This window comes from Artibeus jamaicensis, unplaced genomic scaffold (assembly GCF_021234435.1).
Source record: "Artibeus jamaicensis isolate MK-2021 breed Jamaican fruit bat unplaced genomic scaffold, CSHL_Jam_final contig_548, whole genome shotgun sequence".
Lineage (NCBI taxonomy): Eukaryota > Metazoa > Chordata > Mammalia > Chiroptera > Phyllostomidae > Artibeus > Artibeus jamaicensis.
In genome coordinates this window covers 5,537,481-5,603,902 of record NW_026521883.1, presented here as the reverse complement: position 1 = coordinate 5,603,902, position 66,422 = coordinate 5,537,481, and the positions used below count along the sequence as shown (strand labels likewise).

At 46.3% G+C, this 66,422-nt stretch overlaps 1 protein-coding gene and 1 pseudogene across 2 annotated transcripts; one reads left to right on the top strand and one right to left on the bottom strand.

The window, feature by feature from the left end:
- Window positions 1–16,925: 16,925 nt before the first annotated feature.
- Window positions 16,926–55,182, top strand: NOX5 (NADPH oxidase 5). Of its 2 annotated transcripts, none has more exons than XM_053670111.1 (18): window positions 16,926–17,068; window positions 17,185–17,246; window positions 21,035–21,158; window positions 22,574–22,724; window positions 26,856–27,066; window positions 28,086–28,320; window positions 32,375–32,528; window positions 32,750–32,928; window positions 34,007–34,189; window positions 35,687–35,819; window positions 40,757–40,899; window positions 43,154–43,348; window positions 45,031–45,075; window positions 45,435–45,559; window positions 45,829–45,913; window positions 46,604–46,703; window positions 53,579–53,745; window positions 54,450–55,182. In XM_053670111.1, exons 1-18 carry the CDS (start codon window positions 17,045–17,047, stop codon window positions 54,579–54,581), a joined length of 2,448 nt encoding a protein of 815 aa, XP_053526086.1. In that variant the 5' UTR covers window positions 16,926–17,044; the 3' UTR covers window positions 54,582–55,182. The 2 variants fall into 2 exon arrangements, with proteins under 2 accessions (XP_053526086.1, XP_053526085.1); XM_053670110.1 differs by having other exon boundaries at window positions 17,182–17,246.
- LOC119057062 (nucleophosmin-like) lies at window positions 23,613–24,327 on the bottom strand (annotated as a pseudogene).
- Window positions 55,183–66,422: the final 11,240 nt, after the last annotated feature.

The following is a 66,422-nucleotide window of genomic DNA, read 5'->3' as shown; positions in this document are numbered from 1 at the left end:
ATATTTATGGGTCATGTTTTCTTATGCATTCAGTACCCTATGTCTTTTGATTGGAATATTTAATTCATTTACATTTAGGATTATTATTGATAGGCATTTATTCATTGCCATTTTATTCTTTATACCTATGTTCCTCTCTTTCTATTTCTTCTTCTTCTTCAAGCAGTCCCTTTAATATCTCTCACAGTGCTGGTTTGGTGTTAATGAGTTCCTTTTGCCTTTTTTTTTTGGCCTGGGAGCTCTTTTTTTCACCTTAAATTTTAAATGATAGCCTAGCTGGATCGAGGAGTCTCAGTTGCAGATTCTTGCTTTGAATACTTCATATCAGTCCCTTCTGGCTGAAGTGTTTCTGTTGAGAAATCAGCAGTTTTATTGGATCTCTTTTGCAGGTAACTGACTGTTTTTCTTGTTGCCTTTAAGATGTTCTCTTTGTCTTTATACTTTTCAGTTATGATGTGTCTTGATGTGGGCCTCTTTGGGTTCATCTTGTTTGGGACTCTGTGTTTCCTAAACTTGTGTGACTTTTTACTTCACCGGGTTAGGGAAGTTTTCTGTCATTATTTCTTCAAACAGGTTTCCTATCCCTTACTGACTTTCTTCTCCTTGTGGTACCCCTATGATGTGGATATTGTTACATTTTATGTTGTCCCAAAATTTCCTTAAACCATCCTCATTCTTAAAAAATATTTCTTTTTGTTGCTCTGCTTGGGTGTTTTTTCTACCTTGTCTTCCAAATTGCTAGTTCAATCCTCTGCTTTTAATTCCTTCTAGTGTATTTTCCATTCCAGATATAGCATTCTTCATTTCTAACTGGTTCTTATTCATAATTTCTGTGTCCTTTTTTATGCTCATGTAGTACCTACTAAGTTCTGTGTAGTTCTAAGTTCCTTGAGCATCCTTATAACCATTACTTTGATGTGGCAGACTCTGGCCAGCAGAGTCCACCTGTTATAGCTGACAACAAGAATAAATGCACAGGTGACAACAATCCTGTGGAGAAAAAGGGAACGGCATGGCTACTCCCTCAAAGGGAAAGTGGGTATAGATGCCTCGGCCACTCTCTTGAGAGGGGAGCGCCCCCCGACCCTTGCCTAGACAGGCTTTTATTGTTTTCCTGGGGTCTTACATCAGAGAAAGATTTATTATCTATTACATAGAATATTATTGTCTATATTTTAGGTGCAATCAAGAAAACAAAAATAACATGCAGAGGGGAATGGCGATGAGCTGGTTAGCTCTGTCCTTGGGAAAACTCATCCAGGCTTTGGATAGTACCTTGAAGATAGACAGTACACACTTGTTGTTATAGACCAAGGTGATAGAGTTTTAGCAAGAGCAAGCCATAACAATCTGTATGCATTTTCTAGGCCTGATTCCTATGGGAAAACTCAATTGAGGGTCTGGCTCCTGCCCACCACTTCGCTTCTGTAGGTTTTCCATACAGAGCTGAGTCACATTTGCCAGACTAAAACAAACCAGTCCCCTACAATTCCCTCCCTTTTTTACTTTTTGTTAAGGCTATTGTGGTGACACATCCCACAAGACTTGCTACTTGCTGGTCTCTTTTGCAACCCTGGGCAAATGATTTGTAAATGCATCGTAATATACAAAACATTATTAAAATCAGTAAGCAACCAGCAGCTCCAGTGACCCACAATTTTAGGTTGAGTCTATTAAACCGTGTTTTGGATTTAATGAGCCAAGATTATTATTAAGGGTTTGAAGAATTTCCTGCTTAGTTAAGTGTTGAATGTCCTGCAACTGTTGGTATAACTCCAGTTGCAGTTTATTGATTTGTCCCTTTAAATTAGTAGAAAAAGCTCCTCTTAGGTGATGTTGAATATCACTCCAGGAGTATTGGCTGAAGTTTCATTGTAGTGGGGTGACTCACAGTTTGGAGAAACCAGGATCACAGGTCAGCTGCTGACAGGTCACTAGTGCATCCTGGCGTTCACTGTTCCAGTTGAGTGCTGATTCAACTGCAGGAAGTCAAGTCAGGATTTCTTTATCAGTCTGGGCCTGTTGAAGCATTTCTAAAGTGGAGTTGGTTAAGAGAACATCAACAGTATGAGCAGTTTGAACTGACCCAATGAGGGAGGGCAGCGGTTGCCGTGGCCACAGTAGCTGCAACAACTATAGCAGAAACAATAAATGCAATCAAAGTGCCAACAAACCGTTGGACTCTTAAAGAGGCCAGCTCATTGTTAAGCGCTATTATGCCATGGGAACCTTCCCATTCTCTGGTTACATTAACTGGCACCCATATCTGAGTTTGTCTTCTAACTACATAAACTGTAGTGAGGCTTAACTGAGTAATATTGAGATGAGTAAGACAGCTGGCATATATGGAGCCTGTAGGGACAGGCAAAGAATAAATTTTTGCTGATTCGTTATAAAAGACTTGAGCTGTCCTGGGAGTTGCCAAAAACAATTAAGGGTGAGAGGTACCCAATCTTGTTTTAGAGGGCCATCCTGATACAGGCTTAAAAAATTTTTTTATACGGGTGTTTTCTAGCAATAAAAGGCAAGCCCATTTTCCATTAGATGTAGTGCCAAGGGCTAGTGTGGTTGGGAGAAACAATTCTGATTATAGGTGCCCTGGTACCGGGCCCCTCCCACCACATATTAGTATATGGGATTTCAGGCAGAGCCAAAACTATTGTTGTGCCAAACTTAGCCAGTACTTTCTAATTAGCTCCCCAGTTCTCTACTACAAAAGGACTTTTGGGGAGAAGAGCAATAGTAGCATTCAGTCCTCTGCACAAAGACCAAGAGACTGAGTCCTTGTGACTTTTGTCTAAAGTACAAGGTGGAACTAGAGGGGGACTGAGTGTATGATAAACCACTTCTGGGGAGGTAGACCAATTGCAGTTATCATAGAGAGCTGATAGCAATCACTGTATGGCTCCTTATTTGCAGCATAGAATTTTTCTGTTATAGGTAAGCACAAAGTGTCAGTAAGAACAGAAAAACAAACTGGTGAGTGTTCAGCAACATAAGTAGTATCTCTTGGCACTGACATCCAGTGCTTGTTTTCTACTAATGGGGCATCCATACTCCTCCAGTCCACTGAGTGTCATTAGTAGAAAAGGGAGGTTCAAAACTCCACCAGGTATGCAACTTAAATACTGGTGGGTCAGTAATGTGAGCCTAATAAATATGAGAGGAATTACTTTCAGTAGTTAGGCCCTGCCCCCCCCCCCCGGCAGAGTATAATGGCAATTAAAAGCAAAGTTTTAGCTGAATTGGCTGACAACACCACTAAGTAAGCAATAAACCTATTTTCTGGGGTGTTTTCCACCTTAGTTTCAACAAGAATTTTCTCAGCTTGAGTATTAAGAGTCTTAATGTCCCCCCATGTGGTGGGGACACGTCTCAGAGGAACATTATGAGGTACTGAAAGATTATTACTCTCCACCGGAGGCATCTGAACCTTGGCCCCCATTATTGAGGTGGTCTGCATCCCCCTTTGTTGGTGAACCCAAACTCATGTGCGACTTCGTGGGTGTCTGTGTTCCTTCTGGTTGTCCACTGTTAGGTGGGCCATCTGGCCTGTCAGCTGATTGGCGTTCATCTCTAGGTGGTGGAGCTTGATGTCAGTTTTGTTCATAAGGCTTCACCCTTCAAGCGGTCCCTTTTATTCATACCCTCTTTCCCATGTTAAGAGGTCTACAGGACCCTGCCAAGTACCATCTCCCAGTGGATCTCTATATAGAACTTGAGGATAAGATGACTTTGGTTCTTTCTTCTGAAAATGTTTCTCAATTGGAGTACAGAGTGATTCATCACAGTTTAGAAAATTATAGGTAAACATAGCTAACATAGTCAAATTTTGGGGGGTAGACTCCTGACTCCCCCTTTTTTGTTTTTTTAAGAAGATTTTTAAAGGTATGATGCACCCATTCAACAATTGCCTGACCAGTGGGATTATAAGGTATTCCTGTCTTATGTTGGATATTCCAACGCTGAAGGAAGGCTTGAGTAGAATGGGCAAGATATGCTAGGCCATTATCAGTTTTAATTTGCTGATGCCAACACAAATGACTGAAGGCTGCAAGCCAATGGGCTTGTATATTTTTAGCAGATTCTCCTGTTAAAGCAGATGCATGTAGGGCACCAGAGTAAGTATCAATAGAAATGTGAATGTATTTGAATTTTCCAAAGGGAGCGTAATGAGTGACATCTGTTTGCCAAATCATTTGAGAACTTAGTCCTCGAGGGTTAACTCCTGTGGATGGAGGTGCCTTAGCAAGGGCTTGACAGTCAGGGCATTCCTTAATAATTTGCTTAGCTTGAGAACAGGGAATATATCAAACTGTCTCTGAAGTGCCTGGCTGTTTTGATGAAAAAAAAAATGGTGAGAAGCTACTGCTTGCTGAAAAGCAGTGAAAACACTAAGGCATCTGCCTTGTTGTTACCATCCACTAAGGGGCCAGGCAGGCCTGAGTGAGATGGAATGTGAGTAATGAAGAGGGGGTGTTCTCGCTTGTCAAGGAGAGACTGTAAAATCAGAAATAAGTTAAGCAGATTTGAGTCAATTGAAGTTTTAATTAATGCCTGATCTAAATGTTGAATAGTATAGACAGTATATCCAGAGTCACAAACTATATTTAAAGCTTCCGTAGGCCATTGCCACAGGGCTATAATTGCAGCAAAAAGCTCAGCCCTCTGAGTAGAGGAATGTCCTGAGGATACAAAGTCTTCCCGGCTATTGCCTTTTTTCCGAGCAACAGCAGCCCGTCCGGTTTTCCCGGACCCATCAAGAAATATGGTTTTCACTCCTGTTACTGGTACTGGGCTGATTTTTCTGCTAGTCTTATTTGAAGGAGTGGAATGTTTTGAACTAGTCTGTCTGAGGGTAAATTAATTTCTAGTCCTCCCACAAAGCAGCTATGGCACACTGAAATTCTAAAGACTGAGTTGTTAGTTGCTGTAAATAAACCTGGGTTAAGGGAATATGAATAAAGTCAGGATCATATCCCAATAATTGCTGTGTTCATTCATGTCTTTTTATTATGAGGTGACACACACAGTTATACAGGCAATAATGGTGCGTCGTGGCTGATGAGACAAAAAAAAGCCACTGTATCATAGTTAAATGAGGCATCAGTTGTCCTCTAAGTCCCACTGGAGTACCCAAGGTTGTAAAGCAGAAAAATTGGACAGGGAGTTGTAGATTAATTCTGGTTAATTGTCGTTGTTGAATATGTTGATTTATTATAGTTAACTCTTTTAAGGCCTCCAAAGACAATTCCCTAGGAGAATTGAGATCTGGGTCTCCTTTAATGGTATTAAATAAATGAGTTAACTGCTGAGTGGGTATTCCAAGGCTGGGTCGCACCCAATTAATTGTTCCTACAAGTTGTTGGAGGCGATTAAGAGTTAAATCCTTGGGTGGACTAATTTGAAGGACTTGAGGCCGAATTGTCCTGTTGAAAAGGATATAACCTAAATATTTCCAAGGCTCTGAATGCTGGGTTTTCTCTGGAGCAATGATCAGTCCAGCAGAGGCTACAGAGTTTTTAAGAAAGGAAGTAGTTTTTTGCTAGCATGTCTTGTGAGGGAGCTGCAATTAAAATATTATCCATATAATGATAGATAATTGAATCAGGGAATTGATCCCTCACTGGCTGAATTGCTGTATGAAGGAAATGCTGACAAATAGTTGGACTATTAAGCATTCCCTGAGGTAAAACTTTCCATTGAAATTGCTTAAAGGCTGAGAGTTATTAATGACAGGGAGAGAAAATGCAAACTGCTCTCGATCCTTTTCTGCTGAAGGAATTGTGAAAAAAGTCTTTTAAATCAATGATTAAAAGCGGCCAATCTCTAGGAATACAAGCTGGATTAGGGGCTCCTGGCTGTAGGGGGCCTGTAGGCAGGAGGGATTCATTAATTTTCCTTAGGTTGTGAATAAGCTTCCATTTGCCAGACTTTCTTGGTACAACAAAAATAGGTGTGTTCCATGGGCTGTTAGAGGGTTCAATATGACCTACTGCTAATTGTTGTTTGACTAAACGGTGGGTTTGTTTAAGTCGCTCTCCTTTAAGTAGCCACTGATGAACCCATACCAGTGTGTTGGAGAGCCGAGTAAGTGGTAGGGGAGTTATAAGAGCAGCAGCTACTAGGGAAAGTTTGGGAGAGAGATTTGCATCCCCCGCTGGCTGAGGAGATCACATCCCCAGATATTAAGGGGCATAGGCAAAACATACGGTTGAATTCTCTCTACCTGTTCCTCTAGCCCATAGCATCTAAGAGACCATAGAGTTGAGGTTAAGAAATTCCTCCAACATCTGTAACAGCTGTTCCACTGTCAGTTAAAGGCCATTCAGGAGGCCAAACTGACTTGAGATAACAGAGACATCGGCTTCTGTATCTATGAGACCATGAGAAGTTTTATTCTTTATTGTCACTTGTAAGATTGGCTTATTTAGCTTAATGGGTTCTGTCCAGAAAACTGACTGTCTGTACTGCTGAAGCCTCCCTCTCCCTTCACTGCATTCTGAGTCTTTGGGACTACAAAAGGGAGGAGGAGCAGCTGGGCAATGCGCGTCTGAGCAGGAATAATATGATAGCCAGATGCTTTGAGCATGATTTTAATTTCTCCTTTATAATCTGAGTCAACAACTCCTGCTTGAGCAAAGACGCCTTCAGCAGTAATGCTGAATCTTCCTAAAATTAGACCTACTGTTCCCAGGGGTAGTGGTCCCCAAACACCAGTGGGAGCTACAATTATATGATCCTGCTCCTTTAAAATAAGGTCATCGGTGGTGACCAAGTCCAGCCCTGGGCCTCCACAGGTGGCTGCATGAAGGTCGGAAACTGCATTTTCTCAAATTCTCTGATATTGGTTTTTCTGAAAGCTCCATTTGGGGTTGGAGGTGCTGGAGTGGGCGCCCCCCTGGAAGTTTCCCTGAATCAGTTGGTTATTTTTGTCAAATTTGGAGTGACATTCTCTTGCCCAATGACTGCCTCTGCCACAGCACGGACAATCCTTGGGGGGAAGTTTGTAATCACCTTTTCCCCTTTTCAGTGCAGACAAACAGCCCTTGCACAGGTGACCAGGCTTTTCACAATTATAACATTTGAGATCTCGATCTCCCTTAATTGCAGTAGCTAAGAGAGGCCTTATAGTGCTGTGTGCCAACATCCTGGCAAGCCTTGATAAACTCACTGGTGTCCTTGGTGGTAGCTCTCAGGGGTCCGATAGTGGCCCTGCAGTCCTTGTTAGCATTTTCCATAGACACTTCCCATGAACTCCCAACAAGACCCCAGTGGGGTGGACTTCTAGCCTCTGCTTATTAGACAGATGAAGAGAGGGGCATGGCCTGGACAGAATGCCAGCCAAGCTAGTTCTGCCCAGTATCCCTTCTCTCTCTGGCCCTTCTCTCCCTTCTCTCTGAGTCTCTCTGAGACCTACACTCTTTTGAACAGCTTGAGCATGCCTTCATCATTTTTAACACAAAGGACTTTGCACAGTCCACCTCCTTCTGGAGGCCCTTTCTGCTGTACCCAGCCCAGAGATGTACTATGTTCCTTCAGCCCTTACTGTCTGCACCACAAATTTGACCTGAACACAGACTGTCTTGCAACATCTCATACCTTTGCCTTGTATGCTAACTTGGTCCCCTAGGCATTACTTAACTTTTGTGTATATACCCTCTTCTCTTCCCAACTACCCTGCCAGGTCATTCCCCATTTCACTCATGCCTTCCTTCAAGAAATATTCTATACTGTTCGAGAGATAAATCAAGGATCGAAGGAGACATGGTTCCTGCCCTCGTAGAGTTTATATTCCTTATTTATTCTTTTTACCTCCAGAGAACTGGGTAAAACCCACCTGTGACCAACAGGCGAGAGTTAACCTGGGCAGCCTCTGGCCAGCAAGTTACAGCAGCATGTATCCCTTTGATCTGATCAAAGCTGAATATGGACTATTTTTAAGTGGGACAGCGGGAAGGACCACAGAGACAAGGGCCCGTGTGGGCAGCTTCTGGAAGGCAACCCTAGATAGAAATTCTTTGGGGCCTTGCCCTTTGGATAAATTGGGAGCCCCACTCATAAAAGGGTTGGAGCCCTTAGGCCCTATGGAGGTCTACAGTGTACCAGGGGAAGCTTTCATGGCACAGGTGGGGAAACTGAGGCACCCAAAGGGTTGTGGTTTCTCTGGTACTGGACTCCTAGCACAGGGCTCTTTTCTAGGACCCTACTGAGGTATGATTTCCTGCTAAAGACAAAGACTTGTGAGGAGAGGGGTAAGGTGGGAGTGGAGGAAGAGGATCTTTTTTGCATTGCTTCCCAGAACCAAACTGGAAGTAAAAATAATGAGGGCAACAGCCACCCAAAATAAACAACCAAAGACTACCTGAAGAGGAGATTCTTGGTTAGGATGGGCAGAAATCACCTCGAGACTGAGACCGGTGGGAAGGGTAGGGATGCAGAAAGGGCTGGCACTTCTTCCACAGGCAGCAGGCAGCAGTCCCACACTGCTGTGAGACTCACCCTAAGAGGAGAGAAGCCTGGACCCCAGACGGGGCTCCAAAGCACAGGGTGCTGGGATCAGCCATCCACGTGGCATCAGGCATTGAAAGGCCACAAGGCTTTTGTCTGCTGGGGAGAGATGGAGCCTGCTGGAGACAAAGCCAGTCTTTTATTTTTTGTTTTCTAAGGGGCCAAAGCACAGGTTTCTCATTCAAAGCCACCCATCTTGGGCTTGGGCAAAGGGTGAGCGGTGCACACTGGAGTTTTCTAAGGGGAGTCTGGAGTAGGAAGGTTTGGGGAAAAACATTGGGGAACAGCTGCTGGGTTCCCTGTGCCAAGACATACCACAGCACTCATTTTCCTCGGAAAGAGCAAGCCCTTCCCAGGGCAAAAACAAGTGCTCCACCCTGTGGGAAACTGCTCATCTGACCTCTGGACTGCTCTTCACCCCACCCTGCATCTTAAACACTGTGGAGGAGACAGCCCCATAGGCAGACTCAGGGGGTGTCAGAGGATGATTTTAGGGCGTGGGCATTCCATGTAATTTCCAAGGAACCAGACTTGCTCTTCCCCCTTTTGTGGGAGACATAGAAACACCCTTCTGGTTTCCAGCATACCCAAACACTAGGCTATGGTAGCCCCATTTACTTTCTACCACGGTTAAAGGAAATAATCTGGACAAACCCAGACATGTATCACAGGGATGGAGGAACACATCCACTATGTTCCCTGAAGTCTGAACAGAACCTCCCAAGAGAGATCCAAGGGCCCAGTCGTCCATATTCTGACAGAAGCCCTCACTGACAGGGTCAGTGGCTAGACTAAGACCGACAGCAGGCCAGCAGATAGAAGCAGGTGGATGCAGATCCTGTGGTGGCTTTGGCCATTCGCTGACCCACCCCTGGGCCCTGTGCTGATAAAAGCAAGCCTTACATTGCAGTGTTGGCTCATCCTGGACACAGCCAAGCTCGGAGGAGACAGCTGCAAACAGTGGGTTGCTTGTAACTTCAAATAGGCTGCCAAAGGCTGGACATGAACAGCATCTGACATTGGCTTATACCAGCTTCAGACAACATCAGAGCCATATCCAAAGCGAGAACCCAATAGGCAAGCACTAAACTCTGCTGAGCCGAATTCTACTTTGTTCTTTTTCACTGTTTTATTTTGTTTAGCATTTTTATTATTTTTTCTTTTTCTTCTATTTTTCTGTCATATTTCTTATTTTACCCATCCCTGTTCTTACTCCATTTTCCCTTAAAATTTTTTTCTTTTCATTTTTCTTCTTTGACAATTTCCTCTCTCTATTCCTTACTCTTATTGTCTCTCCTCCTTCTCTCCTCTCATAATCATTTTTATTTCCTTTGGTCTTCTCATACTATTTTTTTCTTTTACTATTTTATTACTCTTTCCACTTTTATTTATTATTCTTTGCTCTATTGTCATTGATTTTGCTGTTGATTTTTTTTTTTTGCTTGTTTTGGTTCTGGTTTTTGTGTTGTTATGTTTTGTTCTGTCAGCACTTGGACAACAGCTATACAATGTGGCAGAAGGGGCTGTAAGTTGAGCCTTGCAGCCAGCCAGCCAGAGAGAAGATCCCACGAATGAATGGGCCCAAAACAATCAAGACTCAAATATAAGAGCAGAGCCCACAGACCTCATATAAGTGACATTCCTAAAGCATCCAACGCATGAGATCAAGGAGGCTGCACCACTGGGTCCCACAGGACTCCCACCACATGAAGTCACACCACAAAGACAAAGAACAAAGGCAGAACTATCTAATATGTAGAAATAAACAAAAAGAGTCAGCTAAAATCAGGAGATAAAGAAACAATTCCCAAACTAAAGAAAAGGAAGAATCTTCCCCAAAAGAGTAAAGTGTAATTGAGACAAGCAATTTATCAGACATAGATTTCAAAGTGTGGTGGACCGGAAGATGCTTCCACAGACACTTCCCACGAACTCCCAACTGTCACCTCCACAGACACTTTGAGAGATGTTATGCAAATGCTGATGCTCACTGTAACTCCAGGGCTCCCTGAGAAACCTGTTGCTTGAGACAAGCACAGTGTTTGCTCTCTCCATGTTTTCCTCCAGCTGAGGAGCAGTAACCCAGGGTACAGGAAACTGATGAGGACCAACTCAGCCCACACGGATGGAGCAGCACCCACTGGTGGGCTGAGCCGTGCAGGAAGTACAGGAGGAAGAAGACGGGTCCCAGCCATCTAGGGCTTAAATAAAAGATACAAAAAACTGGTAAAACTTTATGTCCTCTGAAATTTTATATCTTAGTGACCTTAACTGCCCTGTTTTCATGAGAAGTTCATTTCAATCCAGAGGGGTGGGGAATGATAACATTTCATTTCATTTGAATAAATCCTACTTAACATCAGCATTCTGCTTGTTTTTGTGACTCCATGGATACCAAACTGATGGACAAGCCTCTGGGGGAAAATTATCCTTAGCAAATGGCCTATAAACAGCTCCTTGTGAGCCTTCCTCCTAGACATGAGTGGCATAGTGTAGAAGACAAATTTTTTGGCTTTAGAAATACCTATCCCTGTCTGCTCTGATATTATGTCCTGAGGCAGGGAGTACAGAAAAAAAAGATCTCCATTGAGCAGATGAGAGACTGGGTCCTGGAGAGAGGAGGTGACTTTCCCAGGCCCTGTAGTGAGTTAGGCTGTGTGTAGAGGTCACCTTTCCTGATTAATGCCTGGAGCTGGTTGGTCCTCTGCTCCTGCTGACATTGGGAATGGTTGACTGGAGTGTGGAGCTTCCTCTATGTAGCCAGCCCACTTCAGCCATTTACTAAACATTGGGTGACTATTGTAGTTCAGGCAATCTCCTAGGATCTTGAGATTCATCTGCTAATAAAATAGACCTCAGTCCCTACTTTTACAGAACGGACATTCTAGGTGGGGAGACAGATATAGAACAATAAATGTTATAAAGAAACATATGATATAGCATGTTAGAAGATGATTCGTGCCTGGAGAAAAGAAAGGAAAGCAGGGTAATGAGGATCAGTAGTTTGGGGTGAGGAGAGACTCAATTAAAATATAGTGCTCTGGGCAGACTTCATTGAGGAAGTGAGACAAGCTTGAAGGGGGTGAGGGAGTTAGCCAGGTAGTTCTCTTGGGGACAGTATTGCAGGCAGAGGGAACAGCCAGTGCAAAGACCCTGGGGCAGAAGTGTGCCTGCTATAGTAAAGGAATACTGAGGGAGCCGGTGTGGCTAGGCCTGACTGCTGGAGGGGAGAGCAGGAGATGAGGGCATCTAGATGGGCATGGGGCCATGTTGTGGAGGGACTGTAGGGGGCATTGGTGGTTATTCTAAGTGGGATGAGAAAGCATATGATGTTAAGCAGGGGAGTGATCTTAACTAACTTGTATTTGAACAGAATTGCCAGGGCAGCTGAATAAAGAACAGACTATAAAAGGTTAAATGTGGAACAGCGCAGTGAGTTAGGAGGCTGTCAGAAGAGCCCAGGTGAGTGGACTATTCTGGCTTTGGCTGGGGTGGCTGCTGCAGAAAGGCAGTCAGATTCTGAATCTATTTCTAATATAGAAGCAACAAAATTTGCTTGTGGATTGGATATCAGGCAGGTGGGGAGGAAAAGAATAGATGAGTACTTTATGATTCTAATGTTAGGTGAATGGGGAATGGGTCATTCACTGAGATGGGAACATAAGGGTTCAGAGTTAAGGACACCATGGGTCCAGTTTGGGGCATGTTGAGTTTGAAATGCATATTGATATTCAAGTGGAGATGTTAAATAAGCAGTTGGATCTAATAGGCCATAGTTCAGGGCCAAGGCTGGGGTAGGAGACATGTTCTTGTTGATGCACTTGAAAACCATGGAGATAAATGAACTTAATGAGGAAGTTAATCTAGATAGGGGTGGGGAGGGGGAAGAGGTCTAAAGACCAATCCCAACTTTCAAAGGTTGGATAAAGGAATGGGATGTATCAGTAAATCAGGACACTGAAAAGGAGTAGGTGAGTTAGAAAGGAAACCAGGAACCTGAAAATCAAGTAAAGACAGGATCTAGAAGGAAAGAGTGCTCACCTTTGTTACTGCTGCTAAGGACTGGGAGTGATCACTGGATTTGGCCATGAGGAGGTTACTGATAATCTTATTAATAAAGGTTGCTTTGGGGGATAGAAGTCTGATTGGGGTAAGTTTCCCCCCAACCAAAAAAAGGGAAATGAAGAAGTAGACATTGAGTTTAGGTAACTCTTTCAGGAAATTTTACTGTTAAGGAAAAGTTGGTCAACAGCTGGAGAAAGGATGATTGAGCAGAGAAGGGGAAAATAATGCAGAAAATGAGGGGATAAAAGCAAATGAAAACTGCAAGGTATTATTTCTTTTCTAGCCTAATTGACAAATATTTTAAAAGCTATTCCTTAGTATTTGCAAGTGTTTCATGAAACAGGCATTCTCTTCAAACAAAGTTCAGGGTGAAAACTGGTTCAAGATTTTAGGGACACAGTTTGACTATACTGAAAGACTTAGAAAAATTTGTACTTTTGGGGCTCAGTAATTCCTCTTTTGGGAATCCAACCTAGAGAAACCACTGGAAACTTGAAAAAAAGGTTTAATCACAAGATTTCTCACAAACTTGAGAAAGTTACAGTTAATAACATAAATATAAAGAAAATTAACTGTCTAAACATAGAGGACTCATTTATAACATTTGACACACTCATATTTCATATTATGAAGAAATGCTTAAAATATATTGGTAAATGTTGGGAATCGCCCTGTCTGTTTTCAGAAGTGGTAACCCTCCATGGCTAAGGCTGAGTGAGAGACCAAGAGACCATAAGCCACTAAGGAGACAAGGCTTATCTCCATGGCAGGGGTACTGCCTCTGCTCCCTTCACCCTGCATGGCTCCAGGCAGATTACTGGTCAGCCAATGATGGGTAAGATTCCTCAAGGGAGGGATGACCTAAGACAAGCATGGTTGCAAAGGGGCCTTTAGGGAAGGGCTTGGGGGGGCTATAGAAAAAGGGGGTGATGGACCCTCACTCCTCAACTTCGACATAACCTGAGTCCTCAAGAAGGAGACTTCTGTCTGCAAGAAGTCTCCTAATCTCTTGGCTGCCTGACTTAAGCCTGAAACAATGCCAGAGGTGGGTGTGGCCCTGTGCTGGAAAAAAGTGGGTTCCCTAGGGGTGATCAGGCCTAAGAAAGAATGCATAAAATCCTGTGAAATCTGCTTTGCGGTGAATGTCCCACATTTTCTGATAAGGGTCCAAGCATAAAACAAGTTTGTTTCCCAAAGTTTTATGGCCCTTTAGCTAACTGACCGTGACTCAGAATAAGCCCTCATAGTTCTTTGAATGTTATGTATTGTTTAATCATTACTGCCTGACAATGATTGATGAGCTTTATCTGTATTCCTGTGCAAATTGAACCCAGTAAAAGCCCATTGAAGAGCAGGCTCCTGGCCCTTCTCCTTTGAGAGATTGGCCACTTTTCCTCCCCAAGCAGATCATGTCTTGGTAGGTTGGGAGGGCTCTGTGGGCGGAGCCCCCCACCCCCAGGATAAGTGAAAAAAGTTATAAAATTATTTCAAGTGAATACTATCTTAGGGATTGTAAAACCACTTTTCAACTATGTCTAGTCCAAAAATTATTCTATTCATTGAATTATTTAAAAAATTAAAAAATTATATATTTCTCCATATGTGTAATTTGGGTTTTCTATAACACCACCTGGGGCTGGTTTAATTTCTTCCTATTCTTATTTAAGTTCTTATCCTTTTTTAAATGGGTATTTTTATCTCTTTTCTCTTTTTGAAGATTCTAAATACATATGCATGAAGTCTATTATCTTCACTTCTTACAGAAAAAATTCTCCCTATTATTAATTTGATTGACTATAGTCCTGGCATTCATTATTTTTGGTCTTTTGAAGTACCAGTGTGCTGGCTCATCTTGCATAGTGTAAGTGTGTGCATGCTTGCACATGTGTGTTCATGTTCAGCCCATCTCTAGAAGTTTTGTGGATGCTTCTGCTCAGCTTCCCAATCCCCTCAGTTCAATATGAGCCATACCTTGGTGGCTTGGGGCTCCCATCCATGAACATTTGAGGATATTGTGGGTTCAGTCACCAAGGAGCAATTGTCTCTTGTGCATTTAGGTATTTTTATAATTTAAAAAATAATTAGCCCTTTTTTGTACTTTTAGGTATTTTTCTAATTTTAAGTATATTTTATTAATTATGCTATTACAGTTTTCCCAATTTTCCCCCTTTATCCCCCCTCCTTGCACCCCCAATCCTCCCACATTCCCCACCCTTAGTTCATGTTCATGGGTTGTACATATAAGTTCTTTGACTTCTCTGTTTTCCATACCATTCTTAACCTCTCCCTGTCTATTTTATGCTTACCGATTATGCTTCTTATTCTCTATACCTTTCCTACCATTCTTCTCCTCCCCCCACACTGAAAGCCCTCCAAATGATGTCTATTTCTTTGATTCTGTTCCTGTTCTAGTTGTTCGCTTACTATTTATTTTTGTTGTGGTTGGCTATTTTTAAGTTTAGTTGTTGATAGTTGTGGGTTTTTTGTCATTTTACTGCTCATAGTTTTTTATCTTGTCCCTTTTCTTTGATAAGTCCCTTTAACATTTCATATAATGAGGACTTGGTGATGATGAACTCCTTTAACTTGGCCTTATCTGGGAAGCACTTTTATCTGCCCTTTCATTCTTTTTTTTTTTTTTTAGATTTTATTTATTTATCTTTAGAGAGGGAGGGAGAGAGAGAGAAGGAGAGAAATATCAATGTATGGTTGCCTCTCGTGAGTCCCCTACTGGGAACTGGCCTGCAACCCAGGCATGTGCCCTGACTGGGAATCAAACTGCAATCGTGTGGTTTACAGGCCCGCACTCAATCCACTGAGCTACACCAGCCAGGGCTGCCCTTCCATTCTGATAGCTTTGCTGGATAGAGTAGTCTAAGATGTAGGTCCTTGCCTTTCTTTCCAGCCCCTTCTGGCCTGTAAGGTTTCTTTTGAGATATCAGCTGAGAGTCCTCTGGTGTTGGGGGCTGGGATAAGCCTGAAACAGGCTGATACAATCCGACCTGAAGGTTGCGCCCGAATAACAGGATGCTGCGGTTAGGAGCCATAGAACTCCCCCTCCTGGACATGCGGGTGGCACACCAATCAGTGCCTTGATCACGCGCCCGCCATGCACCCCCCGGCCAATCGCAGGCTAGAGCACGCTTCGAAGCCACCTATCCACTGCACTTCCTCCACTGCCCTCCTCTATATAACTCCCTCCATTTTGAAATAAAATTTGCAGCTTGATCAGAATCCTTTGTCTTGCTGCCATTCTTCGCGCCTCCTGTCCCATCCCTCTTCATCCGTTACAGGTATATCGGTGGACCCCGTTGACTGCCTCGCGGGCCGAGGCACTCTGGGAACTCCTTTGTAGGTAACTGTCTCCTTTTCTCTTGCTGCTTTTAAGATTCCCTATCTTTAACCCCTGGCATTTTAATTATGATGTGTTTTGATGTGGTCCTGTTTTTAGTCCAACTTGTTTGGGACTCCTTGTGCTTCCTGGACTTTTATGTCTATTTCCTTCACCAAATTACGGAAGTTTTCTTTCATAATTTTTTCAAATAGGTTTTCGTTGTCTTGCTCTTCCACTTCCCTTCTGGCATCCCTATGATTTGGATGTGGGTACATTTGAAGATGTCCCTGAGGCTCCTTAGTCTATCTTCATTTTCTTGAATTCTTTTTTTCTTCTTGCTGTTCTGATTGAATACTTTTTCCTTCCTTATGTTTCAAATCACAGATTTGATTCTTGGCTTCATCCCCTCCACTGTTGTTTCCTTGTAGATTTTTCTTTATTTTGCTTAGTATAAACTTCCGTTCTGCCTGGGTCTTTTTTATGTTGCTGTACTCAGTTTTTTGAGCATCCTGGTAAAGCAGTGTTTTGAATTCTGCATCTGATAGGTTGTTTGTCTCCATTTCATTTAGGTCTTTTTTCTGGAATTTGTTCTGTTATTTCATTTGAGCCATATTTCTTTGTCTCCAATTTGCTAGCCTCTCTGTGTTTGTTTCTGTGTATTAGGTAGAGATGATTTGACTCTGTCTTAGTAGTGTGGTCTATTGTTGAAAAGTGTACCCTGTAAATTTAGTCAGGCAGAACCTTAGGTAATCCCAGGGTGGGAAACCCATGTCACTGCTTTGTGGCTTTGTGTGTGGGAGGGTTCAGAGAGAGGACGATGCTGCAATATTGTGCAATATGTGTAAAGTCCTTAGCACAGTGCTCAACTCAGATTAAGTGCCTATTGCCTAATGTTTTTGTTGGTAATCGGTGTCATTGGTGAAGCCTCAGGTAGCTCATTGGTATCAAGCAGTGCCTGCCTCAAATCGTTGGTAATTTTTTTCATTGTACATTTCCAGGTCTCTTATTTGCACTCTCTCCTTGAGAGAGGGAAAGTGGAAGACACTGGGCCAGAAGAAAGACAGCCAACATTCTTCCCAGTGAAAGTCTTGCCCCACCCCTGTACCAGGCTTCCTAGTTGGGATCTCTCATCACATGGATGACAGAGGAACTATGGGCGTGAGTAGCTATTTAGGAAAGTCGGAAAAGGAGGAGTTGGGGAGAGGTGAGCTGTGGGCTCCACCATACAGGCTGCTGTATTGACAGCAGCTTCTTTGGTACCTGTTGTCTAGAAGACAGGAGAAAGGATGAGCATGCCAAGAAAGCCAGCCCAGGCAGATTCTGAAGGCTGCACAGGGTGAGTGGCTCATTTGTCAAGATTTCCATGCCAGAGACAAGGGAAAGGTAAGGATTCACTGCCTTTTGGGGGATCAACAAAGACTGACTGTGTGTGCCTGGGGACAGAAGTCAGGAAACCTGAGCTCTGTTCTTGCCTGGTTACTAACAAGCTGTGCAATCTTGAGTAAGTCACTCGTCCTCCCTGGTCTTGTTTTCTCATCTGTAAAATAAGAAATTGTCCAAGTCAGATTAATAAAAGGAGCTAGCATTTGTACAGTGTTTGCCAGCTGTACTTTCCCAAATAGCATTGCATTTGGTCCTTAGTGCAGCCCTTGGTTGAAAGAATGCTTGTCACATTTTGTCACTGAGGAAACTATAGTGCAATGGAATGAGTTATTCAATTGGTGCAAAGCAGTGCTGGACCTAAAATCTTGGTCTCCTGGGGTCAGCTCTGGCTTCTGTGAACACATTATTCCCTGGAGGTCTGGACTCTGAAGATCCCCAGTTTCTTGTCAGGACTTTGTCTCCCTCAGTGCTGCCTTCTCCCCACACCCTCACCCCCTACCTAAGGCCAGCTTTTCCTCTTCTCCATCCCCTTCCCAGAATTACCTTTCTCTTTCCACAGGCTGACATACTAACATTTCTGAGAAGAGGGAGGTAAACACTAGATACCCCATCTCCACCTTCCCTGGGTTAGGACTTGCATGCAGTTAATTTTCTAGAGCTCACTCTGCTGTGTGGAATGTTTTCCTATGGGGTCCCAAGAGGTGAAAAAAGTGAGGGTTGATTAACTCTCAGGGTAACATTTCTTCAGGTATGAGCTTGGACCACCCGCCATGGGTCATAAACCCCCCAGGGTATTGTTTAATTGTGCACATTCTTGGGCCCCACCCCAAAGGTTGCATTTTAGCAAGCTCTCCGTGTTTCTGACAGGTACTTATCAGTTTTGGTTTGGGAACCAATACTCTTTTTGGTGACAGGGGACCACTACTCTTTAGTTGACAACACTGTTGGGCTGCAGACGGCCACCAATAGATTTCTTAATAGTGACTATCCTTATATTACTGGAGTAAGCCTTTCCCAATCCAGGCGGATTATTATTTTTTAAAGTAGACTTTAGAATTCAGGTTGGCTACATTTTAGTTTGAGTTTTGCATCTCTGTAAGTTAAATTTGTGTAGAATTTTCTCTTTTATTATTTTTGTATGCAATCTTCATTGGGATTGTGTGATTCTATCTTTGTAAAATAAATTGGAAATCTTACTATTATTTTCTACAATCAGAGATGGTTGGATATTGGACTTATTCTTTGAAGATTAGATAGACCTCAGCTATAAAAACAAGGTGGACCAATATTTTAAGTCGCTGACATTTAAATGCATTTCTAATTTCTTAAATGATTATTGGTCAGTTCAGGTTGTTACTTCTTGAAATTAATTCATTTCCCTAATTTCACCAAACATTTGCCCTTGATACTCTTGTCTCTGTACCCCTCCACTTTGAGGGTTCATTGTTTTCATCAGTGATAATATGTATTTTTCTTCTTTTTTTTATCACAATTTTTTATTTCGTCTTTTCAAAGAACCAGTGTAGATATATCTGTAAAACCATTGTCATAATCAAAATAAATTGATTACTTGGACCATTCTTGAAGTTTTCTAGTTTTTTAACACTCTATTCCTTTATTTGTATATTTTATTCTTTTTCTAGTTCCTTAAATGGGAGTTAGCTCATTTATTTGTAAATTTTATTTATAAATACAGTCAATTCTTTTTTGAATTAATTTTTCTGTATTGTTTAAGTAAGCTCCAATGAACAAAGCCATTTTTATTTTAGAAAAAATAAGTACTAGAAGAAAGCATGGGAAAATTAAAAAATCATAATACTCAAGTCATGTTGACATCACTAGGAGCCTTTTCTTTGCTCACCCAGCCTGGGATCCTGTGAGTCAGAGGGGAATAAAAACTTTCTAATTGTTTAGCCCAGTGTGTCTCCTTTTCTGAATTGGCACTTCTTCATGTACAATTGCACCAGTTCTGATAGAGAAAACTCCTAAGCTCTGGGTCCCTGGAATTTATCTGCATCTGGGTCTGCCATGTATAAGCCATGTTTTTTTGGACAGAGAACAAACCTCTTGGGCTCTTTGTTTCATCACATGTAAAACTTCTCATTTGCATAGCTGAGAACATTCATTGCTGAAAGACCTGGGCTGAAGACTCAGCTTCCTAGAGCCTATAAGGGCCTTTGGACCTCGCAGAGCTCAAGTAAACTGGGACCAGAAGTAGTGCACTTCATAATTCGGTATTTAGTCTAGATGGTGTGCTCTGACAAGTCAGTCAATTCTTGTTTTTCATGTCAGTGATGTTCTATAAAGTCACTGCAAACAGTACAGAATTTTGAATCATTACTGCTACGGAAAATACAGGCTTTGGTTCTTGTCATCATCTGGGCACAAGTTTTCATCCAACGATCAATACATAACCTTGTTTTATGTGTGTTTCTATTTAAAGGCTCCTTTGAAAATATAAATTGTTAACTCATTTACACAGAACTCACAGTCAACAGCACTAGAACTCATGTCTGAATGAAGCTTACCTGACATGTGTTTTCTCCATAAAGCACATCGTAGCCTTTTTGCACTTAGGAACAGAACACTAGGCAGCACTTTAGCACAACTCTAGAAGGCTAATTTAAAGACCAAAATCACCAGCAGAAAGCATAAAAATGTGACACATGCAGTACTGAATAGATCATGAAAAGGACACTTGTTCCCTGAGAGCTGAAACAAGGTGGCAGAATGTTGCCTTGTTTGACCTCAGCTGGGAAGGTGTGCAGCCGGAGACTCAAATTAGTTTCTGCTCTGCCCATGTCCATGATGACCGCAGAAGTGCTGCAAGTATTGATTTGGGAGTTACAAATAAATTTTACCAAGTAGGTGAATTCACAAATACGGAATCTGCAGCTAATGAGGATCAATTGTAACTAAATCATTTAAGGTTACACTAAACTCATGGGCTACAGACGAAGCCACTCTCTCAGAAGAAAATTTATAGCAACAGGATGCTGTAAATTCTCACTTACTGCCTCATTTCAATTTGCTGGGTCCTGATGTCCTCACTGCATCACTAACCTCTGTTCAGATCTCTGGATCACTAGCTCCTCTGGGAGCATTTTAGACAGTTGATACCCTTTGGGTATCATAGAAGATGCCCCGGACCTGGAGAGTCCAGGGCCGAGGACTGAGTCCTAGCATGACTTGTACTGGAAGTGTTCAAGTAGAGGGTGGAGGCTCAGGGGTATGATGGAAAAAACACTGGCCTTGGATTTGAGCTCTGTCTCCCACCTGCTGAATAAATTTCTCTTGAGTTATTCAACTACTCTGAGCCTATTTCTTTCCTGTAAAATGTCGTAGTCCACCAGATTGTCACAGAGGCCAAAGTGAGAAGTGGGTAGGAAGTATTTGGAAACAGTATACAGTCGTGTAAATCTGAGTGAAAAGGTCATTGTCATCATGTTAAGAGCACTCTGGGAGTGTGCCATTCTATGACCTGGTGCCCACAGTCTGGGGCTCATCTCACTGAAGCCCTATCATTCCAGGATCTAAAGAGGCACGAAGCTGGGCCAGATGATGGTAGATATGCTAGATGGAAGGAAGAGACAGGTTCTTAGAGACATAAAGCAACACCTGTGAGGAGGCTCTTCTTCCATGGCTGAAGCTGACTCACCCCCATGGGGGGAAGGCAGAGGTCCTGAGACCACTAAAGGGCTAGATCATCCCACCCATAAACCTGCCTCCTTTGTCTCTCAGCACCATGAGTGCCAAGGAAGACGCCAAGTGGCTTCAGTGGGTGACACACCAGTTTGAGACCATTGCGGGGGAAGACCGGGTGATCAACCTGCAGGAATTCAAAACAGCCCTGAACGTGAAAGAGGCAAGTATCTACTCCGGAAGTAGGGATTCTGTATTTATAGAGGACGAGTGACCTGGTTCCCAGGACACCGTGCCTCACGAGGAGTGAAAGTTTCCCTTGAGTTCTCTGGGTGTCCTCTGGGCCTAAGGCCCCACTTCTGAGCAGCACTGGAGGGTATTTCTGTTTCTGTTACCAGAGCCCTTCCATCCCTCTTGGTAGCCATGCATCATACGATCTTCAAAACAACACAGTATCTTGTCAAATACTAAGAAGTATTATTGATTTGATCTCACAATGTCCACTAGCCTCATGGGTGGAGTTGATGTTCTGCTGTAAACCTCCCTCCAGGAAATGAGCTTCCCACACTGGCACACCATTCTCAGTCCTCCGTGGGTTTTGTGGGTCCTCTGCCCACCTCCACAACAACCTGCATGCCTGACAAACAGTGGTGACATTAGAGAGAAACAGCAGGAGTGAGCCTGCAAATGACAACTTCTCCCCAGTTGTCCCCTGGCTACCACCATCTGTTGGTGTCCTCTGTTCTTGATAGGGTCCAGCCCATGAGCATTTGAATGCTCCTTTTTTGATTGGCGGGTACCTCTCTTGCTGGGTACTTCAAAGTACCTGGGATACTTCAAAGAACTCTAAATGTTCTGCCTCCTTCCGTTGCAATTACGGAGAGGGAAAAGGAGACCTTCTGCCTAACAACACATTACCATCATAATAGGAGGCTGTAAAATGTTTTATGATGAAGGGCATTTCAGGATGGTAGAAAGTGATAGAGGCATTACCCAATGCCTTTGAGTAATACTGGGCCTGGTAAGCAGGGGCTCTGCAGGACATGATTGTTGAATGAATGAATGAATGAACTGGCACTTAAGAACAAGCCTTAATTGTAGGCTGTAGGTAGCCTAAACATGTAAAGGAGAAACCAAATGACATCTACTCAGTAAGTCCTTCCTGGGCTCCCATATCCCTGGTTTACCCCAAAGGGGATGGAAAACCCTGGGAGAGCCAGCCGGAGGACCCCATGTCTGACCCTTCTCCCGTTTTGAGTGAGGGGCCACTAGAGGTCTGGATTGCAAGGCTGATGGGGGTGATGGCATGTAGGGACAGAGAGCCTGCACAAATGGCCGGGCCCAGGGGCCAGAAGGGGGCCTGAGCCCCCCACACAAGTCCATCCTTGCTGTGGAGCTCTGCATGGTTCTTCCCCTGGAGCACAAACTTGCTCTCAGAAGTCTGGAAGGGCCGTGGACACTGCATCCTGGTGTGGTCTTGTGGGCAGATGACAACTAGAGCCCCCCAGAGTACCACTGCCCCGTGATACCCCGCACACACACACACACACACACACACACACACACACACGGCGAATGAATTCAAAGCTCAGGCCCTGTGTCCATACTTGTGCTTGTCTCCACCCTTCTTGGCCACAGTCCTTCTTTGCTGAGAGATTCTTCACCCTGTTTGACTCGGACGGAAGTGGCACCATCACCCTCCAGGAGCTGCAGGAAGGACTGACCCTGCTCATTCATGGCAGCCCCATGGACAAACTCAAGTTCCTCTTCCAGGTGTATGATGTCGATGGTAAGGGCTCTTTGTAGGGAAAGGGGGCACTCAGTGGAAGGGGGCAAAGGGAATCAGCCTGTCCCTGTGCTGTGACCAACACAGGGCAGTTTCCCTCAGATGAGGCTGTTGTGTCTCCCTCCCCCCATCTTTCCGTCTGGTCCCTGCCTCCCACATAAGGGGGGTGGAGGAGAAGGAAAGACTCTGGCCCAGGACATAAATGCCCTTGATTCAGTTCACTAGAAACTAGAACTTTCCTTTGTCTTTTTCTGTGTTTGAAAAAAAAAAAAAACTGTTGCTTTTTTCTTATAATAATTATACAAGCCTGTTATGAACATTATGGACAATACAAAATGGCTTAAAGAAGAAAGCAAAAATTACCCATAATCTTTTTCTGCACTGTCTTCTGATTACACACATATGTACCACACACATATTTTTTTTTCACACACACATTTTTAAACAAAACAGGGTTACACTATACATGCTGCCTTCTTCACTAAATGATCCGAACATTTGTTCATGAGAGACTGTAAAGCTTTATAATATTATAATGTAAAGATACACAACATTAAATTTATCACCTAAACCATTGTAAGCGTACAGGTCAACAGCATTCAGCCATCACCACCGTCCATCTCCAGAACTTGTCGGTTTTCCAAACTGAAACGCTGGAATACATTTATCAGTCATGGCAGGGAGAGTTCTCACTCTGCATTATAAAAAGGACAGCCAGGAAATGAAATTAAATGGAAAATTTTAACAGGCTGTTTAAAGTATTTTCTTAAAGAGACTTCCTCCATGACCAGTGATCTGGAATGGCCTCCTGGTCACTCATCCAGAAGCAATTCTTCAAGTAATTGATGAACGTGCCTTCTACTTTTGGAAGTGAACCACCTTTTTCTACACTTACACTTTTGCTTTAATATCTTCTACAGAATCAGGCCCTTTTGGTGTCTTTGGAGTTTTTTCCTGAATTTTGAAGGATTCTTGACTTTTTGATCTTAGTGTGGATGGTTTTGAGTCTTTTCCATTCTAGTTTGATTTTTGTGCTTTTTTGGCTGGAGTATCTCATGTAGGTTCCTTTATTGGAGCTTTTTCATCAGTTTTCTCATCCTCAAAATCATCATCGTCTTCTTCATCATCGTGGTCTTCACCATCTTCATAAGCAGCAATTTTAATTTTTTTCTGTGGAAGCTGGCTACCACTTCCAGGGGCAAAACGCTTCCCAGACACACTTAGGAGTTTCATGTCCTCCTCCTCTTCATCTTCCTCCATAGCTACTAAGTGCTGTACTGTGCACAGGCCCCGGACCACACTTCGACCAAGACCACAGGCGGTGTTATTCTGAAGTCACCAAGGGAAACCATTGGCCGTACAGGCATTTCAGAGCGACCTGTACTACTTTAATTGGACTGCCTTCACAACTCACGGCCTCTGCTACAACAGTGTGCGGTTCATCCTTTGCACCAGCCCCTAAACTGACTGTTCATAAAGATAATTGATGCTCATTTTCACCATTATCCACCTTCAAGTGATAATCTTTGTTAGCTTTGCGTTCACAACTGGAAGGACAGCTCTGGGGCTGCAGAGGGCTCATGTCCATGTCCATCACATCTTCCATGGGGTGGCAGCATGCACTTAGGTGGGAGAGAAGGCAGACAGAGATAAATGACTTCTGTTCTTCAGAGCAAACATGCAGGACAGAATCATACCCTATTTTTTTTTTAATAATAATAGCCATCCTAATAGGTATGAAGCGGTAACTCAATGTAGTTACAGCATCAGTTTTGTGGCTGTGTCATATTCTACCGTATGCGTGTGATCCTATGCTCCATATGGCATAGCATAGTAGTAAAGATCTCTGACCCCGAGGCCAGGTTACTTAGGTTCAAATCTCAGATCCACCAGTTACATACTCATGAGGTTGATCTGAGGTGTAAATTAGTTAACTTATCTAAACTCAGAACAGTGCCTAGCACAGGATATGCTCTCTATAGGTGTCAGCTGTTACTTATCATTATTTACTCAAGCCCTATTACGAAAATGGAGAATTCCATTCTACATTACGAATGATACTGCAGTACACATCCTGCGATTTCCATCTTTGGTGACTTTGTAGCTTAAAGGGTTTCTGAAGGCCTGGAATCATCAGGACAAAGGAGGCTGAAATGGGAAAGAGGCACCCAATGAGACCGGAATGTTGAGTGAAGCCAGACTATGCTGGCCCCGGAAGCCATGGTTTGAAGTCTCAGTACAATGAGCAACGGGGAGCCATCAGAGACTGTTGAGCAGAGGACTCACAAGGCTGGATTTCCATCGTAAGAAGCTCAACCTACCCACAGACTTGCAAGTGGGCAAGGCCCTCTGGCCTGTGAGGTTTCTTCTGCTCCCATTCCCACCTGACTCAGTCTAGCCACACCTTATTCCTGGAACCTACTCCCCAAGTTGACCTGCCTGCCCACCCCGTGGGCAGTTGGCTGTGCTGCTTCCTGGGATTCTCCTCAGACCCCACTGCAGTCATCATGGGACCCTCTTCACTGACTGCGTCCTGACCACCAAGCACTGGTCACATGTGGGATTTTTTGACAACCTCAGATGGAGAGATTGGCTGAAACAGAAGGAAGCAACACACTCCTCCTCTTGCAGATGAGGTGGGCAGGAAGACATGGCAGGGCAGGTGTAAGGAGGTTCGTAGTTTTACAATAAGATCCAGAGAGCATTGCCTTCCAATGGCTCCCATTTTCAGTGAGAGCTCAGGAGGGGTTGATTGGATGGGCATGGAGGTGAGAAGTGGTCCTTGCTGATATTAGGAGTGACCTTACCAGAAAAGCAGGAGAGGACTGCTGGGCAAGTTGCAGATCTTGCCATGGCTGGGGATCAAACAATCCCTGTCCTCTTGAGTGATTTTTTTTGAGCAATGCTCACTTAGCTTCCCTGGTGCAAGAAAGGAGAAAACAGATAGTTGTATTCACCCTGGTGTGGGATATTTTTAGGGTCAGTGAAATAGAAGAACAGATGAGTAAGGAAGAAGAATGTATACATGGTAATAATTGTGAAGGAGGACTCTGGATTTGCAAATGGCTAAGGAGAGAATAGAACTGGATGGATGAGAGGGTATGAAGGGGAGGGACTGGAGCTCTGGATGCAGTCTGAAACCTGTTGCATGGATGCTCTTGACTTGGAAAGTGGAGGAGAGGAGGTGTGGTGCAGAGGGATGTTAGACTCTGCTCTGTAACATGATTACACACTTTTGCTTTGGCCCCAGTGATGATCACAGCCAATAAGACTTTTCATTTATACGCAGCTACCTCCTTTTAGATACTGTGTTAAGTACTTTATAATTAAATCACTCATCCTTGAACATAATTAATTCTGAAAGGGAGGATTTATTACCCCCCCCCTTTCAAAATAACAATCACTACCCTAAAGGACTTACAGCTCACTATCACACAGGTAGAAAGGGGCAGAAGCATGTTACTGCATGTGTGTCTATATCCAAAGCTGGCCAAAAATTGCTAATTGAGGGTCCTGCTGTTTTGAAGAATAAAAATATATATGGAAAAAAATGCCCAAAATCTCATCTTAGTTGATAGTTTTGGCTTCCTTTTTACATCACTTCACTCGTGTTCACATAAGGCCACATGCTGAATTGAGTACCCAGCCATGGCCTCTCAGGGGATGAGCAGAGCCTTCCACAAGTTGGGGAACAACAAGGACCGCACCCCTCACTATCACCTCATACAATTTGCTTCTGGATAGTTGAGACTCTGAGCACAAGGCTCCTTGTAGGTTAAGCAAACAGGTACATCTTTTGTACAGCTGGTCTTGGACACTGAGTGGTACTTAAAGAGGAGGCTGCAGATCCTGCAGCCAGGCGTGCATCAAAGCCGAGGAGTCTCCATGCTTGGGGAGGGGTTTATCCCTGTTGAGCTTGACACTAGGAAGCCATGGAGGGTGTGTGAGCTGAGAGCGACACATGTCTTTTGTTTGGTCTATACCTGGAAGACAGATTGGTTGGCAGGAACTTTGAGGGGATGAATAGGAAAAGGTCACCACTCTATTCCATGACTGAACAGGGCAGGGGTGTCTGCAGGTCAGAGTGGGGTCCTGGAGCAGGTGCCCACTTGGCTTCATCCTCTCTTGTGACAGGCAATGGCTCCATCGACCCGGACGAGCTGCGCACAGTTCTTCAGTCGTGCCTGCAGGAGAGCTCCATCTCCCTGTCGGATGAGAAGCTAGACCAGCTAACGCTGGTGCTCTTTGAGTCTGCAGACAAGGACTGCAGTGGCGACATCACCTTCGAGGAGCTCCGAGATGAGCTGCTGCGCTTCCCTGGGGTCATGGAGAACCTGACTATCAGGTATGGCCCTGTCTCTGGCACCGCACCTGTTGGTTTTGGACTCCAGGTAGGATGAGTGGCCTGAACTCCCCTGCGATTCCCTGCGATCTCTCAGCCCCACCTAGCCCCGCCCCAAGTCAGTTTAGCCCAGCAGAGACCAGCCTGCCTCACTCCGCCCTAATCCAACCCAGCCCAGTCTTGCCCACTTTTCCACAGAGGACAGCTATAGTCATGCCTCCATTTTCTACTGTCTTTTTAGAATCAACTCGCAGCATTAAGCATCTACTATGTGCTGGACATTTTACAATTATAGCAGTGCATTTTATAGCACTGGTATACTTATAAAAGGAAATTAAAGTTATTTCACCTGAAGTGACATACCTACTAGGATCATACAAGTAATTAGCAAAGGCAGTAAATACTCAACTCAGCTGAGCAGCTGCTGTGTACCAGGCACTGTTCTGAATAAGGGGATTGTCCCAGTGGGGCTGCATTCTGGAGGGAGAGACACATAATTTACACCGATAAACGAATACATAAAGTAGAGAAGTACAAATGTAAAAAGGGCTGTGGAGAAATAATGTAAATAGGATGTAACAGAGCCAAGTTTCTCCCAAGCTCTGAATAGTGCCGGTTTTATAGTTTATTCTTTTGGTGTATTATTAGCTTTCTTGTGGGTTAGTTAACACAGAACATTTCCGATTCTTTCATCCTTTTCAATTCCTGGCTTTTGTTTTTGTTTTTGTTTTTGTTTTTGTTTTTTTTTCAATTGGGAAGTAAGGAGAGGTAGTAGAAATAGTAATGGAAATAGTCACAGATGTGGCATCAGATAGACCGGAGTTCCAACCCAGATTTACCTAACTGTGTGACCGTAAACAGATCTCTTGTCCTTTGATTCCTACTGCAAAAGGAGGCTGGCCCGCTTGCCGCAAGGCTCCAGAGAGTCAGTGGGCTGCGGTGGGCTGCGGTGGGCTTCCCATCACAACCCACTTGGATTCCTCCCCTCCCCAGCTGGTCCCACCACATCCTTTTTTCCGCAGTGCTGCCCACTGGCTGACACCCCCCACCACCCAGCAGCGCCTTCACCGTCCTCGCCCCCTGACTTCCGCCTACTGGCACAATCACCGCAGCCAGGTCCTCTGCCTGGTGATCTACGCAGGCCTCCACGTGCTGCTCTTCACACTGGCAGCTAGTGCACACCGGGACTTCGGCATCAGCGTCATGGTGGCCAAGGGCTGTGGCCAATGCCTCAACTTCGACTGCAGCTTCATTGTGGTAGGGATCCGAGGCACGATGCAGGGAGGCGGGCAGGGGGATTGATGTAGGCTCCTCATAGACTAAACAACCCGCACGTGGACACCTGGAGTGCCAGGGCAGGATGGCATCTTAGAAATCAGGGTCAATACTCCATGGTGGAGACTGAGGCCCAGACAGGGGCAGTGACTTGTCCATACTCATACAACCCACAAATGACATAGTGGGCATTTTTGTGTCCTTTACTGCGTACCAATCAGTGTGCTAAGTACTTTTCATTTGATCTTCACAAGAAAATTATGGTGGATCTGGAGGAGGTGGAACTAGATCCAGGGCACAGCTTCAACCAGAGAGCACCTTTCAAGAGCCTTGCCTGCCAGACTAAGGAGTCAATGTGATCGATCCTCTTGGCCAGGGAGTGAGGTCTCCAAATGTTTTTGCACACTACTACACTTAAAACAAAAGACCCTTCCAATAACCCCGTATATTCTCACTTACTTATAATTATATACATGCCTATTATCATTAGTCAATAGAATTATGATGCAATATAACAATAAGGCAAGGTTCATTTTTTTTAAGTTATATTTTATTGTTTATGCTATTACAATTGCCCCAATTTCTCCCCCCTTGCCTCCTCTCCATACAGCACCCCCACTTCAGACAATCCTCACACCATTGTCCATGTCCATGGGTCATGCATATATGTTTCTTGATTACACTATTCCCTATACTGTACTTTACATCCCCATGACTATTCCATAACCACCAATTTGTACTTCTTATCCCTTCACCTTTTCATCCATCTCCCCATCCTACCTCCCACCTGGCAACCATCAAAGCATTCTCTGCATCTGATTCTGTTTCTGTTCTGCTTGTTCGTTTATTTTGTTAGATTCAATTGTTGATAGATTTGTATTTATTGCCATTTTATCACTCATATTTTTTTTCTTCTTCTAAAAGAAGACCTTTTAACATTTCATATAATACTGGTTTGGTGATGATGAACTACTTTAGCTTTCTCTTGTCTGGGAAGCTCTTTACCTGTCCTTTGATTCTAAATTATAGCATCTTTGGGTAGAGTAATGTTGGTTGTAGATTCTTGCTTTTCATCACTTTGAATGTTTATTGCCAATTTCTTCTAGCCTGCAAAGATTCTTTTGAGAAATCAGATGACAGTCTTATGGGGGCTCCCTTGTAGATAACTAACCGATTTTCCCTTGCTGCTTTTAAGATTCTCTCTTTATCTTTAACACTGGCATTTTCATTATGGTGTGTCTTGGTGTGGGCCTCTTTGAGTTCAACCTGTTTGGGATTCTGTGCTTCCTGGACTTGTCTATTTCCTTCACCAATTTAGGGAAGTTTTCTGCCATTATTTTTCAAACAGATTTCCAATTTCTGCTCTCTCTCTTCTTCCATCACCCCACATGATGTGAATGTTGGTGCATTTGACGTTGTCCCAGAAGGTCCGTATACTGTCCTCATTTATTTTTTTGGACTCTTTTTTGTTTTTGCTGTTCTGACTGGTTTTTTGCTTCCTTATATTCTATATCACTAATCTGATTCTCAGCTTCATCCACTCTACTGTTCATTTCCTGTTAATTGTTTTTTATTTCAATTATTGCATCATTCATTTCTGGCTGGATATTTTTTATGCTGTTGAGGTTTTCACTAAGTTCATTGAGCTTCCTTATAACCAGTGTTTTGAACTCTGCATTTATTAGATTGCTTGTCTCCATTTTTTTAGTTTTTTTGTTCTGGAATTTTTATCTGTTTTTTCATTTGGACCATGTTTCTTTGTCTCCTAAATTTGCCAGCCTACTTGTGTTTCTATATATTAGGTAGAGCTGACATGCCTCCCAGATAGAGTGGCCTAAGGTGTTAGGTGTCCTGTAGGGTCCAGTGGCACATCCTCCCCTATTATCCAAGCTGGGTTCTCAAGGTGCCTACCTTTGTGGGCTATGTATACCTTCCTATTATAGTTGAGCTTTGATTGCTGTTGGCACATTCAAGATGAACCACATCCTATGTTCTGTCTGGGGTCATACAGCATAAGCTACAAAACAATCTGTAGATGGCTGCTACTTGTGCTGGGCTTGGAGGTGCCCAGGTGAGGCCAAGCTGTGAACCAAGGCCAGATGCTGCTACTCCTGGGTCTGGTGCATCTTAGCACCTGAATCCAGATTCTGCTTGTTTGAGAGAATTTAGGAAAATCTGAAGCCTAAAAAGGAAGTATGGCCTCTGCCAGCATTTCTGTCTGGGAGAGGGCTGCCCTCCAGCTCTCAACCTGATGCCAGACAACTCACTTCCTGCCCATGTATCTCTGATGCCTTTCAATCCGCCCCTGCACTGGAGCTCAGAGGGAGCGAGTCCAAGTAAGTCTGTGTGTGAGCCCTTTAAGATGAACCGCCTGGGACTCGATAAGTTTCTGTCTTCCACAGCCTCAAACCCCACTGATTTTTACAGGTAGAAATTATGGAGACTTACCTTTCTTACACTGGAACCCTGGGCTGGGGGGCCTGGTGTGGGGATGGGATCCGTGGCTCCTGAGATATCCCTCCTGGCTTTTATCTGCCACGTGTGGGTGTGGGACCAGCCTGTTGTTTGTGTGGAAAGGCAAGTTATGTTTACCTACACAGACATCTGTCCTAAGTGGGGTGTCTGAGGATGGCTGGCCCACCAAAATTCCAACCTATGGTTGTGGATCAAGATCTCTGGTTGCAAGAGTACCTGCACTGGCCCTCTTCCCTGAAAGAAGTAGCTGAGGGCCTAATCTGGCCAGCATGAACTCTGCCACCAGGAGCAGGGCCACTCCACCACCAGCCCAGTCAGTGTACACTCACTCCTGCCACCCACTGCCTGCGCCCTGGCCTTGGCCCAACCCCAGGCTTAATTTTTTTACAAAGTAGAAAGCCAAAGAGACTTTTTAAAAAATTATTTATTTAGAGGGGAAGGGAGGAGAAGGAGAAAAAAAGAAACATCAGTGTGTGAGAGAAACATCGATTGGTTGCCTCTCACACACACCCCAACAGGGGACCAGGCCAGCAACCCAGGCATGAGCTCTGACTGGGAATTGAACTGGTGATGTTCCACTTTGCTGGACGATACTGAACCAACTGAACCACACTATTCAGAGCAGCCAAGGTTCATTTTTAATGGTCAGGAATGTACATCTCCAGTACAAACATTCTTCTTTTTTTTCTTTTTTCAAAGATTTTATTTATTTATTTTAGACAGAGGGGAAGGGAGGGCAGAAGGAGAGAAACATCAATGTGTGGTTTCCTCTTGCACGTCCCTGACTGGGGACCTGGTCTACAACCCTGGCTTGTGCTCTGACCAGGAATCAAGCCAGCAACCCTTTGGTTTGCAGGCAGCACCCAATCCACTGAGCCACACCAGCCAGGGCCAAACACTCCTCTTGGTAATATCAGCTTCTTATTAGAGTGGATTGTAATTTTAACCTCATAACTGGGACAAAGAGTTCCTATCGAGGGTGGGAGATTCATGATTCATTTTCTCGGTAACTTGCTATTGCATTATCAACACTGTTTTCAATCTTCGTTTTCTTTGCAGTGAATCTTTTTAAGCTACTTGTCACTTCTATGAAGAGTAGTTATCTTAAAGTTAAAAATAGATAATGTAATCTGCAAGTCCACATATCTAGGTGCAATTGAGCAAGTGAGGGAGCCCTTGTCAAAAGTCCCTTGGAAACCAAGTCTTTCCCCAGGACACCTTGAGAGCCACATGTGACATGCGCCCATCTAACATACAGACTGAAAGAGCACCACGTCAACCTAGATATTCAGTGTTAGTAAAGCCATATGTGCTTCTCATGGGTTTAGATTAAAGTAATACCAGTAAGCATTCTGTAACATTTTTTCTTCACACCCCTGGGGTCTTAGAGACCACAGCTATAGACCCAGAAGAGCACAGAAGGCTTGGGGGCAGGGTGGATGGTGATGGGGCCCCTTCAGGAAGCACAGCTAGGTCAGAGGGAGGCAGGGAGATAACTGCCGGAGAAGGAGGACAAAGCAGAGAGAGAGCCAGGTGGCTTTCCACCCGTTGTACCTGCCAGGTACTGATGCTCAGGCGCTGCCTCACATGGCTGAGGACCACGTGGCTGGCTCAAGTCCTGCCACTGGACCAGAACATCCAGTTCCACCAGCTTATGGGCTACGTGGTGGTCGGACTCTCCATCGTACACACTGTGGCCCATGTTGTGAATTTTGGTGAGTAGCCTGGGGCTTGGGGATGGTGGGACTGAGTCTTTCACAGATCACTTAGTTATCCAGCCCCCATGTGTCCTGCCTGCCCAGTGGGTGAAGAAGTGTTGCCCTTGATAACCAGAACTCTGGACAAAAGTCCCTGCTTGCCTGGGTATATGATGGGGAGACTTAGAGACACAAAGGGAAGGTTAAATGGGAAGATCTTGTCTTGTGCTTGTCTCCAGCACTCAAGGCTCAGTCTGAGTCCAGCCCCTTCCAGTTTTGGGAACTGCTGCTCACCACAAGGCCTGGCATTGGCTGGGTCCACGGCTTGGCCTCACCGACCGGTGTGGCTCTCCTACTGCTGCTGCTCCTCATGTTCGCCTGCTCCAGCTCCTGCATCCGCAGGAACGGTCACTTTGAGGTGCGCAGTCCTTGCTCCTTTGCCTCTCCTAGGCTGGGCTCCCACCCTCATTTCGTGGCATGTGCCCTCTAACTTACTCCAGAGTCCAGGAAGGTTCCCAGCCAGCATGCATATTATGTGCATGTGATTTGAGTTCTGCCATTGGGCTATGGCTGATGTCTGCCACATGCAAATATTTTGCTCTAGAAGACTCTCTGGCTCATTCCCTTGACCTAATTGGATTAAACTGGGCTCAAAATGGCATAGGGAGGGGAAGGAACATAGGCCCCCGAGGTCCTAATCCCCACCCCACTATTTTCAGGCCAGTCAGCTTCCTCATCTGTAAAATTAAGCTGTACTCTTCTACCTTTGAAGTTTTTTTAGGAATCAAGTGAGATAATATATGTGAAGCCAGTAACTACCTACCTGGAACACAGGTGCCCCAAAATGTTATAATAGTTTCATTTTTGCTTCCTTCTCTCTAACCTCCTCAAGACACAGGAGGTCACAGACGATTTAGTTTGGAGACCCTGGCTGTCCCCTGGACTGATCTTGTCACCTCAGAGATAGACATATACAGAGCACCCACTTAGGGCCAGCGACAATCCTTTCAAGTAGGAATCAGCATCCTCACTCAACTGAGGAGGAATCTAAAGCTCAGAAAAGTCATTTACTAGGCCACGTCTCAAGCTAGCCGCAGGGCACATGCTAAACCTCAGTGCTCAGCTCTCTTCCCTTCCCAGAAAACCACTGCTGTCTCTTCTTTCTTTCCCCTGAGAAAGGGTCAGTGTGACGAGACATTACTGTTAATGAGCCCTTTGGGGTGCCCTACTCTGCTCAGAACATCTCCAGGGGAATGTTCCAGATGTTTGCCTGCTGGCACCAGGAATCTTGCCTTCTAGGCTCCCTGGGCCAGGCCCCCAGAACAAAGAAGCAAGGGAGCTTCCCACGCCCAGCCTTTTACTCAGCCAGGTGACCAGGAGAGGGAGTGTATGTCCAAACCTCTGGGCACCATCCTGGCTTTAAGGATGACCCAGAGCCCTGGCTCTGTTCCACCCCAGGCTTTGAACCCCAGCAACTGTGTCCCCCATCCCCACAGGTGTTCTACTGGACCCACCTGTCCTACCTCCCCATGTGGATCCTGCTCATCCTACATGGGCCCAACTTCTGGAAGTGGCTGCTGGTCCCTGGCATCGTGTTCTTCCTGGAGAAGGCCATCGGGCTGGTAGTGTCCCGCATGGCAGCCCTGAGCATCGTGGAAGTCAGTCTCCTTCCCTCCAAGGTGCAAAAATGGCCTCTGAGGCCAAGGGGAGATGCAGGTGGTGGTAGGGTGCAGCGGCTCGATGCCCTGTTCTACCCCTAAGGAAATAGGAGCCCCAGCGCAGTGGAGAGGACAAGCAAAGTGCATGACCCAGTCCAGCCCTTCAGGAGTGACACTGTAGGAAGGAGAATGACAGGATACCACTAAAGGCCAGGCCTGCATAGAACATGCTCAGGCAGCATATATTAAGTGCCTATACGGTGGGAGGCCCTGCACTAGGTGGCAGAGACACACTGAGAGCTCAGGCACTGTCTTGCTCTTCACAGGTCCAGAGGCTAGCAGGGAATCGGCCCTTTCACTGTAGTGCAGGGCTGCGCTGGTGAGAGAAGTCGAGTTCCAGGAGGCATCACACTCGTTGTCTTGGAGACGTCAGAGGAGACTTCTGAATGAAGGGGGAGATGCCATATCAGGGTTTCAAGAGATGTGGAGGAGTTTGATGGATAGACAAGACAGGGAAGGGTATCGCTGCAGGCCTGGGCAGGGCCTGGTGGTGAATGGAGCCTCACTTGCAGGCCCCAGGGAACCCTGGACCAGGCAGGGGTATTAAGCTGCTTTATATTCCAGACAGATTTTTTCAGTTTCTCTGTGGAAGGTGGCTTGGAGAGGATCGTTAGGGAAGCTGTTGCACATATGCAGATGAGAACTCATAAGGGCCTTAACCCTGAACTTAGGTAGTGGCTTTGATGTGGGGAGGGGAGCCTATCACAGTAAGACTCAAAAGGTAACTGGATGCATTTTAGGGTAGAGAAAGGAGGCTAGGACATCTGCCAGGTAGTTGGGGAATGACTGGGGCCATTTATGGAGAAAGGGAAGACAGCGCTGGGTGGGCAGGGCTCTGGACAACTGGAGTGGGAGGACATGGAAGTTAATAATGAGGCTGTGGTTTATGTTCAGGATTCGAATTCTATGGTTTCCTAGCTGATGGTCTTGAGCAAGCTATTTAACTTCTTTGAGCCTCAGCTTTTCATGCAGAAAGTGGAGAAAGTATAACATTAATCTCAAAGGGTTACTGTAAGGACTAAAGATAGCACTTAAAGTGCTGCACACAGTAAGTGCTCAATAAACTGATGCTATCACCCGGGAGGGTGTTATTATTGTAGGGGAGATGACCGTCAGTGGTTTCAGTGCTGGCCGAGTGCTACAGAAGTACCAAGAAAGGAGCTAGAATAGTGAGGGAGGGCTTCACAGAGGCGGGGGCCCACTAAAAAGCAGCATTTACACCATAAAAAAATAGAATCAAGCTATAAACCCCTTCCTGACTCCTCCCTTCTCTGATAGTTGTCTTGCCCTGGTTGGCAGATATGTTCAAGGGTGGCCCCCACTCAAAGGCACAGAAGGGTCTCATGTCTGAGCTGGCCTGGTTTATGGTGGAAGATAGCCGGGCCTCTGCCCTCTGGTCTCCGGGCCCCGGACAGCTTTGGATCTGCACAAAAGATGCTGATTTCCTTCTTTCCTCAGGTGACTCATCTCCTCATCGAGAGGCCCCCTCTTTTCAACTACAGGCCTGGGGACTATTTGTATCTGAACATTCCCACCATTGCTCGCTATGAGTGGCACCCCTTCACCATCAGCAGTGCTCCAGAGCAGAAAGGTATGCTAAGTCGTCCAGTCATTGAGGCATTTGCTGAGTTCTTCTGTGTGCTAAGCACAGGCTTGGAGCCAGGCACACAGAGGTGAACAGAACTAGAGGTGCAAAGTTGACCTCCAAAAAATCCCTCTGAAACAAGGAGGCAGATGGGCAGACGCTCACTGAATGGTGTGGTCAGGGCTGACCAGATACTGTGAGGGTAGCAAGGGAGGGCCTGGCATGGTGGGATAAGTGGGCCAGGCTTCATAGACACATGGCATTGCAGCTGAACTTTGAAAGGTTAGTAGGAGTTTAGTAGGCAGGGAAGGAGATGCAGGAGGAGGCAGAGGGAGGACCAGAGGCAAAAGCATGAAAAACTGGAAGCGTGGAACATCCAGTGTTGTTAGAGCTAAGAGGGGAGGGACAGAGAGAGAGAGTGGGAGGACAGGAGAGAGGGTCAGAAAAGTGATGAAAGGCAGTGGCTGGAAAAGCCGGTTAGAGCTCGTGTGAGACCAGGAGGATTTTGAATGCAGATTTAGAAGCTGGGTGGCGCAGGCAGTTGGCAGCCCATGAATGTCTTAAGTGGCCAGCACACAGGAAGGGGTACCTGGATACTTTCCAGGTACTTGTCACAGGGGGTCTGTGACAAGAAGCCAGGCTTTCCCGCTCCCTGTGGGCAAGAGCCCAGCGGAGCCCCCGGGCAACAGACTCCCTCTCACCCTCCGCCGTCTGTCCTACACTACTCCCAGTTCTCTGCGGGTCCTCAGCACCCACAGAACTGCCCAGCCGAACCCCCTTGGCCCAGCTGTCCTCTGACCCCCACCATGCCTGTGCCTTCCCTCTGGTCCTGGGCTGTTGTTGGAACCAGCACCCGGACCTCTGCCCTCCTGGCCAGGCCAGAGATTGGCCTTCCCACCTCAGGTGGTGCTTCTGTCAGGAGAGACTTGGCAAGGCAGGTCACAATGAGACCCTTGCTTGGCTTCATGAAGGGTAAAGGAGTTCTCTGACAGATCCCCTTAAGAGGTAGCTTCACTTAGGATGCCTCCTAGCCGGGGCTCAGCAGGACCCATCTCCCACAGCTCAGGGTGCAGACCCAAGGCCAAGGCCACTCAGACTGCACACCACCTGCCCTGGAATATCCTGGTTGGTGGCCTGGACATACAATGAGACAAACATAGGGATAAGGGTTGAAGAGGGTGAGTTGTTTTCTTTCTATTTTTCTTCCCTTTCTGGTTTTTAAAATATATTTTATTGATTATGCTATTACAGTTGTCCCATTTTCCCCCTTCATTCCCCTCCACCCTGAACACTCCCTCCCACCTACATTCCTCCCCTTTAGTTCATGTCCATGTGTCATAAGTTCTTTAGCTTCTACATTTCCCGTACTATTCTTGCCCTCCCCCTGTCTATTTTCTACCTTCAGTCTATGCTACTTATTCTCTGTACCTTCTCCCCCCTTCTCCTCTTCCCACTGCCCTGTTGCTAACCCTCCATGCAGTCTCCATTTCTGTGGTTCTGTTCCTGTTCTAGTTGTTTGCTTAATTTACTTTTGTTTTAGGTGTGGTTGTTAATAACTGTGAATTTGCTGTTTTTTTACTGTTCATATTGTTCATATTTTTGATCTTCTTTTTCTTAGATAAGTTCCTTTAACATTTTATATAATAAGGGCTTGGTGATGATGAACTCCTTTAACTTCACCTTATCTGAGAAGCGCTTTATCTGCCCTTCCATTCTAAATAAAAGCTTTGCTGGGTAGAGCAATCTTAGATGTAGATCCTTGCCTTTCATGACTTGGAATACTTCTTTCCAGCCCCTTCTTGCCTGTAAGGTCTCTTTTGAGAAATCCGCTGACAGTCTGATGGGAACTCCTTTGTAGGTGACTGTCGCCTTATCTCTTGCTGCTTCCGGGATTCTCTTTTTCATTTTAATCTTGGTTAATGTAATTATGATGTGCCTTGTTGTGTTCCTCCTTGGGTCCAACTTCTTTGGGATTCTCTAAGCTTCCTGGAAGTCTGTTGCCTTTGCCAGATTGGGGGAGTTCTCCTTTATTATTTGTTCAAATAACTTTTCCACTTGTTGCTGTTCCTCTTCCCCTTCTGGTACCCCTATAATTCGAATGTTGGAACATTTTTAAAGATGTCCTGGAGGTTCCTAAGCCTCTCCTCATTTATTTGAATTCTTATTTCTTCATTATTTTCTGTTTGGTTGTTTCTTTCTTCCTTCTGGTCCACTCCCTTGATTTGAGTCTCAGTTTTCTTTCCATCACTATTGGTTTCCTGTGCATTTTCCTTCATTTCACTTATTGTAGCCTTCATTTTCTCATCTAATTTATGACTAAATTCAACCAGTTCTGTGAGCATCCTGATCACCAGTGCTTTGAACTGCGCATCTGTTAGGTCAGCTACCTCTTGGTCGCTTAGATGTATTGGCTCTGGGGCTTTGATCTGTTCTTCCGTTTGAGCCTTATCTGGTCATGCCTGTTATATATGAGGGGTGGAGCCTTAGGGGTTCACCAGGGTGGGGCAACCCAGTCACTGGGTTGTGACACTGTATGTGGGAGTGGAGTTAGAGAGGGAACAATGGCACTTGCTCCGTTTGGATTTCAGTCCCTTTTGCCACTTCCCACAAACAAATTGGGCCCTTCTGGTGCTGATTCCCGGGCAGGTGGGCTTGTGTGCATTCTAGGACCCTGTGGGTCTCCCCAACGAACTCTCCTGTGAGGCTGGGAGTCTCTCCTGGCACCTCAACTCCCACAAGTGTTTTCAATTGGTGCTTTTAGGCTTTATTTCCCAGTGTTGGGGCCCTGAGTTGCGTGGTGTGTCTCACTGCTCATTTTTTGCCTGGTTTATCTGCACACGAATGTGTGACTGTGGTCAGCCAGCCGCCTTGTGTGCCTTACTGGGTCTGCCCATTGAAATTAGTACAAAAGAAAATTAAAACCCCTCAAATAATTCCATGCAAAGAAAAGTATTGTCAATCTTTTGGTGAGCAGTGTCCAACCTGTACACCCACATGGATAATCAGATGCGGAGATAGTTTTACATGCGTAGGATCACACTGTTCATGCTGTTTTGCAAGCAACGTTTTATCAGTGAACAGGATGTCATGAAAATCTTTTCATGTCGGTTCTTTTAGAAAGAACTTTCCCTTTTCATGGCTGCATAGTATTCCAGCAGGTAGCTACTAGTCTGATGATAATGACTATGTTTATTGTATGGACAAGTCATTTATTTGACCAGTTTCTGAAGGGGTTTCTTCAGGGTCTCAGCTAGGGATTTGCCTGTCTCTTGAGCCCTGAACCTCTGGCAATGAGCTGAGTCCTTATGGGGAATGGTAAATGCTCTGTTTACAAAGCTGGGTTACAGAAACCAGGAGTGGGACTCGGGCTGGCAGCTGTGGCTGGCTGAATACAGCTGACATTTAGGGAGGCTTCTTTTGTGTGAGTCACTGTGTGAAGCACTTCAGGGTGCATTTGTGTAGAGAAGGCATAGCCTCCCCCTTCAGACTCTCTCTCTCTCTCTCTCTCACACACACACACACACACACACACACACACACACACACACACTTGCATCAGAAAGGGAGAGGAAACTTGAGAGAGAGGCATGGGAACCAGAGTCTGAGGAGATGAGCTCTGGTCCTGACTTTTCAGTTCCTTCCTCACAAAGCAGTGAGAGCAGGTCACATCTCCTGGGGCCTCTGCAAATACAGAGTTAAACCAGTTTATTCATGAACTTGAACGGGGGAAGACCTACATCTTTATTTTCACTAACCTCTAATTGAAATCCAGCCCTTTTTTCAATTAGGAATGCAGATAACAACCCAAAGTAGTGTTAGCAATACCTGTGACTTTTTCTAAATAAGAACTGTACATTCCTTCATATCACACAACAGTGTGGCTGATGCCTCGGCACTACTAGAGAATTCCAGTGGCCATGCCACTCCCCACTGGGGAGTATATCATGTGTTGATAAAGAAGCACATGTATTCCTAAACCACACAGTTGGGTTTTTTAGAAGATTTTATTTATTTATTTTCAGAGAAAGGGTAAAGGAAGAGAAAGAGAGGGAGAGAAACATTAATGCGTGGTTGCCTATTGAGTGCCCCCTACTGGGGATCTGGCTCGTAACCCAGGCATGTGCCTTGACTGGGAATCCAACCTGCAATCCTTTGGTTCGCGGGTCGGCACTCAGTCCTTTGAGCCACATCAGCCAGGGCACACATTTGGTTTTTTAAAATATTTTGATAACTTTCTCATTATGACTGGTTTCATTTGTAATGCCTATGTATGTTACTTTATATATTAAAAACCTTATTTTGAGGAGAAGTCTATTCATTTCCTTCAAGAACTGCCAAAACCGTTCATGGTTTAAAAGAAAAGAAAAGAAAAAGGAGATCTTTTAGGGGCCTCCTCACTCTAATGGTGTGGATTCTCTCTGGTCCCCTCAGCAGAAGGGTGGCCGCCCCCACCACTTCCTGCCAGTCATCCACTTAATAAAGAACCTTAGTAAGCACCAAGCACTGGGTGAAATGAAAGTCGTTGGTCCCATCACGTACTGTGTGCATTGGTCTGTACCGTGTGCAGAGCCATTAATAGGGACCTGGCTGAAGGTGGGAGGGAAACGATCCCCTCCTTGGTGAGATCCTGGCCTGATAGAGAAGGCGGGGACCCCACGGACCCTAGGGAGCTCCTAGTGTGTTCGGGGCAGCTGTGACCCCACCTTGGCAGAGGAGACTAAACCCTTATTACGTAGGCTTAGATTGACTCCACTGAGGAAATTTGCAAAAGAGAGATCAGATCTTCATGTCCTGTGGCCGTGGCTGCTGGTTTGGATCTGAGGAAGGACATTCAGTCCAGGACTTGAGCAGTGAATACCCAGCCCCAATCCCTCAGATGAGAACCCCACTGGAGTCCAGCACTGACAACCCACGTCCCCTTCCCCCGCCCATCTCTTGTTCAGATACCATCTGGCTACACATCCGGTCAGAAGGCCAGTGGACAAACAGGCTCTACGAGTCCTTCAAGGCATCAGACCCAGTGGGCTGTGACTCCAAGAGGCTGTCAAGGAGTTTGAGAATGAGAAGGAGCCAGCAGAAGCCCCAGGTAGGTGGCTGTGGGAAGGAAGTGTCCACCATGGAGGCCAACACATGGGGACCAAGATGCCTCCTTCCCAGTTGGTGGGCACCGATCACTGAGCAGCGGTGTGTACATTGTCTGAGCAGCAGCGCGGGGGCCAAGGCAGCTGAGCTCTGTGTGATGCAAGAACCTCCCTGAAGCCTGACCCCCAGGTGCTCCCCAGACCAGGTTCTCTGTTAGAAGGTGGGGGAATAATGAAAAGAGAGGGGCAGTTGAGATCAGGAAAATTCACCTTGATGTCTGCTCCACCACTTGCTAACTGTATGGCCATCCACTCATCCTTTTATTTTACTGAGCCTCAGGTTATTCATTTATGAATTGGGGTGATTCCCTTCTTTTGCTTCCCTTTCTCACACATTTCTTTTAAGGACCAATGGAATGAATGACTGTAAAGTATTGAGTGACCTAGGCTGCATGGTCCAGGTGGGCCATTCATTGTCATCATCAACACCATCAGCATCAGCATCAGCATCATTGTCTTTTGAGCCCCAGTGAAACCCACAAAGCTGACAAGTTCCTGGAGTGAATACAGTGCCTGTATTCCTCAGTGCTGGGAGTGGAGGAAGACACAGATCAGAGCAGCACAGATGGAGGAAGTAAGAATAGATGAAGCAGGCCGATGGTGCCTGAAATGTAGTGGGCTGCACCACCAGGCTGGGAGGCAGGTTCACATGTGAAACCCTGCTGAAGGTCAAAAGAAGAGAAGCCCTCAGGTCTGACTGAGCCTTGCCTTGCCCTAAAAGAATTTAAAGTCCAGTGGGAAAACTGGGTGGAATCCTGCCTGGCCAGACCAGAGGACCCTTCTAGAATGCTGCCAAGAGCAAAGCTTTAGGAAATGGAGGGCTAGGTGGAAATAAGAGAGCGTTCTCTGCCGTTAACCAGGGGATACTTCCTGAAGGAGGAAGCTGACTTCCGATACCAGGAGAGCCTTGGTACCCCGGGAACCATTAAAATCTGTGTTTCCTTGGGGCCTTTAGCATTGCTGCCAAAAAATAAGTTGTCACAGTCTTTCTGTTGGAAAGTTTGGCCATATGTGCAGTATACCCACTGGCCCAGCAATTCCATTTTTAGGGATTTGTCCTAAAAAAGCTAATTAGATAGGTGTACAAGAAGTATGTTCATCACCTTGTTCATTCATTCATTTAGCAAATATGTATTGAACACAGCACCTACTGTTTTCCAAGTACTGTTTTAGATGCTGAAGATACATCAGTAAGCAAGATAGACACAGTCATTGCTTACGTTGTGAAGAGATAGACAATTACCCAACAAAATAGATACTGTATCAAATAATAACAAATACTATGAGGAAAATAAATCAGGGTAAAGAGGTAGTTTTCAACCTTTTTCATCTCATGGCATGCATAAGCTAATTACCAAATTCTGCAGCACATCAAAAAATACATTTTTTGCCATTCTGACAAAAATAGGTATCATTTTGATTGACTTACAAATAATAATAATAGTAATTACCTACCCTTTTTGTTCCAAAGTGCCTTTAATAAATATTAGGTACCTATACCTGTATATGAGTATATCTGGTACCAAGAATTAACCAATCAGATGCAGCCTTATTATGTGACATGACCAAGATATAGCTCTTTGATATGACCTATATATGCGTGTTTATGGTTCAAGACAGGGCATTCACATCGAATGTCCATTGTTGCATTGGTTGTTGTCATTTTTTTATTTGACAGTCTAAGGGAAAAGAGGTCAGTGCCCCTGACTGAATAGTCAGGTGTTTTGCATGTTTTAATAATTCTTGCAGCACACCAGTTGAAAAATCACTGGGGTAAAGCATAGAGATGGAAAAGGTGCAATTTTGTGAATGGTAGTTGTTAACAGAAATGAGGATAATCAGAATTTCACAATAGGGAAGAAGCTGAATAAGTTACTAATCACCCTGATAATGGAACCGTGGGTCACCTAAACAAAGATAAGCACCAGGAAGCATGAAAACCTAGACACGATGGAATTCGTGGGAAAACCAGGTCACAGAGTCGTATGTTCCATTTCTGTAAAAGTGTGTGTGTGTGTGAGAGAGAGAGCAAGTGAGAATCTGGAAGCACATGAGAAAATGTTCAGAGAAGTTATATTGTCTGATTCAGGTACTTTTTCACTTTATTCATTAAGGTTCTGTAATATCTCAATCTTTAAAACTAATGGATTCATTTTGTGATTTAAATAATACAGCAATTCCCTTTTTGAAACCAAACAGGGATTGCAACCCCAGCCTGACGACTCCAAGACCTTGGCACAGGGACCGGTGGCTTCCAACAAGGACGTCACTGTGGAGCTGACATCCTTCAGACATGAGGATACTCCGTGGCAGGGGGACGAGGGCCTGGTGCACACAGGGACAAAGGACAGGACTCAGGCACAGTGGGGAGCCCCCGCCAGCTACCCGATTCCGGTAAGGCTAAGGGAGCTGGGCTAGAGGCTGGAGAGCCAGTGGGTTGTGTCCCCAGCAGTGGCGGGTCCTTGGAACTTGGCAGGGGAGGCCTTCAGGGTAGTCCACATTTAGGGAGCACCGCACATTTCACGGTGTCTCTGCAGCCAGTCATCTGCGTCCCACCTTGGTAGCTTTTGCCATATTCACTTCCCACCTAACATTAGGTATTTCCTACTTAGCATTTCTCTTTATATCCCAACATGACTTTAAACTTAGTTGTATTTAAAAAGGACTCTTTCAATGGCTCTTGTTAATGGAAAACTAGTATCCCATGCCATAAACAGAAAGCAGCTCTAAAAGTAAAAACAATGAAAACCAGCTGTTATTAGATTCTTGCCAGATGTTTCTGCCTGCCAAGGCTTGGAGCCGGAAGCTGCAGTCCACTGCTCTGCCCGTGTCTGTTTGTCCTCTCTCTCTCTCTCACTGTTAAAAGAAAAAAAAGACGAGGGATTGGTAAGTGTTAAAGACGTAGAAACTATAACATAAAGCTTTCTCTCTGCAATCAGGATTTTAGAAAATTAAAAGGCACAAGGTTGCTCACAGAGTACTTACACTGCTTAAGCCACCGTAAGTAGCTCACGTCTAACACCATGGGGAATGCAGCTTTCCCCAGATGAAGGAGTGGCACGGGGAATGTCAAGAATACTGGACAGGCAGGAGACCCAGGCTGAAGAGTTGACTGCCTCGCTGGTGCACTCTCAGACTCAGCTGTGAAATGAGGGATTGGCTTGGCTGACTGTGAAGTCACTCCTAACTCTGCCTTTTGGCCCCAGAGAGGGAATTAGCACAGGGCCCTGTAGCCTGTCTGTGGGTCTGTTTCCTTTACTTTCCAGAATCTGAACTCAACAAATCTAGTCCGACTGCCTGCCCTTGCTCAGTCCTGGAGGAGTCAGGCGGGCCTGCTCCCTGACCCCAGGTAGCGCTCAGTCAGGCTGGCCCCTGGCTTTCCTGTCTGGTTCAGCTGGGCAGTTGCTTCGAGGAGGAGGGGCAGCCACTTCCAAGAAGCTGGATGCTGAAGGATGCACAGGAATTTGTCAGCCGGGGCCGGGGAAACACTGCTCTAGGCTGAGGGAAAAGAATGTCTAACCTCTGACCGGTGCGGCTGTTTGGTAGGAACTGTCCCACAAAGAGAAATGTTGCTAGCTCGATTCCTGGTCAGTGCACAGGCCTGGGTTGAAGGTTCAGTTCCCCTACCCTGGTTGGGGAGCATTTGAGAGGCAACTGATCAATGTTTCTCTTTCGTGTCGATGTTTCTCTCCTTCTCTTTCCCTTCCCCTCTCTCTAAAAATAAAATAAATCTTTTAAAAAATGTTCAAGGCCAGGGGACTTGGCTACATGCATGAAACTGGGAGTGAGTGTTACCAAACACAGACCTTGGTGCAAGCCCAGATGGCACTATTTACACCAGGAATCAACAAACACCAAAATCGGAAGTTTTAGTGGTGATGTTGAAAAGTGTATTTTCCAGAACACCACTGATGTTCTCCCTTTGAAGTGCTCTGTGCTCCCTGGAATGGTTGGGGCAGAAAAAGCAATTCCCTTTTCGTAAAGTTGCTCAGACCGGCAAGGGCCAGGAAGCCTCTGAGAGATGCTTGACATGCCCACTCCCAGAGACCCACAGCTCACTACTGTACTCCTCACAGGTCTCCGAGCTGTCCCCTGAGAACCACCAATTCTGTAACATCAAGGTAAGTGGTTCCAGAAAACCCTGCCCCCACCTGCCTGTAGGGAAGGCTAGCTGTGGCCCTCGATGCCCAAGTCCCACAGGTCCCCATGGGATGACTTCCAGGTATCCAGGTGATGGAACCAAACCCTCTGTCCCAGCTGCACACAGGGACGCTGGGTGAGCCCTGCTCCCATCAGCTCTGCATTCTGGAGTCCTAGGGCTCTCCCAGACGAGTGCTCGGAGCACAGGAGTGGGAGCCCCTTAGACCTGGGTCCCAGGCCAGGAGAGGACTGCCTGTGTGTAAAGCGGGTCCTGAAGTTTTGGGGTCCAGCTCTCCTCGTACCCACTCACCCTCTTTCCTCCAAACTCTCCCGTGCGCAGTGCTACATCAATGGCCCTTATGGAACCCCCACCCGCAGGATCTTCGCCTCTGAGCACGCGGTGCTCATTGGGGCGGGCATTGGCATCACCCCCTTTGCTTCCATCCTGCAGAGCATCATGTTCAGGTAGGTGGACAGGCCGTGGCCCCAGCCTGCTTCCTGGCAGAGTCCTGAGACAGCCCTCCCCTCTTCTTTCCGCGCCCCCTTCTCTCCCCTTCTCTGTCTTTCCTCCCCTACTCCTCCAGCCTTTCTTATTTGGGTCTCATCCCCCTCCTTCCTCATAGGATGGGTTCTGTCACTCCCCCTCCCTCCTTGTTCCCTGCCCTGTTCTCTGGGGTCCTGAAAAGTCTCCTACTCACCCTGCATTCAAAACCCCTGCCCCCACCTCCCCTAAGGTACCAGAAGAGAAAGCGCATTTGCCCCAGCTGCCAGCACTCGTGGATGGAGGGCGTCCAGGACGATGACATGAAGCTCCACAAGGTGAGCGTGGCCTCCCGTAGGCGGGCCTGGAGCCCTCTCCCTGGGATGGCACCTGGAACAGGGCCAGGCCCTCCTGTGCCAAGATAGGTGTGCCAAGATAGAAGACGGATGACTTCTCCCCTATTGGGGTCTGCTGGTCCCCAGACCCCCCTGAGTGCTCCACATTTTCTTGGTGCCTCCTAAGTGTCCAGGCTGCCCCCTGCCATCACCCCTTGTCACCTCTGAGAGTTTCTGAAGACAGCATCTCATTAGACACCAAGGAGCTTGAAAGTCAGGCAGCCTGGATTCAGCTACAGCCATGACGCTTACTAACATCACCCAGTGATGGTTTTAAAAATGAAAATGTTTGCCTTTTGAACATGTATTATTTTGACTGGGCCACTTCCAAGAATCCCTTCAAAAATAAGTCATGTTTTTCTGGCTGTCCTCTGTGTAAGATCTTAGAGTGCTGTGTGCTGTGACAAGAGAGTATTGCAGAAAAACCCGACCCAGCAGTCAGGACCCTGGCCTGGTCCTCTGCTGCTCAGTGACCTGGTCAAGGCCCCTCCCTCTGTGAGCCTCGGTTTTCCCTTGTGTTCCAAGGGGATGAGCGCGGTGCCCTGCTCACACCAGGGTGGCCTCGCAGACCACAGGTACGAGCATGCCGTGAGCAGGCAGGCCCCGGCTCAGACCGAAGGCCCCTCTCCCTAGGTGGACTTCATCTGGATCAACCGACACCAGCGGGCTTTCGAGTGGTTTGTCAGCCTGCTGACCAAGCTGGAGATGGACCAGGCCGAGGAGACTCAGGAGGGTAGGAGAGGGACAGGGCCCAAGGGGGTGGGTGTGAGGTGGGGGGGCCCAGGGTCAGGGTCTTTGGTCTTTGGAGAAGGTGTTTCGATTATTCCATTTCTATAAAAAATACAGGGGAGAGAGGGTTCCTTTTATTTCCTACTTAAATGTAACATTTCGTGAAACAAAAACTAAAGGAGGAAAAAGTCATTCATAACCGTACCCAGCTATCCAGACTATTCCAGGCTTTTAAAGGGTCCCTGTTGGTATTTTCTTCTCATTCACTGCTTATAGAAATGTATGCCCTTCTTTTTTTCTAATTTCTCTTTTCCATTACATTTCTTTCCTTTTATTTTTTATTTTTTAAATCCTTACCCGGGCATATGTTTTATTGACTTTTGGAGAGAGAGGAAGGGGGAGAAAGAGAGAGAAACAGCACTCAGCTGTCTCCCATTCACAGCTGGGCCAGGGACTGAACGAAAGGCCGGGAACGTGCTGGACCAGGGCCAGACTCACAGCCTTTGGTTCACAGAACGACACTCTCACCAATTAGCCACCCAGCCAGGGCTCACTATATTTCTTTTAATACAAAGTGAGTACTTGTTAAAAATTCAGGTTTCCGGCTCTTAACTGGTGTGGTTCAGTGGGTTTGGCATTGTCCCGAAAAGGGAAAGGTCACTGGGTCGATTCCCATTCAGGGCCTAAGCCTGGGTTGCGGGTGTGTGAGAGGCAACTTACTGTTTTGCACTTTACATCGATATTTCTCTCCCTCTCTTTCTCCCTTCTTTCCACTTTCTCTGCACTAGATAAACAAACAAACAAACAAATAATCTAATTTAAAAAATTTAGATTTCCAGGCCTCACCAGTGATCTTCCAAAGCAGTTTGTCTGGGTGAGGGTCCCGGAATATACACTTTTAACAGACTTCTCAGATGACTCTTGTTCATCCCTTTTTTAAAAAAAGTTTTCTCAGGGATAATCTACATACAATAAAATTCATCAGTATTGTTTGGAACCACTCTGCCTAGTTTCAGGAGTTGTAACTGCCCCCGATGGCTAACGCTGAGTGAGCGACCTCCGGAATGTGAGCCACTAAGGAGACAAAGCTTGTCCCCTGCCCCCAATGCTTGGTCAGTTAGTTTATGACAAGGTGTGTCCCCTCAGAGGGGGGTGACCTAAGCCAGACTCAGTTACTTGGGAGGCCCTCATGGAAGGACTTGGGGGGGCTGCAACAAAGAGGAGTGATGGTCCCTTGTTCCACCGCCCACCCCCCCCTTCCCAGCTATTCTGACATAGCCTGAGTCCCCATTTCCATCTGGGAGAAGTGCTTCCTGGCTCTAATCCACTTAAGCCTAAAAAGCCATGATGGGGAAGGCAGTGCAGCCCTTTGCTGGCTAGAGCAGGATCCTAGAGCAGGAACCAAGAGCAGGCACCGGGGTGATCAGGCCTAAGAAAGAATATGTAAAATCCTCTGAAACCTGCTTTATTTAGAATGCTCTCATTTAAATGATAAGGGTCCAAGCAAGAAGTTTGTTCCTCAAAGTTGTATGGCTCTTTAGCTATCTGACCCTGACTGAGAATAAGCGGTCATGGTTCTTTGAATGTTATCTATTGTTTGATCCTTACCTGTATTCTTGTGCAAACGAACCCAATAAAAGCCCCTTGAGGAAGGGGCTCTTGGCCCTTCTCCTTTGAGGAATCAGCCACCTTTCCTCCCCAAGCAGATCATGTCTTGGTAGTTTCACTTTCATCCATGGTGGACGGGGGGACTTTGCAGGCAAAGTTGCCCCCCACAGTATAATTGTATAACGAATACAGTGACATTTTGACAAATGTGTACAGTTGTGTGACCATCAGCACAATCGAAATAGGAAAATCTCTATTGCTCCCAGAAGCTCCCTCATCCCACTTTGCATCAACGCCCTCGCCCCCAACTTGTCCTCAGCAACCACTGCTCTGCTCTCTCTCATTATGGTTTCTAGAATTTCATATAAATGGGACCATGTAATGTGTAGTCTTTTGTGTGTGTTACTTCTTTCACTTAACATATCTTTGAGATTTATCCATGTCGTTGCATGTACCAGTAAGTGGTTAATTCCTTTCATTGCTGAGTAGTTTTTTATGATGTATCACAATCTGTTTTTCTATCCATTAGGTGATGGACATTGGAGTTGTTTTCACTTTTTGGCTATTTTAAGTAGAACTGCTATAGATGTGTGCATCTAAGTTCTTGTGTGGACGTGTTTCCATCTCTCTTGGATAAATATTTAGAAGTGGGATTGCTGGGTGTGTGTTAGGTTTAACTTTATTGAGAAACTGCCAAACTGTTTTCCAAAGGGACCCTCCCATTTTGCATTTCCATCGATAATGGATGGGAGTCCCAGGTGTGCCATACCTCATCAGGATTTGGCGTGGGCGGTCTTTTTAATTTTAGCTGTTCTAGAGGGTGTGTAGTAGTATTTTAATGTGCTCTTAATTTGCATTCATCTAGTGACTAATAATATGAAACATATTTTCATGTTTTTGTTCGTTGTTTGTACATCTTTGTAAAGTTTCAAATATTTAGTCCACTGTTTAAACCCAGGTGTTGTCTTCTCTTTATTAAGTTGTAAGCATTGTCTCTGGAGTCTGGAAACAGGTTCTCGCTCAGGTGTGCATCTCATAGACATTTGTCCCAAGTCTGCTGTTTATCTTTTCATTTTATTAAACTCTTTTGAAGCATAAAATGAAAGTGATCAATTTTTTAAACTCTTCATGCTTTTTTTGTCCTGCCTAAAATCTTTGCATTACCCAAGTCCTGAGTATTTTCTTTTCTGTTTCCTTATAAAAATGTTGTAATTTTAGCTCTTCATTTATGTCAGCATCACAGTGAGTTTGACAAGGTCAGGAAGTAAGGTCAATATGCAAAAGTCAACTGTATCACTATTTACTAACAACGAATGATTTGTAATTGAAAAATTTTGAAAAACATGAAATACTTAATGATAAGTGTAGCAAAATATGGGCAAGATCTGAACACTGAAAACTACAAAACACTTCTGAGAAGTGGTTTTCTTCACATTTCTTGTACTTGGAGTTCATTAAACTTCTTGCATATGTGGGCTTACAGTTTTCATCAAATTTGGATAAATTTCAGCCATTCTTTCTTCCCATTTTTTCTTCTTGTCGTTTCCATTACACAGATTTTAGACGGTTTGATATTTCACAGGTCTCTGACACCGTCCTTTTTTATTTTTCCCTTTCAACCTGTTCTTCATTTTGGGTGGTTTCCCTTTCTATGTTTTCAAGGTCACTGATCTTTTCTTCTGCAGCATCTTTTCTGTTATTCCCATCTGAAGCAAACTTTAAGCAGGTTTTTAAAAAAATGCATGTTGAGAAGCTGATACTAAAATTTATTTGGGAAACCAAGGGACCTTAAATATCTGTTAATCCTATTCAGTGAGCTTGTATTTTTCTGGGTCTCTTGTGCCTTTCATCTCTCTCCTCATCATACCTGCTTTGCTTTGATTTTCAGACATTCTCATATTTGTGAAGCATATTTGTCTAAGTCCATCACACCTGTTGTTTCTGGGTCTGTTCCTAATTATTGATATTCTCCTCGTTATGAATCGTGTTCTGCTTCTTTGCACGCCCAGTCATTTTATTAGATGCCGGGCATTGTGAATTGCATGTCGTTGTGTTCTTTTGTGGTGTTTCTTTAAATAATATTTAGTTTTTGTTCTGGTGCACAGTTACATTATTTAGGATAATTTGGATCCTCTCAAGACTTGCATTCAACTTTGGTATGGTGAGTCCAGAGCAGACTTTACTGCGGGACTAATTTAACCTCACTACTAAGTAAGACCTTACACCTCTGAGGACTCTGCCTACTGCCCTGGGTATTACAAGATCTCTCTGCTCTTGCTGGTGGAAGTCCAAATTGCCCCACCTCTGTTTGAGCTCCAAGTACTGTTCAACCTAGTGTTTTCTGGCAATTTTCTTTCACAAATGTACAGATTGATGCTTAGCCAAAGGCTGAGGGGAAGCTTTATGCAGATTTCCAGAGCTAGCTCCCTCCGTGACTCCCTCTCTTCCTCCCTTTCTCTTTCTCTTCTTCCTTCTCTCTCTCTCTCTCTCTCTCTCTCTCTCTCTCTCTCTCTCTCTCTCTCTGTCTCTCTCTCTCTCTCTGTCTCTCTGCAGTTCCCCTTTTCTGGTACTGGGCCTGCATGTTCTAGTTGTCTTGGCCTCCTCGAACCCCAGTTTCTGTCTCCTCACTTGGTGAGACCAGCTCCAGGCTGGGGCAATTACAGGTCTCACTTCCTTTGCTCCGGTGCCATTTACAGTCCCATAGTACCCGTTGACCGTGGTTTTATGCATTTTGTCCATCGTTTAAGGTGAGAAAGTATATATAATTCTTCTTACTCTGACCTATATGTTCAATGCATGGAACCAGTTAGTAGAAATGAACATGTGAATAAACATGTATATTTATTGAGATTGAAGCTTCAATATTTCCCCTGATGCAGTGGCAATAAAAACACCCAAAGAGCGGTCTAAAATAAGCATTTTAGCGTCTGTGAGTTCTTTTACTGTATGGTCCCTCCTTTTACACCTTCATCTAAAATGAATGTTTCAAATGCTGCCCTCCAGCCCCGCAGTCCACCCCTCCCCACCCAGTGTACATTCTACATTGTTTACTAAACCAGTGCTTAGTATGTATGACAACATGCTTCTCTGAGTTACATCACACGGGACATCTTCGTGGCACACTGAGGTTTTGTCCTGCATTCTGAAGTTAACCTGTTAGGTTCATTTTGTTGTTGTTGTTTTGTTTTGCTTTCTTTGTGGAATAACTTATACAGGGAGGAATATCTTTAGATATGTTTCTAACTTCAAGAGAATTAGTATTTTTTTACACTGGTTGAATTCATTGGAAGTAGATCTTCTTTGGCAGTTTAATTATCATAAGGTTGCCATGAGTAAATTGAAATTCCTATAATAAACAGTTTATAAGTTCAAGTAATCAAAGATAGTTTTCTATGAGAAACATTCAAACAGATGTAATTTATGACTACAACAAACATTCAAAGCCTTAAAGCCCAAGTCAACAGTCTTTGGAAGATAACTGTTAAGCCTTAGAATGTTACAGGAACTCTCCCTGCCCTTTCTTGTAAATAACATTATAGCAAATATTTATAGTATCCGCTTTGTTCTAAATGGTTTTATGTATAATAATTCATTAGAGACTGGATTTTATGATGACAAGGGAGGGGAACAGTACAGATTTAATTTAAATTTCTAGTTACTGGTGTGTAAGTCTTTGCTGCTTGCTTCCTCCCGATCTGGGGAAACGAAGGGTATAAGCATTAGCCCAGTGCCTCCTGTTCTCAAGGTCACTTGAGGCAAATTGTCACCCAGGTTTTGCATAAACTGCATCTGAAACTTGTAGCCTCTGATTTCAATTTTAATTTTGATTTTGTATGATAGTTTGAGTTAAAGAATTTGTGACTTATTTTGAATTTTCATAGCTTAAGCATCAGTCATTCTGTTTGGTTTGCAATCTTTATCCCTTGATAGCTATAGAAGCTTGGGCACATTTTTAACTGCTTTGGTTCAGTTTCCTCATCTGAAAAATATGGCTATGACTCATACCCATCTCGTGGAACTGTTGTGGGGATTAAATGAGATGTCATCTGTACAGCACTTAGAACAGTGGCTGGAGCTTAATAACTGCTCAATATATTTGGTAGTAACAGTAGTAATGGTAATAGTAACTGCTCAATAAACTTAATAGTGGCAGAAGTAGTAACTACTCAATAAAACTAGCAATGGAAGTAGCAGTATTTAATGGCTATTAATGAATGATACAGTTAGTGGTTTGCCACAAATTATTTAGTCAAGCTCCTACTACTAACTATATTTTTAATTTCCGGTTCTCCACTATCATAAGTAAAGCTGTTATTAATAAGTGCATGCACGTAGTTTTTTTCCTCCTTCCTTGGATGATTTCCTTAGGAGAGCATCCCAGAAATGGGACGAATGTCTCAACCTCAGCTATTTTGGAGAGGGTGAAACTATGACAGGTCAGATCTTTCTCCTCCCTCCCTCACAGCGTCTCCTCCTCTTTTCTCTTACCCCTCTTCGGGGTGTGGTGACTGCAGGAGGGAGAAGAGGGACAGGGCTCTCTCAGGCAGACATCCCTCACTGTCCCTCCCACGCCTCCCAGCACTGCTCAAGTTCACTGATATGGGAAATAAAATGTGGTATCCCTTCTAAGGCCATTTGCATTTAAACAGTGGCCAAGACCTTAAGAAAAAGGGGAAACTGGGCTCCTGGTTCCCCACAAAACAGTAGAGAGCTAGTGGAGAACTTTCATCTCTTCTTTGAACCTTGCTCGTCTTCCAAGACCTAACCCAGTCCCCGCCCTTCCAGGAGGCAGCTCTGTCTGTCCAGCCCTTCCCTGGGCACCAGTAGCACGTGCTCTCTGAGCGCTCACTCAGCCCTTGGTCCTCTGGTCCCAGTTACCTTCGCATGTGTGCATGCCTTGTGCTCCCAGCCTGGCTGAGCACGCACCATGTGGAATGGAAGACACACACTTTAGAGCCCAAGGACTGCTCTGCTGCCCTGGGATTAATTCCCCTCTTGAACTGGAACTCCTGGGTGATTGTGAGGCTCACATTGGATAACAGATAAAAACCAACCTGTGTGCACGGTGCACGGGGTGGGCCCGGCCCAAGCAGGGAGCATCGCTCCTCTCTACTGCACTGGTCACGTGGGGGCCCTGGGGGAACACAGTGGCTGTGAGTTCCAAGCCCTCTTGGTGTCTCGCTAAGCTCCAGGGCAAGGTGGCTGACATTCTACCTTGTCACCGTCACTGCTGCTGGCCCTTCAATGTCACCCTCTCCTCCCACCACACAGGCCGCTTCCTGGAGCTGCACATGTACATGACCTCTGCACTCAGCAAAAATGACATGAAAGCCATTGGCCTCCAGATGGCTCTCGACCTTGTGGCCAACAAGGAGAAGAAGGACTCCATCACGGGCCTGCAGACACGCACCCAGCCTGGGCGGCCAGACTGGAACAAGGTAAAGGCCAGTTGGAGGCACTCAGCCTGCAGGGAGGGACCAGTGGGGATGAGAGCCTGAAGCAGGGGCCGGGTAGACGAGGGTCAAGCAGCCAGTGGCAACGCATGAGGCCGGCATCTGGAGTCCATCAGTATGTCAGGGCTGGACCTGCGGCAGGGAACCTATGTTCAGGTCCCTGGTGAGAGCCGAGAAGGGAACGGGATGCCAGTGGAGCTTGGGCAACAAAGAGGACTTTCCCCAAAGGCGATTCTTAAGCAGAATTTGGGGTGGAAAAGGGACCCCACAGTGGTGGGGGGGGTGCCTAACTTCAGGGAAGGGACATTTCACTGGAGGGAGCGGCCAGCTGGGCACCACCTGAGGTTTAGGCAGTCGAGTTTGGCTGGCCACGCTGCAGTCCGCCAGCCCAGCAATTGGTGTGGTACGCACTTCCCCACAGACAGCTCCTTGGGCGAGGGCCTGGGTCTTATGCTTTTTCTGGCCCACCCCCTCTCTGGGGTCTGGGTCAGGTTATGGGTGGACGAATGGCTGCATGTTGGACTTTCTGCTCTGAAGAGAAGCAACTGAGTCTTAGTGTTCCTCATGAGGACAGGGGCCATCGCTGCCACTGCCCACCCATTACACTGTCAGCTTCAGGTGGGTGTGCCACCGGGCGGGTCCACAGTCTCACCTCTCGCTCTGCTCTTCCCCAACCCCGTGGACTCCAGGTGTTCCAGAAAGTGGCCGCGGAGAACAAGGGCAAGGTGCAGGTCTTCTTCTGTGGCTCCCCAGCCCTGGCCAAGGTGCTCAAGGCCCACTGCGAGCGGTTTGGCTTCAGATTCTTCCAGGAGAACTTCTAGCTCCTCCTCTCCAGGCTCTGCCCCAGTCGACGCCACCAGCCAGCTGGATGGCACTGCTACCAGTACCCCGCAGGGCCCAGCCTCGGGCAGCCACTGAATCCTGCTCCACATGCGAAGCCGGAGGCCCCAACGGACGGATGGGCTCCCCTTACCAGGGGCTGGGGCGGGGGGCTTCCAGGGCAGCTGCTCCTCCAGAAGCCCCCGTGGGGATCTCCCCCTACAACAGGGGTCCTAGACTCACCGAATCACCACAGTCACTTGGGAAATTTCTCCCTTGTTGTTTTGTGAAAATTTTCAAACATACAGAAAATTAAGAGAATTGTACAGTGAACAGTATTATCTAGTTTCTAGAGTCTTCAATGAACATTTTGCTGTATTTGGTTTAGGACATGTTATCTGTCCCTCCCTCCCTCCCCCCACCCGGCAGTGTTTCTTGCTTTGTGATGCATTTCAAAGCACACTTTACCACTCGGAGTAGATTTCTGTAAGTGCTGATTCTTGGGTTGCACTCCCAGAAATTCTGATTTTGAAGATCTGGGGTGAGACTCGGAATGCATATTTTCTCCGAAATCTATTCCCGTAGGGAGAGATGAGCACCATATTTTTTACCTTTCTCTGTGTCATTGTCTCCCCATCATCTCTGTCTGTGCCCCTTTTCCTCTCTCCCTCCCTCTCTGTCTTCTCTGTCTCTCCCTCCTGGGGGTGTCCCTCAGTGCCCCTCCTCTGCTCTGCCTGTCAGTGCCCCCTGTCTCCTCACTCACTAAGAAATAGGACGTAGACAGTGCTTGTGTGTCTGTAGGGTCACAGAAGGGCCTTGTGCCAGAAATCAAGCAGGTCGCCACCTGAAGCTCAGCTCAGCCGCACCCCAGCTGCATGGCCCTGGCAAGCTCTCTGAGCCTGTTTCATCCTCTGAATAATGGGACTGATGACCTCTCCAGTCACGACCGAAAGTGAAATGAGACATCACTGTAAGTGCTCAGGGCATTCATCTTCCATCCCTGTGTGGTTCTTTATCATTGTTCCTGCATCTTCTGGCTGTGTCGGGGCTCCCTCTTTCTCTGTATCCCAGCTCCGTTTGCATCTGTCACTCTCTGGGCAGGAGTGGATGGCAGAGCCGGCAGATGCGAAAGCTCTCCTAGGAGACACTTTGGGGAGCAGAGGCCCTAGGCTTCGGGCAGAGGTGGGAAGGCTGGCCTCACCCCTTGGATATGAGCTGCCCTGTGCCACAAGCCCCTGTAAACCCCATGGTTCCAGGGCACCCTCCACCTTGCAGCCAGTCTTGCCAGGTTCTGTCTTTTCTGTGACAGTCTAGAACACTCATCCCCAAGCTACCTTCATGGGGTTGAGATCAGGCACTTCCCAACAAGATTGTAGGTTGTGCCTTTCTTTTCCACGGTTGGGCTGGAGGTCCCTGGGGGAGGAGAGGAAAAGAATCAAGGATCTAAAATCCACGTGTTTGATTTGTGACCAAGCGTGTCCCAAGGCTTTCTCTCCAGACATATTCCAGTTGCCCACTGGAGGGCGATGCTGAATCAGGGATCCCGGGATCAACCATTTGCTGGGAAGGAGATTGCTTCCTGAGTGGCTCTGAATCAGAGACCGGCTAGGGAAGACCGCAACTCACTCCAGAGCTCCTGGCTCAAGGCAACACGCCAGACCCAGTCTCAGGCACAACTATGACATCAGAGTGTTCATGTTCAGAGTTTCTCTAGCTGCCAGCTTCTTGTCCCAACACACAAACTCGCACATGAGCACCCACACATACCTTCCTCGCCCAAACCTAGTGACCAGATTCTGGGCTTTCCTTTTGCCCATCTGCAAGGTCAGGATGGGCCTTCCTGGGGAGAGTTTGTAGGCCCAGGCTCTGCCATCTCATATGACTGCAGGTGGCAGGATCAAATATGTGGGTGTGCAGATCCCTCGGTCTGTCCACCGGATGGTTCCCAGATGTCCAGAAGGGGCCATCCTGCTGTCAACAGGAGTCAAATGCATCTGCACGACTGGCTGACTTTTCTCGTCACCCAGATGTTGGCAATGCTGTAGATACACCTGGGCCCAAGATAACTAAGGCTGACACACACACCCACTGAACAGAGGAGCACAGGCCAACTGCAGACAGACAGGGGATGGGTGCTGTGAGCCTCCGGGGGTCAGGCCTGGGCCCCGAATCTAGCACAAAGGGAGGGACAACAGGCCGAATGCAGACATCAGTTAAGACCAAGCCACAAGGTTGCTTAAAAGGGAACTATCCTTGGGATGGGCTTTCTGCATATAATTGTCGTTTGTAATGTGGAAACAAAAGTGCAAATGCTAGCTCACTGAGTGAGTTGCTTCCCCAGGTTCTGTGACAGAGGGCTGCTGTGACCACAGCTCTGATGGATACAGCAGGCGTTGGTGAAACAAAAGGTCAGGCAGGTCCCCAGATGTGCAGCACAAGTCCATTAACACACTGAGAACCTACAGCATTCCTGGGAGGGGAGGGCGACATGGGCAGTAGTGAGAAGTGTCATTGCCCTGCAGACCAGGTCAAGGTTAGGAAGGGATTAGGACACCAGCCCAGACTGGCTGTGTGAAGACACCTCGCAGGAAAGGTCTTTGGCCTCTGAAGTGAAGTCGGGGTACTGGGCTTCACATTTTCCTCTGCTCCAGTCAGGTGTGCGACCTGGATCTGCCCATGACCTCTCTGAGCTCTCACTTCCTCATCTATAAAATGAACAAATGATGGATACCTGTGTTTAAAGGCTAGTGTATGCATAATCATGTCTTCAAAGACATACAGAGACATGGATTTATCTGCTTGCTCTAAAGAGTGGGAAAGGAGTGACACAGAAGGAAATAGTTGTTTTTTTCATCTCTATTTCTTCCCCTCTTTATGTTTGAAGTTTTTGTAATAAACATGTATTAGTTTTGCTACATGTATAACTTTATTTTTTAAATAAACTCAAAATAGGATGGTAAAGTACCAAATTTCGAGATGATTCTATTCATGGAACAAAACATGAACTGCACACACCTATGTACTGTGCACACAATAAGTAGGTGCAGATGCATTGGAAGAGGGTGAGAAGGAGGAATGCCACATAGCTTGTGGGGGTCCGCGGTGGCAGAGGTAAAGGGGGACTTTGCCATTGTTCTGTTTCATGTACTTATGTGTTTCTCATGCGATTTCTCACAGTATAGAATTTTTACACTATGTATTTCATGTATTACTCATATTTTACTTTTTTATCTATAGACTTATATTACAGCCTGTGTACATTTTTAGAAGAATAAAATAAAATGGAGAGATTGTCTGAGCTATCACCTAAAATCCCCTCATACTGATTAGTCCTCAAATGGAAGTGTTCCGGGCACATCTGGGGAAATGGGACCACCCGTCCAGCTATGGGCCGCTCCTGAAAGGTGAGGCTGTTCCAGCAGCCCTACTCAATATACAAAGCTGCCCTTTAAAGGTCTGAATATTAAAACAAAAGGTCTCTTCCAGGCCTGGGGCTGGTCCAGAGGGACTGCAGAGGCCACAGGCATTCGGGGAAATTTTGCACACACGGTGGGGCCAGCTCCTGCCCAGCCTTGCAGCCCGGATGCCTCAGGGCACGCTGTCTCCACTAAACAAATCCTCACATTAACCAGCTTTCCTGACAGATTGATGCATCTTTTTATGGTCTGTCTTTACAATATGATGACTTTCTCCTTTTAAAAATAAGATTAATTCAGACAAGACATTTATTTTATGAGGAAATCTATCCCAGGAAGAAGAATACTCAAGTTGAATGGCAGAGATGGCTGGAAGGAGACTTGATTGTCAGGGAAACCTTCAGCCACCGAACCCTCGGCCTTGCAGGAACGGCCCCCAAAGGGCTGCCCTAATCCTGCCCATGGACAAATGGGGCTGTCTTGAACCATCCCAATGTGACAGGGGAGAGAAAAAGGTACATTTAAAAAAAATCACCCAAGGACAGGGGGCAGGGCAGGGGTGGGAGAAACATCAATGTGAGATAGAAACAGATTGGTTGCCCCGACCAGGGATTGACCCTGAAACCTAGGTACGTGCCCTAATCAGAAATCGAACCCACAAGCTTTCGGTATAGAGGACATAAAACAATCAACTGAGCTACCTGGCCAGGGAGAGAAAATCGTGCCTTTTTTGGTAAAAGAAAAAAAGTCCTGAGATTCACCCCAATTTGTTTGGATGTGAGTTTATATATACAGATGAAGCTTGTCTTTGAATAACCTGAAGAAATTTCAAGAGAAATAAACTCTTTGTTACTGTGTGTCTGTGACCGGAATAGTGTGACCACCTAGTAGGTGCTTGACAGTGTTTCATAAATGTTTCTACCTCCACGAGCCCTGTTTCAGCTGGCGGCACCAGGAGGTACCCTGGACGCCTCTACCTCCCCCGTTCTCCTCGCTTCAGTCAGTGCTAAGCCCTTTCAAGGTGAGACTCTACATGTTTCTCAGAACCACTCACTTTCCTATTGGCCCTGCCTTGGTTCAGTGCATAAATTGACTTTTGCCTGGACTCTTGCATTGCATCCACCTCCCAACTGGTCTTCCTTTCTCCGGCTTCTTTCAGCTCCAATCCATCCTCCACGCTGTTGGGATCTTACCATACAACTTCCTGTTGGACCACTGTCCTGTTGCCGTCATCGAACTCCTGAGACTCGCACACAGGCCTGCCCCACCTAAGCACTCCATTAAGATCTGTTATTATTAAAACCAGTATTATCCCTGCCCTTGTCTACTGCTCGTGCCTTGCCATTGTCTACCTCACTCTCCATCCTCTAAAAACTGAGTGTACCAGTAACTCAGAATTCCCCGTAACACCACACAGTGTCACACCTTCAAGCCTTTGCCTCTTCAGTGTCTGACATGAGCAGCCCACTCTTCCACCTTCAGACTGAGATTTCAGAACATTTTTTCATCAGCCCATCTGTGAAGGCTTCCTTGCAGGTCCCTGTCATTATGAAATAAACAGTCTCCCCCACATGACAGCATGTGACCCACGCTGTAGCTACAGCACCTACTGCAGGTATTGCATTTACCCATTTACTTGTCTGGGAACAACCCGAGGGCAGGAACAGTGTGTTCGCCTCCATCTCCCCAGTGCCTGGCACGTAGGAGGTGATCAAAGAGAGTGCTGGTGAGCTGACACGACTCCTTCAGACCCTGTCTCTCCTTCCTTTTTCTACCTTCTCTGCTTCTCCCGTTCGAGGAGAAAATGCCAAGATCCTGCAGGCAGACAGGACCAGCTTTCCATGAGGACAGAGCGAGCCTTCAGAGTGCAACTTTGGGGGCCACAGGAGTCCTGCCCCCCAACAGCTCCTTCACCTCCCTTCTCCTCTTCAAGCTGAGGTCAGATTTAACACAGATCTCCTATGGCTGAGGGCAGTCTGTCCCCAACTCCTGCTGTAAAATGAGGAGGTGGAGCTAATGGTTCCTGTAACTGTGACACTTTTTTTCTCCTCTTCCTCATTCTTCTTCCTTGAACTCAAAAGAGATGAATTAGTTAGAAAGAATGAATCAGAAATAGGGAGAGCAAAAAAAGACAGACAGAGAGAGAGAGTAATTTTGCCAAGTTATTATTCAAAGGAGCATTCTGGGACCCAGAGTGAGAGCAGCCCCATCAATCACCCCACAGAGCTCTGGGGGCAGGTGGGTGGGAGCGGCCACGCACTGTCTGTAGACAGCTCCGTGCACAAGAGGCCAGGCCAGGAGCCCAGGGCCCTCTGCCTGCCACCAAGGAGAGAGGGAGAAAGGCCAAAGACACTGAAAGGGGACAGTCAGCCCAAAGGCCAAGGGTAAGGCTGTCTGACCTGCCTTCTCGACAGGCCAGAGAGCCTGGAGGCCCCACTCTGGGCTGGGCCGACTCTGGGGAAAGCACCCCTCAGAGCGGAGGAGGGGGACTGGGGTTGGGCCTCAGGCCTGAAGCCTGAGCCCCGCTCTCTGGGCTGCTCTCCCCCAAGCCTCTGCCATGCTGACAGAGGCAGCCTCTGCCTCATCCCACCAGAAACGGCACCTAAGTCACAGTCGGCCCTGTGTCTCTGGGCTTAAGGCATGGATTCTCCTCAAATGAGTGACTGAGGGGATGGATGGATGGACAACAAAACTATGATAGCACTTTGTTGGCTTCTTTTCCTGTTTTATTACTGTACCGTAGTTTTTATTCACAGTTTATCCCTGTTTATTACATTGTAATTATAATCTACTTGGGCCACAAGCTACACCTGATGCTTCTCTGCACACAAGTTCTGCATCTTGGAGGCCCTTAACAAAACAAGTGTGGGAGAAAAGAGTGCGGGAGGGGTGTGGGGAGCCTCTGTCCATCTCCAGGTGACACTATGCCACTTCCTGGCAGGTTGTTGGTCCCTGGGCTCCACGATAAAGCACATTGTGGCGTCAAGTAGATGAATTTGTTAAGTGTCCACCGTCCTGGGTGCTGGAGTTCAACCATGGATGGAAGAGTCAAGGTTTCTGCTCTCAGTTTCCTCATCTGTAAAATGGGGACAATAATAAAATGGTACCTATTAGAAATCATGAGAAGGATTAAATGAGTTACTGTGAGAGAGGTGCTTCAAATAGAGCTTGGTGTGTAGTTAAATTTCAGTAGATGTTGGTTAGTTCTGTCTTAGTCCACTTGGACTGCTATAACAAAATACCACAGACCAGATAGCGTATAAACAACAGAATTTACTTCTCATGGTCCCAGTGGCTGGGGTCTGAGATCAGGAGGCTGGCATGGTGGGGTTCTGGTGAGGAGCCTCTTACTGCGGCCCAGCTGCCACCAGGAGGCATCTGCAGCCCCTCGTCTTCTGGTTCTTTATGATCAGCCACATTTGGGGACCAATACACATCCTCCCCTCCCCTAGGGGAACCACAAGACTCCCAGGGGTCAGCAAACACCTCCGCCCCCTCCTTCACACCCTGGGGGAAGCCCTGGCCATGCAGTGTACACATGCCGGAGCAGACAGCTCCCCTACAGGCTCCTTTCTGAAACCCACTAGTCCTGGGCTGCAGGCGGCAGGAGGAGATCAAACCACAGCTCCCCCAGCTCATTAGTGCTGCATTGTGAATTCCAGGGATAATGGATGTTCTTTTCTTCCCTGATTGCCTCTGAAATCTCCTGCCTGTTTATCAAATCCGATCCACACTTCCCCACCCTCTGGCTTCCGCTCTGAGCTCTACTTCCCCAGAAGAGGAAAACAGGGAAATGCTCCTGGTGAAGAAATCCTCGGTGCTGGTGATGGAGAGGGGAAGCTAACTTTCAGGAGCCCATCTCCAGGGGTGAAGCGAGATGGGGGCTTTAAGGGAAGGAGGCTGGACAGCTTCAAAAAGCACCTGACTCCCCACCCCTCCCCCAGGCTGGACTAAGGCTGATCTCCCGGAGAGGAAAGCCCCTTCCTCACGCCCCCGCTGTGCCCAGTGAAGCCTGTCAAGTGATCTGAGTCCTACTAGTTCACCACTAGAGAATCACTCATTCCTTCATTCACCACGCAGCATTTGTTGAATGCCGGCCTGGAGCCTGAGCTCTGAGGAGCCAGTCAAAGGTTCAAAGCAAGGGTGTGTGACAGGTCATCTTAGAAGTAGTGGCAAATGGAACTGAGAGGGGAGAGTAAATGCAGGGAGAGCATTGGGAGGAAGAGGAGGTGGGCTGAGGCCGAGGCAGGGACGACCTAGGGGAGGGGTAAGAAGTGAGTGAAGGAGAGAAGGGGGAGTGGGGAGGACGAAGGCTTCCCACCCCAAGACTAATCAAGTGAGACACAAAACCCCTTCAAACCAGCCCCCATGAAGGGAAAGCTGATGGTCAGGATGCAACAGGCAACCCCAGCCCCGGGGTAGGATGGACCCAGGTCAGGAGTGAGGACCTGCAAGGCCTCTCGACATGGCCCCACAGGATGCCAGGACCTTTCACACTGGGCAGTAGACTCTGTGCCTCTTATTTCAGATTCTCAAGAGAGCATCTGAGCAGCCCAGCTCCCCTCGTGGCTGTCGGCTTTTGGCTCAGGGACCTTGGCCATGGCTGGGGCCGGGGTTGGGGGCACTGGATATGAAAGGACTATCCCTTTAGAAGCTGTCACGTGTTCTCCAGAAGGGGTGTGAGCAGGACAGGCCGAGAGAACGCCTCTTAAACTGCCTTTACTTGGGGCTCTGCTCAGTCCCCAGGCCCTCCAGTCCTCCCCAGGCATTTTTACTCTCTCGTGGTCACAGGCTCCTTCTTGTGTGTGGGCGTGACCTCCAGCCCATCTGGAAGTTCCCCGAAGCTGGGTCCTGTCTTCCCCCTACACATTTCCTACAGAGCATTTGAAAGACAGCAAACAGCAGGTACTCCATAAAGACATTTCACTAGATCTTGGGTTGTATCTATGTTACTGCTAAATTTACAAAGATTTGCAATAGTGTGTTTGCCTGTGGAATGTTGGCCTCCGCCAGGGTCTGCCTCAGCCCATGAACAGGGTGGAGCAAGGCTACTTGACCCCAATACCTTTTCCCTTCTTCTGTGCTCACTGCTGACTGTTCTGGGCAACCCCAGGTGATAAATAATGACCAGATTCAGTCATGAAAATTCTGATGTAGCCAAGTGCCTGTTCTCCCTTGTGATTATAAGGCAGAGTCTGCTGGGGCTTCTGGGAAAGCTTTGCTCTCTTATAAAAGAACAGGTGAGGCTGGTGCCAGCTGTATCTCCTCTCCCAGTCTTGACGGAGATTCCTAGACTTCTGAGCAATCCAAAGGCCGTGAGGAAGAAGCCGGTAAAGAGTCAAGGGAGGAAAAAGATAGAGATGGGGTGGGGACAAGGTTCTGCCCCTGGGCTAGAGCGCTTGGCACTCTGTCACCTCTCAAGGCCTCGTTGTGGATTGAGGGAATTCTTTATTGTTTAGGCCACTGTCAGGTGGGAGATCTATTACTTACAACTAAATATATTCCTGATTCATTCAGTACCTGTAAAACTTAATAACAGAGTATGCTGAGATTATAAATGGAGTAAACCTGTGGACCCACGAACTCAGGTACCCCCCCAAATTTGAAACAAGATGCTGTGATGACGCACGTGGCCTCCTAACCCTCAGCCTTTTTCTGCCCAGACTGCGCACCACCCATCCCTCCCCCACTCCAACTTGCACTTGCACCCCTCCCTGTCCCACGGGGAAAGGGCAGCAGGACTCATTTTGGGGAGGTGCTATTTCTTGGCGCTAGCCCTCTGGCCTGGACCCCACGCCCAGAGCTGAGGAGGCAAATAGGACCCAGCCCTTCCCAGGGAGGAGAGTGTCAAAACAGCGGCGGGAGAGAAGCAAAGAGGGGGCACTTAAAGTCGTTTCTGCCACATGGCTCCAGCCTCGCATTATCCCTGATGTGAGCCATTAACCTGCTAATTACCAACCAATTAGCTCTGGTTGAGGCTGCTGCTTTCACAGTCTTTTAAGCCTCCAGCTCCATGGAGGGGCCCTGCCAACCTCACTTCCCACCCCCCACAAGCTGGCCTCGGGGAGACCCGAAGGGCTCTCTGCAAACAGGCGCTGCACATCCCGCTGAGCTCCCTCCAGTGGGTGTTGTAAAGGAACTTTTCTGAAGGGACTTTTCCTCCAGAGACTCCACAGTCCCAAGCCTGGCATGTATGATTCAGCAGGAAAGAGATGCTGCCATTCGCAAGTTATATTTTTACCAAAAGGGAAGGAGATGGGGAAGATCATGAACTAACCAACTTTCCTGAGGTCCCTGCTGCAGGCCTAGAACCTGACTTGGCAAGATCTCTTTTTAGCTCCATTTTCTGATATTCAGCTAACATCAAATTGAAGTTTCTCCACTCCATCTCTCTCTGTGCTCCTCATTTTCTTGCCATGTTGCTATCGATGCCCCATGCCCTGCTCTCGGAAATGTCATCTAATGGCATCTGCTCTTGCCTTCAAAATCCAGGTCAACACACTTTTTTTCTCTAGAAAGTGTTCCCTGCCTCCCCTTCCCAACCTCATCACTAAACAGCCTGCTTGTATTGCACTTCTGAGGACATTATTTGTGTAAGAAGAGTCTCCTTGCCCAAAGTAAGTTCCAGAGGGTGGTCCTTCAGTATCCCTCATAATGAGAGCACATGGTTTGGTCCACAGTGAAAGCCCAAATGTATCCCCAGCTGGTGTAGCTCAGTGGCTTGAGCACTGGCCTGCGAACCAAAGGATCGCAGTTTGATTCCCAATCAGGGCACATGCCTGGGTTGCAGGCCAGTTCCCAGCAGGGGACACACGAGAGGCAACCATACATTGATATTTCTCTCCCTCTCTCCTTCCCTTCCCCTCTAAACATGGTAGTTCTCATGAACCTTGATTTGGATCAGCTGGGCAGTTCTCAGTTTGCATATGATACCAGCTGGGGCCACAGCCATCTGGGAGCTGGTTTGGGCTAAAATGGGTCACTCATCTACCTGGTGCCTTGGAGAGGTGGTTGGAAGGCTGGGCTCAGCTGGGAACAGGGGCAGGTAGGACTCTCTATTTGTCCAAATGTTCTCTTTTTCCACGTGTTCTGTCTGCAGGGTCTTCTAACACAGAGAAACCAAGTCTCGCACATGTTGGCTCAAGGCCCACAAAAGCACAAAAGTGTAAGCTTCTAGGACTTCTAAGGTCACAGAACTGTTCCCGGGTCACTTCTGCCACACTTTACTTGTTAAAACAAGTCCCAAGGCGGCCCAGATCCAGTGGGGTAGGGGAGCACACAGGCCTGGGTGTGGAGAGAGGCTGGTTTGCTGGGCGACGTCTCTGACACGCGCTTGTATCTGACTGAATCCCAGTAGCATTTGGTGGAGGCCCGGGTCTGGTTTTCTGAAGGGCTCAGGTGTTCTCGCCCTCAGGCTGTTTTCATCAACAGTAGGAAACGTGCGCACACACACACACACACACACACACACACACACACACACCAGCCTTCCTGTTACACTGCTGCCTCAACCTATAAAAATTACAAAGTCTTGGAGAGGGTGAAGTTGCGTGTATGTGATGAAGGAGAGATTAAACACCATTAATTTTTTTTAGCTGCCTAGTTATAAGACATCTTAGATACATCATCCCATTTGATCCTAATCTCCATCCCCATTTTAGAAATAAAGAAACTGAGACTCAGAGACGTTACGTAACCTGTCCGCCAGGGTGGTCAGATTACGCTGGTCTGTCTAACACCACGACTTTTTCATCATACCAGAAGGAATCATTAGAGAATGGTGTAAATGTGTCTAAAGAAATGAGACCCTGAAGGCAAAATTACCCAGAGTCCCCCAGCTAGGGCCCTGATTCCCCTTTAGAAAGGAACAGATGCTAAAAGCAAACAGCACAGGGCCCAGCACATAGCCGGTGCTCAGTAAACACAAGCTCCATGGCTCCTCCCAACCCTTGTCTCCTCCCACAGCTCCCTGTCACCGGTCCTGAGAATGCAGCCTGATGCTGTGTGATTGGCATAATTGCGGCCATGACTGACTCCTTCTCTGACTGGTGGGAAGCCTGAAGGGCAAGCTTGGAAGGGCTCAGTTCACTCCATCTCATTCCTTTTCCTACTCAAATTTCACTCAACAGTCATTTGCTTTTTGAGCAATCTGTTCCTGGAAAGCAGAGGAAAGTAACAGATTGATGCATTGACTGTGTGTGGCCAAGTGATTTATTTTTAATGTGACTAAACAAGACACACACCTGCCTATGGAAATGTAATCACATTGAATCATCAGGGACTCAGATGGCCATTTAGGCAGGGAGAGGCAGAAAGAAAGCAGAGGAGAGGGGAGAGGAGACAAGACAGGGGGTGGGGGAGAAGGGGCAATTGGGACCAAATCCCTAAAAATTATGATTTCAACAGCATCAGTGAAGCACCCCCAAC

What these genes read in the sequence shown, in the direction of transcription:
- NOX5 (XM_053670110.1), top strand. Translation starts at nt 17,045, where the DNA reads ATGGATGACAGAGGAACTATGGGC. An exon ending in CAGTGCTCCAGAGCAGAAAG is followed by an intron (nt 35,820 to 40,756) that starts GTATGCTAAGTC and finishes TCTCTTGTTCAG; the next exon opens with ATACCATCTGGCTACACATC. An exon ending in GGAGCCAGCAGAAGCCCCAG is followed by an intron (nt 40,900 to 43,153) that starts GTAGGTGGCTGT and finishes GAAACCAAACAG; the next exon opens with GGATTGCAACCCCAGCCTGA.